At 41.1% G+C, this 72,089-nt stretch overlaps 1 long non-coding RNA gene across 1 annotated transcript; it reads left to right on the top strand.

Moving 5' to 3' along the window:
- Window positions 1-42,489: 42,489 nt before the first annotated feature.
- LOC138237856 (uncharacterized) lies at window positions 42,490-46,491 on the top strand. Its single transcript, XR_011189167.1, has 3 exons — window positions 42,490-42,582; window positions 45,442-45,553; window positions 46,392-46,491. It is a non-coding gene; the product is annotated as an uncharacterized lncRNA (long non-coding RNA).
- The last annotated feature ends 25,598 nt before the right edge of the window (window positions 46,492-72,089 follow it).

The raw sequence follows: 72,089 nt of genomic DNA, 5'->3' as shown, positions 1-72,089 counted from the left end.
CACAGCCCCCCTCCTCCGCCAGACCCCAACCTTCCATTCATTCTCGAGGTGGATGCCTCAGCCAACGGAGTCGGTGCCATATTATCTCAACGTCATGGAGAGAAGGGTATCCTCCACCCCTGCGCCTTTTTCTCCAAAAAATTGTCCCAGGCCAAGACTAATTATGATGTTGGAGACCGAGAACTACTGGCTATCAAACTCGCCCTGGAGGAATGGAGACACTGGTTGGAGGGGGTCCTACACCCTTTTACTATTCTTACGGATCATAAAAATCTCTCTTACCTACAAACTGCCAAACGTTTGAATCCACAGCAGGCCCGCTGGTCACTTTTCTTTTCTAAGTTCCATTTTTTCATTACTTATACACCAGGATCCAAGAACATAAAGGCTGACGTCCTGTCTCGCCTCCATGATCCTCCTGGGTTTTTGGACCCTCCTGAACCTATTATACCCCCTTGAGAGAATCGTGGCTGCTATTAGATGGGACCTGGAGAACCAAATCAAACGTGCACTTCATAACCAAACCGTTCCCCCCCAATGTCCTCCAGACAGACTCTTTGTTCCTGATACCATACGCTCCACTGCTCTTCGCTGGGGTCATGACTCACTATTTGCAGGTCAGCCCGGTGTCAAACGTACCTTGGAATTTATCTCTAGACATTTCTGGTGGCCTTCAATGAGGACTGATGTTACTGGGTACGTGCAGGCCTGTCCCATCTGTGCCATGTCCAAATCCTCCCGTCTTAAGAAGCCCGGTTTACTCCAACCACTCCCAACCCCTAGAAGACCTTGGTCCCACATCTCAGTGGACTTTCTTACGGATCTTCCTGAGAGTCGAGGCAAAACTACCATTATGGTCGTGGTAGATAGATTCTCGAAGTCGGCTCATTTCATTCCTCTTCCTGCCCTTCCATCTGCTCAAGACATGGCTGACCTCTTCATTCTTCACGTCTTCAGACTTCACTTGGATGCCCGCTGGCTCCGAGGCCGCTGACAATTTCTAGTCGACTGGGAGGGCTATGGTCCTGAGGAACGTTCCTGGGTCTGTGAGAAAGATATTTTGGATCGCAGCCTCATCGATGACTTCATTCGTACTCGCTCTCTGGGGTCGTCAGGAGCAGACCCTAAAGGGGGGGGTACTGTCACGCCCCACACTCTCCCTCGCAAACGACTTCACATTCCCGGAACCTCCGCTTCCCAATCTCATCCCTGATTGAACCCAGCACATTCTCACATGCACTAGATTCCTCAAATTCTCACTCCCTAACCAATCATCCAATCACACCCCTTTCCTTTCAGTATTTAAACCCCCTTCGCACACCTTCCCACGCTCACTATTGAGAAGCCTTCATAGTATTCTCCAGTGCGCGTTTCCAAACGTTTTGACTGATCTCCCGTTACGAATCTTCAGCTTCCGACTCTTGACCTCGCCTTCTGAATTTTGACTTTTGGATTGTTTTTGGAAATCTCTCGTTACCGGACCCTCTGCCTCCCTTATCGACCCAGCCTTTGGATTTTGTCTTTTGGATTGTCCCTTTGCTACTCTGCGTCCTGTGGGATTCTGGTCACGTACAAGGATCCTCCTATTCCACGTATAGGTTCCGTGACACTCAGCACCTGTAAGAGAGCTTGTTTCAAATTATTACAGGCGGGTTTTGCTGCTGGAACCAAGGTAATCCTGTCCTTGTACTGCACTCCCCCCTTAAGCAGATCTGTTAAAAGTTGTGCTCACCCCGTAAAAACATTGCACCCAGGCCCTGTTAAAATTACACAATGCTAGACACAAAAGGGCCTTATCATAACTGCTTAATATTAGACACTCTAAACCTGAAGCAACTCAGACTTGTGGGTTTCCTCGGCAGGGGAAGCACTCAGAATACCATCAACATACTGAGTGATCACAGTCAGTTGAAGCCACATGATACCCTGCTCTGGATAGTCATTCCTTGTAATGCTGCATAACATCCAACACACCATTAACAGTTCACTTTAGGTTTAACCCCTTCAAGCACTGGACTGGGACAGACTTAGGGAGGCTATGAGGGATTTACAGGATCTAATCTTTAGGTAAACAGATCCCTCACAAGACTGTTTATTCTCCCCAGACAAAGCTCTTAGCTGGGTGATACATGTTTCACTGTTCGTCCCTGTCAGTTGAACCACAGGGCAGGTCCTTGCTTCTTTTATCCTACTGTACATGCACTTTCTGCACTATCTGATTTCAAGCCATTCAAATAAATTCAACTGCTGTTTCAACTCTTACAACTAATTGTATATAAATACAAAAACTGATTATTTAACTCCTTTAAGTCCACCTATATGTACTGCATAGTTGGAGAAAAGTGAAAACATGATTAACACTGCTCTGTCATCTTTACAGAGTTGGAGCAGCGTTGGCAACTCTGTTCACTCCCTTGCCAAGTTCACAATCCTGCTTTGAAGCACATAAAACCACAAAAGATGCCAGCTTGAACAACAACCTAACTTATCAACACTCTTACCTCCAGCCGCCACAAAAAAACAGAAAAGATGTTCATAAAAGTAGGAGGCTACCTGTGTGGCAGTAAGCAAAAACAAAGTTACAAGTTTGGAAAACGAGCTTCAGTGCACTGTTTATAAAAGCCACAACCGTCTTGAGCTGTAAGGGCAGCATTTTAATTGCTCTGAATGTGTCTGCAATGTGTACATTTCTGAGGGCCGTGTGTCATGGACAGACCTGGGTTGGGCGTTCGGCGGCACAGGCTTGATTCCATTGGAGAAACAGCGAGAACGCACAAGCGTGGCTTTAGTTAGCACCGGGCAATTCTCACGGGCTTCACCTGAAGGACACAGTAGGAAAGGCATTCCTAAAAAATTTTAAAAGCAACTAGATCACATTTATTTTCTAACCACTTTATTTAATTTAGTGTTGCAGATAGCACACCAGGAAGTGAGCCAAGAGCCCCAGTGCTTGCAAGACAGCAATGCTCATTACTGTACCACCATGCTGCCCATCAGATCTACACACTTATCTAGGAACCTCAGTGCAATAGCGATCTACATATAGTTATTCCTAATTACTGTATATCCCAATGCAGACTTGATCAGTTATTTTTTAACTAAACTATGGAACAACCCTGGAAACTTCTAATGATGTTTCTACAGATTTTAACTCTGTAAAAACTCATCCCCAGTACTGGAATACCACCATGCCAGCTGAGCTCTTGATTAAGCTAATTCAAAAGTAGTTGGATACCATCAATGCTCAGTTTTTGAGTTTCACACCTGCCTTCTTTCAAGTAATGGACTGAATGAAGTGATTGGACCTTTTGAGATTAAATTCACATTGCAGTCTACAGTATGATACAATGATTGAAATCACCTGGTTTAAGTCTTTGAAAAAGTGGCATCACCAAATACTAATTAACATCATACCATCATTTTGTCTCCTGTTAAGAGATGCTAAGACACAAATAAGACAACTACCACTTAATAAGAAAACTGAGGGCAGAGTAGGTGGAATTTTATTTGTCAGTTTTTATTTTTGCATAACATGTCCGTAGCAGAGTCTTTGAAACCAAAGTCTAAAAGTAGAAACAGGTTGAAAAGGTCAAATCACCAAATAAAAAGAATCATTCAGCCTCAATCATTTAGAGATCAGCCAGAAGGAAAAGTAAAAGACACTCCAGAAGCAGGGTTGAGGAGCATTGCTTTAATAGATCGATCAGTAAATATTAGTCTCTGAAGAGGAACAATCTTACTCTCTAGCTTGATGGCAAGATCAGAACAAGCTGCTGTTTTGCCATGAGAAGGTTTGGGACAGGGGAGAAGAAATAGAAGCAACAGAGGACAGATGCATTGAAAAGCCAGGAATCAACACAATAGGTGACCACACAAACACCAATAATGGGAATCAGTGCACTTTGGCAAAGCAGGTTAATCCCATCAAAGCTCTGTTAATATAGTCCTGATTCCAATTTATCTTGATCATGTCCTCAGCTCTGACAGGGACAGCAGAAAATCTTTTTGTATAGCAACTGCTAATCATGCAGGAGCTCTCAATGTGCCTGGTGTTTCATACATATCCTGAAGCACTGCACACACACAGCCTACTTCATCTCCTCATGCCCTGCCAACATACTGTTGCCCATTAATAACTCACCAAAATCAAAACGATCCTCAAAATCAATAAAACAATACAATGATCCCCAAGGCCAGTCTTACTATCCTCTAAATTTTTACCAAAGGACTCCTTAAAACATTCAAGAAAACTAATGTTAGAAACATAATGTTTTTACCACATCAGCAGCAGCAGAAGAGCCTTTTCTTGATGCAAGGCAGTTTAAAAAGACAGAGCAGAACCAAGTATACAGTAATAAAAAAAATGTTCCCTGATGCTGGAGAATCCTAGATCATGGATAAAAAGGTAAGTTTATTTTCGTTTTGTACAGTTATGAAAGTGGGATGTTAGAAAGGAATAGAGTCAAGTCTGTAATAAATCCCTCTTCATAGGCCATTAGAGAGTTTTTGTTACCAGTGAGGTTTTGCATGTAACTCTGGTACCAGTCCCTATTATCATTAGTGACATCTTAACCAATGGTGTAGCCGACTCACATGTGGGGATTCTGGAAACTCTGCGGGGCACACGGCCCGGGGGTCTCGCAGCAGGTGGGGACACCACTATCAGCCTGTCCTCCTCAGGCTCAGCAGGCCCGTTACAATAGGTCAGTTGTTGTCCCACTATACTCACATCTGAGGTCACCCCTAAAAAACAAGGTCAAAGTTTCTCAACACCCTTCAGAACTGTCACCCTTTTCACCAATCTCACTACACCACTGCCCACAGTAGCAGACGCACTGACACACACACCAACCTCAACACCAGGAGGGCAAATGGAAGAACTGACTGAGAAGAATAATCGGCAAGGTCTTTATCTTCTTTATCTCTTTAACTCTAAATGAGTCCCAGCAGACAGGAAGTTTCAATCTCTACTGTGCTGTACTGTTCAAACCTAGAGCTACTAGGTTACTTTCAGTTCTGCCCAGTCTAACGGCTGGTTTCTCAGCACACACTCATACACACAAGCAAACTCATTCAAACAAATGACAGGCCAGCAGCTCCAGCTGTCAGCACCTTGGTTGGGGCTGCCCTCCACTCTGGAAGCAGCCATCAGCTTTCTGGAGGGGACTCCAGCCAAGCGAGGTTTTGCCACTAAAAGATGGGAGTTATCGGACCTGTAGACAAGACACAAATGGAGACACAGTGGAGAAAAGTGAAAAAATGATAAACACTGCTGTGTCATCTTTACAGAGTTCGAGCAGTGTTGTCAACTCTGTTCACTCCCTTGCCAAGTTCACAATCCTGCTTTGAAGCACATAAAACCACAAAAGATGCCAGCTTGAACAACAACCTAACTTTATCAACACTCTTCACTCCAGCCGCCACAAAAAACAGAAAAGATGTTCATAAAAGTAGGAGGCTACCTGTGTGGCAGTAAGCAAAAACAAAGTTACAAGTTTGGAAAACGAGCTTCAGTGCACTGTTTATAAAAGCCACAACCGTCTTGAGCTGTAAGGGCAGCATTTTAATTGCTCTGAATGTGTCTGAAATGTGTACATTTCTGAGGGCCGTGTGTCATGGACAGACCTGGGTTGGGCGTTCGGCGGCACAGGCTTGATTCCATTGGAGAAACAGCGAGAACGCACAAGCGTGGCTTTAGTTAGCACAGGGCAATTCTCACGGGCTTCACCTGAAGGACACAGTAGGAAAGGCATTCCTAAAATATTATAAAAGCAACTAGATCACATTTATTTTCTAACCACTTTATTTAATTTAGTGTTGCAGATAGCACACCAGGAAATGAGCCAAGAGCCCCAGTGCTTGCAAGACAGCAATGCTCATTACTGTACCACCATGCTGCCCATCAGATCTACACACTTATCTAGGAACCCCAGTGCAATAGCGATCTACATATAGTTATTCCTAATTACTGTATATCCCAATGCAGACTTGATCAGTTATTTTTGAACTAAACTATGGAAGAACCCTGGAAAATTCTACTGAAGTTTCTACAGATTTTAACTCAGAAAAAACTCATCCCCAGTACTGGAATACCACCATGCCAGCTGAGCTCTTGATTAAGCTAATTCAAAAGTAGTTGGATACCATCAATGCTCAGTTTTTGAGTTTCACACCTGCCTTCTTTCAAGTAATGGACTGACTGAAGTGATTGGACCTTTTGAGATTAAATTCACATTGCAGTCTACAGTATGATACAATGATTGAAATCACCTGGTTTAAGTCTTTGAAAAAGTGGCATCACCAAATACTAATTAACATCATACCATCATTTTGTCTCCTGTTAAGAGATGCTAAGACACAGATAAGACAACTACCACTTAATAAGAAAACTGAGAGCAGAGTAGGTGGAATTTTATTTGTCAGTTTTTATTTTTGCATAGCATGTCCTTAGCAGAGTCTTTGAAACCAAAGTCTAAAAGTAGAAACAGGTTGAAAAGGTCAAATCACCAAATAAAAAGAATCATTCAGCCTCAATCATTTAGAGATCAGCCAGAAGGAAAAGTAAAAGACACTCCAGAAGCAGGGTTGCGGAGCATTGCTTTAATAGATCGATCAGTAAATATTAGTCTCTGAAGAGGAACAATCTTACTCTCTAGCTTGATGGCAAGATCAGAACAAGCTGCTGTTTTGCCATGAGAAGGTTTGGGACAGGGGAGAAGAAATAGAAGCAACAGAGGACAGATGTATTGAAAAGCCAGGAATCAACACAATAGGTGACCACACAAACACCAATGGGAATCAGTGCACTTTGGCAAAGCAGGTTAATCCCATCAAAGCTCTGTTAATATAGTCCTGATTCCAATTTATCTTGATCATGTCCTCAGCTCTGACAGGGACAGCAGAAAATCTTTTTGTATAGCAACTGCTAATCATGCAGGAGCTCTCAATGTGCCTGGTGTTTCATACATATCCTGTAGCACTGCACACACACAGCCTACTTCATCTCCTCATGCCCTGCCAACATACTGTTGCCCATTAATAACTCACCAAAATCAAAACGATCCTCAAAATCAATAAAACAATACAATGATCCCCAAGGCCAGTCTTACTATCCTCTAAACTTTTACCAAAGGACTCCTTAAAACATTCAAGAAAACTAATGTTAGAAACATAATGTTTTTACCACATCAGCAGCAGCAGAAGAGCCTTTTCTTGATGCAAGGCAGTTTAAAAAGACAGAGCAGAACCAAGTATATAGTAATAAAAAAAATGTTCCCTGATGCTGGAGAATCCTAGATCATGGATAAAAAGGAAAGTATATTTTCGTTTTCTACAGTTATGAAGGTGGGATGTTAGAAAGGAATAGTGTCAAGTCTGTAATAAATCCCTCTTCACAGGCCATTAGAGAGTTTTTGTTACCAGTGAGGTTTTGCATGTAACTCTGGTACCAGTCCCTATTATCATTAGTGACATCTTAACCAATGGTGTAGCCGACTCACATGTGGGGATTCTGGACACTCTGCGGGGCACACGGCCCGGGGGTCTGGCAGCAGGTGGGGACACCACTATCAGCCTGTCCTCCTCAGGCTCACCAGGCCCGTTACAATAGGTCAGTTGTTGTCCCGCTACACTCACATCTGAGGTCACCCCTACAAAACAAGGTCAAAATTTCTCAACACCCTTCAGAACTGTCACCCTTTTCACCAATCTCACAACACCACAGCCCACAGTAGCAGACGCACTGACACACACACCAACCTCAACACAAGGAGGGCAAATGCAAAAACTGACTGAGAAGAATAATCGGCTTTATCCTCTTTATCTCTTTAACTCTAACTGAGTCCCAGCAGACAGGAAGTTTCAATCTCTACTGTGCTGTACTGTTCAAACCTAGAGCTACTAGGTTACTTTCAGTTCTGCCCAGTCTAACGGCTGGTTTCTCAGCACACACTCATACACACAAGCAAACTCATTCAAACAAATGACAGGCCAGCAGCTCCAGCTGTCAGCACCTTGGTTGGGGCTGTCCTCCACTCTGGAAGCAGCCATCAGCTTTCTGGAGGGGACTCCAGCCAAGCGAGGTCTTGCCACTAAAAGAGGGGAGCTATCGGACCTGCAGGCAAGACACCAAAGGAGACACAGTGGAGAAAAGTGAAAAAATGATAAACACTGCTGTGTCATCTTTACAGAGTTGGAGCAGTGTTGGCAACTCTGTTCACTCCCTTGCCAAGTTCACAATCCTGCTTTGAAGCACATAAAACCACAAAAGATGCCAGCTTGAACAACAACCTAACTTATCAACACTCTTACCTCCAGCCGCCACAAAAAAACAGAAAAGATGTTCATAAAAGTAGGAGGCTACCTGTGTGGCAGTAAGCAAAAACAAAGTTACAAGTTTGGAAAACGAGCTTCAGTGCACTGTTTATAAAAGCCAGAACCGTCTTGAGCTGTAAGGGCAGCATTTTAATTGCTCTGAATGTGTCTGAAATGTGTACATTTCTGAGGGCCGTGTGTCATGGACAGACCTGGGTTGGGCGTTGGGCGGCACAGGCTTGATTCCATTGGAGAAACAGCGAGAACGCACAAGCGTGGCTTTAGTTAGCACAGGGCAATTCTCACGGGCTTCACCTGAAGGACACAGTAGGAAAGGCATTCCTAAAAAATTATAAAAGCAACTACAGATGCAGCCATTCAAAATGCGCGGTAAAAACCCGCGGTACGGTAACCTACCCACAAGCCACTGCGGGGCACCGGAGGGTACCGCAGGGCAAGTGATTGGCTGGCCAAAATGACCGACAGGGGCACTCGTGGTGCATTGGTTGGTAGTGCAAAGATTTAATCATTTAATGTCTTTACTGTGCACATTTTAATCCGCTTAGTTTTGAATATTTATATGGATTTTACCACTAAAGGGAAATTTTAGTAGCTGAGCATAAAAAGAAGAGGAGCATAACACATCTGAAGGTCATAAACGATATTAATTTAGGAACATAAACATTACTGTATGTATGTAAACTCGACTGTGTATGGCTGGTCTTGGTAGTTTAAAGAAAAAATACACACCAGTCATCCATTTCTCCCTAAACATTTTAAGCATGAAAGTTTTATGAAACTGTACCCAAATATGCGATTGCTGTATAGAATGAATTTTAATTTTAAAAAATTATTTAACACGAACATTAAGCTGTTTACATCTTCCGCCTGAGAACAGTCACCCGTTGCTACCCAACGCAGAATGGTGATTGGCTGACACCATCTGACACCCCTCTGATTGGAGAAAAAAGACGTGCTGGTTTGCTATACCAGGAAGAGGATTTCTTTCTATTCAAAACGTGTATTTTAAAAGTTTAAGAAGTAAAAACCTTACAGCGCACACAGATTTCTAAACTGATCAGGATCGTTATCTTTGTCTTATGCATAATAATGTTCACCGCTCTGTCCAGCAAATTAATAATAAACTTTATTTTATATAGCTTTTTAAACGAATAAGTAATTAGATTGCTCATAAACCTAATCACTTGCTTTTTCTTTTTATTTAGGCTCAGATTTCAACTATAGATCGTATTATTAAAAACCATAATAACAACCAACCAACAGAACAACCATATAAACATAATACCAACCAAAAACATAGATAACAACCACAATACAAAATCAAATAATCAAACCATTTTACACTCACAAAGTCCTCCAATTATCATAATCCCGCCCCTTATGCAAAACCAAACCCTCCTCCCATCCCAGTTTATCCTGTTTATCATAAACAAAATCCACCTCAATTTTCAACATAGAGCATTACACAAAATCAATACCTCAACACTCCATACTCAACAACGATAATTCACAAACAGCCAGAACATGTAACTACACATTCCCAAACATACCTTATTTCCATAGCCCCGCCCCTTATGTAAAACCAACATCCCTCCCCTGTTCTCTCTCTCCCCTGGCGGTTGTAATTGTTTTTATTTTCAAATAAATTTTAGCAAAGTCATGTATTTTAAAAATCTTAAGATTTTTATATTTATGTCTTTATTTAGTGGTTTCATTAGTGACAAAGGCTAAACTTTCTTGGAAAAATGTCTTTTATGTAAACCATGTTTGCTATTAATTCATTCAGGGCTAAAATATGTTCATTGTCTTCTAATGAAAGAAGGGTTCCTTCGCCGTAGTCGGAAGCCTAGCCTTTAACTAGTAAGTACTGTATTTACTGGGTTTTTGAGGGGGGGTGTCTTTCGCTGGAAATCTCGCCTCCTACTTTGAAAATACCCGTGAAACCGGTTCAATTCGTCACAGCCAGCACTCCTGCAGAGAGTTGGGTTGTACTTGCAGTGTGTACAGTACACGCGTTATGCTCTTCGTTAATGTCTGTGAAGTTTTATTTAATCTCTGAGCCATACTGATTCTTCTGGAAGCCAGTTTCCGCCAGGGAGTAAAAAAAAAACACACTATGGTATTCTCTCCAATGCAGTGCAGTTAAAAACATACCTCTGATGCTGCTCCTAAATGAATATCGTTTATGACCATCAGAAGCTTTATGCTCCTTTTCTTTTTTCCAGTGGATTGAACAGGGAGAGGCATTTCATGATGTACTTTTCACTGATGAAACAACAGTGGCTCTGGAACAGTTTTCAACCAAGTCGTTTTATAAAAAGGGGAGATATGTACATGTTACTGAAGCTAAAAGTTTAGCCTTTGTCACTAATGTAAACACTAAAGACATATAGAAATCCCTACGTTACAGACTGTATATGGCTGGTATTGGTAGTTTAAAGAAAAAATACACACCAGTATTCCACTTTCTCCCTAAACATTTTAAGCATCAGAGTCTTACATGTGGTTATTTCAAAAACGTTTGTACGTGCTCCTTCTTACCATGTTACTGTTTACTGTTACTGACCATATTAAGTTTAAGTGCCTGTGGGCACTTTTCCTGTCCATGGGGGGTGTACCGTCTTTCATTAGAAGGTTAGTCTGTTCTACTCTGAGAATGTAGAGGGGGTGGAAAGTGCCCGCGGTCATTTAATTAGTATAAAAATCTTAGTTATCTTTCTAGTTCACAGGTTTGCATGCATAATTTAATTTTGAAAGCCACTGAGACATCAGGTACTACTGTTGTATTTATGAAAAAGAAACAAAACAAAAAACATACTAACAACTGTGCCATCCTACTCCTTAGTTAATACATTTTATTATTCATAAACAGTTAACATTGTTAGCAAAATATTTTGAATTATATTTAACCCTATTTTTTCTTTAGTTTTGTATTTAACTTATTATATGATAGTCAGACTTAATGTATATAAATGTATATTTGAACAATGAAAATATATTTTTACAAGATTTTACATTAAGCACTTAAAATTAATATGGTTAATAATAGTAAACTGTAACATGCTGTAACAAGATCGGTTAAACTGCGAAGAAAATCCTTTCAGAGAAAATGTTTCAGGTGTGAAGAACATAGATCTCCAATGCAATTTCAACCAAACCTGTTCCCACACACCCTGCCCCCACTACCATTAGAATATACACAAACATTTTAGCGTTTCATTCTGAGCAGAAGACCCTCACACCTGAAGAGTGCTGGCTGTGACGAATTAAACCAGTTTTACAGGTTTCAATCACAGACCATGTGACATGGGACTCAGTAAAGTAACACACAGCGCCACTGGATTTGATAATACCTAACCAAAATCAGCAATATGGAAACAGAACCTGTGTAATTGTTGATAGATGATGTACTCGTAACATTTTTTCAAGACGAACTACAACATTTAAAAAATGACTTGTATGTACTTGATATCTCTAATCAATCCACGGGTTCCAGCACAAAACGAAACTAAAACGCATACCGTTTCGCGCTTCTTATTAGTTGCTCAAAAGTAATTTGACCGTATGAAATGCATAATATAAACCTAATAACATATACGTGAGCAGTACTTAAGCACTGTAGTATCGGTGTTAAGACATACCTCTCAAATACTGTAAATCAAGTTAAAAATATCTCAAGACCGATTCTGGTCGTAATGAAACCATGTTTCGTGTATGTTTTCTTTTTCATCTTGAAATAACTCATTTCTAAATACCTTTTTCACTGTTAACATCTTGTAGCAACTTTGCGACAAAATATACACTCTGACAGTTCATCCTGCTACCAACATTAAATAAAACAAATCTTAAGATTTCTATATTTATGTCTTTATTTAGTGGTTTCATTCGAAGCTTACAATGTTTAGGGAGAAATGGAATACTGGTGTGTATTTTTTTCTTTAAAGTACCGAGACCAGCCATATATTGTATGTTTATGTTAAGATTTCCCTTCAGTGGTAAAATTAGATATGAATATTCAATACTTAAACGGGCACAGTTAAGACATTAAATATACATATACATATTGTATACAGTACAGTTTGCATACGGTAATATGTTTATGTTACGCGATTAAAAAATAAATAAATAAAACTGGAAGGTCCAGCACCAGCTAGATTCGAACACACAACCTGCCAGTTGGTAGTCACGCACCTAGACCAGTAGGCTACAAGACAGCTCGCATGATCAGGCAGGCGAAACAGCCCTACACAGCCCTGCCGCAGTACACGGATATAATCATACCGTTATTAAATTCTTGAGATACGCAATTCCATATTATATCCCCTTTTAATCAAATTCTAAAAGTATGCTTGTTGACTCCGGTATCACGTTAGTTAAAAACTTCGAAGCTTACAATGTTTAGGGAGAAATGGAATACTGGTGTGTATTTTTTTCTTTTCATGATAGGTGTCGCATTTTAAATCATTTTCGTAGTTAGAAATTATGAAACGCCCTGTTAAAAGCAAGGAAGTTTTTATGCCCGTTGAAGTAAAACAAAATGCCTGACAAAGTATGGCTTGGACAGATTCCAAGTGCTTGTACAAATGTGCTAAAGAAATTATACTTTGAGTATACAGCTTGTCCAAAGTTATCCATTATAACTTATTAATACTATTAGTAATATCTTCGGTAAAGGCTTTGATGCATAAATATTTCTGATAAAGGTAGGTTGTGTACTTTTGTCCAACTGTGTAATCTTGCTTTCATAAAATATACCAACATTTTAATGACTGATGATTAACATGCTGTAATACACAGTTCAAAATTAAAGGCTCAAATGCTGTACATGAGAGGTTAAGCTCCCCCTGGCGGTTTTACAAGGCGACGCTGGATAGTTAACCACGTGACACCACGTTAACTGCGTGATACCGCGTGATACTGCGACACGCCCACCGGGGTATGCCGCGAAATACCTCACCCATTTAGAATGGCTGCATCTGTAGATCACATTTATTTTCTAACCACTTTATTTAATTTAGTGTTGCAGATAGCACACCAGGAAGTGAGCCAAGAGCCCCAGTGCTGCAAGACAGCAATGCTCATCAATGTAGCACCATGCTGCCCATCAGATCTACACACTTATCTAGGAATCCCAGTGCAATAGCAATCTACATATAGTTATTCCTAATTACTGTATATCCCAATGCAGACTTGATCAGTTATTTGGAACTAAACTATGGAAGAACCCTAGAAAATTCTACTGAAGTTTCTACAGATTTTAACTCAGTAAAAACTCATCCCCAGTACTGGAATACCACCATGCCAGCTGAGGTCTTGATTAAGCTAATTTAAAATTAGTTGGATACCATCAATGCTCAGTTTTTGAGTTTCACACCTGCCTTCCTTCAAGTAATGGACTGAATGAAGTGATTGGACCTTTTGAGATTAAATTCACATTGCAGTCTACAGTATGATACAATGATTGAAATCACCTGGTTTATTCTCAGTGCTTGTTAATGCTTAATGTTTGGTTTAAGTCTTTGACAAAGTGGCATCACCAAATACTAATTAACATCATATCATCAATTTGTCTCCTGTTAAGAGATGCTAAGACACAAATAAGACAACTACCACTTAATAAGAAAACTGAGGGCAGAGTAGGTGGAATTTTATTTGTCAGTTTTTATTTTTGCATAACATGTCCATAGCAGTCTTTGAATCCAAAGTCTAAAAGTAGAAACAGGTTGAAAAGGTCAAATCACCAAATAAAAAGAATCATTCAGCCTCAATCATTTAGAGATCAGCCAGAAGGAAAAGTAAAAGACACTCCAGAAGCAGGGTTGAGAAGCATTGCTTTAATAGACCGATCAGTAAATATCAGTCTCTGAAGAGGAACAATCTTACTCTCTAGCTTGATGGCAAGATTAGAACAAGCTGCTGTTTTGCCATGAGAGGGTTTGGTACAGGGGAGAAGAAATAGAAGCAGCAGAGGACAGATGCATTGAAAAGCCAGGAATCAACACAATAGGTGACCACACAAACACCAATAATGGGAATCAGTGCACTTTGGCAAAGCAGGTTAATCCCATCAAAGCTCTGTTAATATAGTCCTGATTCCAATTTATCTTGATCATGTCCTCAGCTCTGACAGGGACAGAAGAAAATCTTTTTGTATAGCAGCTGCTAATCGTGCAGGAGCTCTCAATGTGCCTGGTGTTTCATACATATACTGTAGCACTGCACACGCACAGCCCACTTCATCTCCTCAAGCCCTGCCAACATACAGCATGTTACTGACACAGACTACTCCCTACCAGGAGCACATGTCTTTTTCCTCACACAAGGAGGGAAATGTACTTCACTTTCCTTTACCACACCATGGTCAGAAATGTTTGGAATGATTTTGGTGGAGTAATTGTGAACCTAAATTACTCTTTTTTCTCTGGGTTCAGAATTAGCTAAATAATTCAAAACAGACTGTACACACAGTGATAACTACAGATCTCAACTCATCACTCATCTTGAAATTAAAAGTCTAGGAAGCATAAATCAGGTACTTACCAAAGTGTTTGGCACGTTTTGCATTTTCCTGACTTATATTCATTGTTCTAGTGAACTGCAGGTCTTTCTCAGAGGAGCCACTCGGTTGGGGAGACCAGGGATCTCTGTCCATCTGAGAGGCAGGAACAATGAAGTTCTCAGTGCTTGTTAATGCTTAATGTTTGATTTCAAGAAAACTGGCATAGTTTTTGTAGTAAATGCACGTTTTGCTAATTTCCATATCTTATCTTTTCCATGTACTGTAATTGAACCTTAATAATATCCTTACATATTTTAAGTAGAAAGACTGCAAGAGACATTTAAATCTGTAGATCATTTTTAGTAAACATGTTGACAGTTAGCTGATATAGTGATCATTTCTATTTAATTTAAGTAGAGGTCTTGGGCTCATCAATCCCACTTTCTTTTCTTTGGAGAACATGAACCTAAGGACTGCATGCAGAACAGTAGAAACTTATGCAATATCCTTTTCTTCCACAGAGTCCAAACAGTAAACTTCTCTTTATTTCAATAAAATGTCAAAATTCGGACAGAGAGATCACTGGTTCCAGTCTACTTACTTAACACAGTTTTCATTACAAACTATTCTGATTTACTTCATTATAAATGACGAGTACTGAAACTGGCACTCAATCAAAACTCCTCAAAGTGTTGTGATGTGTTATCAGTACTCAACTCAAGCATTACAACGGTAACATCGCATATTGATAGATGTAATGGAATGTATAAATCAAACATGAAAAATACGGGATTACAAACAATCAGACCTGTATGGAATTTCCTGAATCTCTTCTTAATGATTTTATAAACCAAAATGCAGCACACTCTAAGGAGGCAGTTCTATTCTATAATTTACAACTGGAGACACAGTAATAGGGGGCTGTACTTACTGCTAACGTTGTCTATTTGCTGATTGGTAATTGTAGAGTTTATAGGCAGCATGTTTATGAAAGAGGAGTGTTAATTCAAGTCAACTCCTTGATTATTATAAAACAACATGAAACATACAGATTGTAATCTGAAGAACAAAGAGAAGCCACCCCTAACTGTATATAGATCCCATTTCTAGCTGCTACTTCAAGGAGCCCAGATTGGGCCTTAAGACACCTAACTAGGAATCCTGTTGAAAGCACCCACAGCTCTCCAAAGTAACAAGCAGCCAAGCCATTTTATTGAAGCATCAATACCACGGCATTTTTCAAGAATTAATTCTCTTTTAGTTTCAAGTTGCGGCTCTTTTGCTACAAAAAAATGGTTGACCCCATCTACACTCCTTGGTTTTTTATAAACTGGAATATCTCTCACTACTTTTGTTTTTGGTTGGTTTTTTCTTTTTTCATTTTTATGAATTCACCAATCCACTGAACTTTAAAAGTGTGAACATTTAATTACCTAATGTAATTTTAGAGGTATGGTGAATAAAAATGAATGCAGTATTATAAATGCGATTTTACTAGTGTTGTAAACCTTATGTATAGTCTCAATGCTGAAGGGAGTAAGCTACACACTTCATGTTGTACCCAAACATTCTGTTTGTAATTTTATTGTTCTAATTTGACCATTAAAGAATCAACATAAACACCCAGATGCCTATAGTACAATCCTGTCTGGCGATTGATATTGCCCATGTGATATGTATACCAAGGCATTAAAAATCTATCAAAAATAAGTATTGGAATCACTAGCATGATCAATTTGTATAGGATATAGGATATGTTTCTATTTCCTCCATGAACCGCTTTGGACTTGTCTAATACTGGCATCTTAATTTCAAGATTTTTGAGTATGTATTTGAGCTAGAAATGGTGGAAAAACAGTATATGTCGAAATATTTCAGAAATTCCAATAAAAACAAAAAGGCCTAATCAGTGTGATTTGAACGGAAGTGATGATAACTGTGAAGCTGCATTAACAGTATAATGTATATAGCATATAACTGAGAGAACATGTGGAACAAACATTAGAAGACTCAAGGCCCTCCAGAAATTGAGTCTGACACTCCTGATTTAAAGAACTGTTCAAGTTACAAATTTAGTCTACATTTTTATTTTTTTAAAGAGATTCTCAATTATTAATCTTTATTTTACATAGCAGTTTTCAGAAGACATTGTTTCTTAGGAAAGTGCACATTCAGGAGAGATAATTTTACCAAATAAATCAATATACAGAAGATAATATACAGAATACATCATAAGATCTACTGTATGTGACTGCCAGGGTCTTAAGGTCAGATCTGAAAACAGACTACAAGGTGACACTACTAGAAAGCCACTGCAAGTGAATGAAGTAAGCACACATCCAAAAGTAACAAGACCAGTGCTCGAATTCACACCCCACTCTTTACTCGTTATCGTTTTTGGATATGTTTGTATTTCAATTTATAAAAATATGAACGAAGATACTGCTTTGCTTGAAAAAAACATTTCTGTTGCTCCGATCCTCGGACAATGATGCGCTTGCGACTCCCATCTCTTACCGGCGGTCGCATCGGTTCACCACGTGCTGGAAAGCGTCGCTACACCCCCATGCCCTCACACGAGTTTTTACAAATCTTGAACTGTACAAATTTACATCTTAATTGATATACTCATCGATTTTAATCAAACGAATTAGCTGCTTTCAGGATAGTAAAATGGGAGCACTTAAAAGGGCACCGTTTGCATGATGTTTTACTGAAGCTGGTCTTAATGGAAAATCGACAGAGATTTCTGCTGACACACAATGTAAAAAACAGTATTTTTTACCACTTTGGTTACACAGTGTAGAAAACCGGAATCTAAGTTAGAAAATAGACTTCGCCTGACCTTTACCAGGTTGCAAGGTTGCAGATGCGCAGTAACCACACAAAAATAAAACTCTGTCGCTGCCATGCATGTTTTTTTAGCTAAAGTAATAACATATGAGAAACTACGATCAATTTAACCTCTTGAGCAATGCGTCACTCTCTCAGTAATAATGCAATTGTGAGTTCAGAGATGACACTTTGATTGCTGCGTGGCGCTTTACAGATTGAGAACGTGACCTACATAAGACGCGATCTAATACAAAATTAATACAAATTAAAATAAATTTGCAACCTGGGAATCTGGAAAATGCAATTCCAATTACAAGATCCGACCTCGTTCATCTTTTTTGTGGAGTTAGAGTCGCGTTTTGAGATGAAGAAGGTGGAGGAGCTGCCACTGCGATGAATGTTTCAGTGAGGAGGAGTGGGAGATTTTTTCTTTTTTGTATTTCTTCTTGACTAAAAAAAGGTGCAAATCTGTTATTTTGGCGTAACACTATCGATGCTCCACCATCGTAATTATTCCCGTACTGCCCGTTCCACCCCTTAGTGTAATCAATGTAAGTTAATGCTTACGTGGCCTAAAAGAAACAACTAATACATTTTGGCTTTATTTGTTAACATGCCTGTGATTTTAAAGCCCATGGCAAGAGTTTGAAAGTTAAAACAGGTTATTTTGAACTGCTGCTTGTCGGGCAATTCAGACACCGTTCCCTTTTGGGGCAAAGCACTGTATGCAGCCATATAGGTCAGGAAAAAAATGTTTAGAAAACATTGAAAGAACTGTATTCCTAAGTATCCTTTCAGCCCTAAAACACAGCCAAGCCATCAAAAACTGTCTACATTGTATGGGAATAAATCCCTAACCCTGGCTTCGGGTTTTGTTAGTTAGGGTTAGGGTTCAAATATTTCTCAAAGACAATTTTCACAATATTCCACTCATTTGACTAGAAAATTTGCTTCTCTGAATCAAAATATTAGTCTGAAAAGACAATACAACACTGCCAAAACCAAAAGAGTGTGTCAGGAATGGTCAAATTCATTTTTGAAAGGTATTATTTCATTGGAAATTTTGTTTTGAACGGAGTGCTGAATGAATGTACGTTAAGGCTTTATTTGTTAATATGCCTGTGTTTTTAAAGCCCATGGCAAGAGTTTGAAAGTTAAATCAGGTTCTTTTGAACTGTTGCTTGTCGGGCAATTCACACACCATTCCTTTTGGGGGCATAGCACTGTATACAGCCACATAGGTCAGAAAAAAATGTTTAGAAAACATTGAAAGAACGGTATTCCTATGTATGCTTTCAGCCCTAAAACACAGCCATGCCATCAAAAACTGTCTACATTGTATGGGAATAAAACCCTAACCCTAGTGTCACGCTGGGGCTGACTGCGGAGGATTGGGATCCAATGCGGTGCTCTAGGAAGGGATACCTAGCTTGGGGTTTTGTTAGTTAGGGTTAGGGTTCAAATATTTCTCAAAGGCTTTTCACAATATTCCACTCAAAGAACTATATTCCTACAGATGCAGCCATTCAAAACGACCGGATTATATTGCGGTAAAACGTGGTGGGAGTGTCCCGGAATAACACGGGTTATCGTATAATACCGCAAGTAAGATATTAGTGTCCGGAATTACCGCCAGGTGGAGCTAATAAAGCTCAACCTCTCATGTACAGTGTTTGAGCTTTCGCCATCAAAGTCTTTACAGAAGATATTACTCATAGTATTAATAATGAATGACCTTGGACAAGCTGCTCCACATTCTTTGTAAATCTAAAAACTAGTTTTTTCTTTGACAAAAAATAACGCCACAGCATTTCATTGATCCAATCACACATTTGTTTCCAATCATACAAAGTAATTCTTGAGAATCTCCGATTCACCATGCCTTTCACATGCTCATTAAAGATATTAATTTAGGAACAAAAATATTACTGTATGTAAACTGTACTGTATATGGATGGTCTTGGTATTTGAAAGAAAAAATGCACACCAGTATTCCATTTCTCCCTAAACATTTTAAGAATCAAAGTCTTACATGTGGTTATTTTGGAAACGTTTTTACTTGCTCTTTGCTCCTTCTGACCATGTTATTGTACGTTTATACAGTATTCAGTACTTTGTGAGAAAAGTGATAGTTTTAAGCTTTTCTGTGAATATGCTCGATACCAGAGTAAACAGAAGCATACTTTTAGAATTTGATTAATAGGGAATATAATATGGAATCGCATATATAAAGAAATTAATAATATAATTATATTCATGTACTGTAGCACAGTAGTATATACACATATCTATTGATGTGTACGGCTGTTTCACCACTTGTTATGTGACTGTCTCAGTAGCGTGATGGTTTAAGTGCCTGACTTATAAGCAAAATAACCCAGCTATCGCAATGAGTTTTCTTTTATCAAACTTTACCTTGAAAAACGAAAATAGCAATATTACGGACACTCTATTGACTTTTTTATATTTCTGAATATCACAACATGTTCGAATCTAAGTCATTTATTAACAACAATGGATAGTTTCAGACTGTTACCGATATCGTTATCATCAATATGTGAAAAAAGTGAATCCTGTTTTTTTATGGTCTGTAGTTCAAATCCTGCTTAACTAAAAATTAGACACAAGAAGCGTATTATTGGACAATGCTGTGAGGCTAAAGAAATCAATAATAATTTTAATTCAAACATCTAAATATATTTAACACATACTGTACGCCTGACTAGAGAGTGTGTCTGCTCGCCTGCACGGTGACGTCACCATCTTTCACGTCACACCGTCTGTGTGGTGTGACGCAGTGGTGGCCGGGCGCGGTGAGGTGCAGGAGAAGGGGTGTGTGCGGGTGGGTTTGTGGGGGTGTGTGCAGATGGGGCTGTGGGGCCCGGCGGGTCCTGGCTGTGGTCTGACCAAAAACTCAAAATAAGATACAATCGACAGACATTCCTAACATAGACATATCATAAAACATTTACATGCTGTGAATGTCTGTCGATTGTACCTGTATCTTATTTTTAGTTTTTGTTTTGTTTCACGTTAATTTTATACGGGAGAGTGTCATAGAGAAGACTCCCTTACCCCCATCTTGATTAAAATCGCAAACGTGTGTTTCACAAAATACTTTTATTTTTCACAATCTGGCAATGCCAGACGGAATCCACATTCGCTGTGGAAAAAACTGCCTTGCAGATCAGAACATCAAGGAAGAAAACAATTATTACACCCGGCTTTTCAACGTAATTGCTTTAACTTGCTAATGTGTTACTGTAACAGTCCGGGTGTGGCAAGCCTCTAATGTCTCCCGATTTGGGCAAAAGGAATAAAGCTTTGTTTGATTTCTGAAACCCTTTCTTTATGTCCTCAGTTTTCTTTTGACGTTTCATTAAACATTTATTTGTTTGTTTTGTGGTCTGGGTAATTGGAGGCTACGGTGTTATGCTTCCTATAGTGATATACGGCCGTATTGAGCAGTATTTCTTGCGTTAAGAAAGTTAGGTGTTAGCATAAACTATTAGTAATCAATAATATTAAATTTAGCACTGTAATAAATTGTGCTAATAATAAATTCTATTCTACTCTGAGAACATAGGTGGGAGGAAAAATGCCCGTGGCCTTTTCACTGATAAACTTGTTAACAAAAACTACACTATGCTTAAGAGTTGTTCAATCGTTTTTTTTCAGCACAGCACAGACTGTGCCTGCTAGAGCACCACAATTCACACTCAACCACATCACAGATCACAGATCAGTCCCAGTGTGTGAGATCCTGCTGTTTGATCTGTGCTTGATCTTTGATCTGAACCAGTTCTAACCATTGACACATTTAGACAATTTCTGCCTGGAATTTCCTCCCCCTTAAACATTTGTTATATCTCTGCAGCAGAACATAGCAAGAGCCTGGTTTCGGGTCTTAAATTGAAACTAACCCCCTTGGCTTTGAGTGTGAACAAATCTCTTATATTTCTTAATGTGTCCACTCTGCAGACAAACATATGAAAAAACAAAAACAAAAACAGCAGGCAAAAATGTTTTTTTTTGTTGGTATTCAGAGGTCAGAATTTTCAATTCTAGGCCTGTCAGGGCCCTGGGGATGATTTGAAAACCTTGTTCTGGGTGACTACTAGCTTGGATAAAAATCTGGGACAAATTGATCAATAAGAAAAAATTCGACATCATGTTTTGAGAAGACTGGACCTGGAATTAAATTTCAGGCCTATAATAAAAAATCATAAACATATTGAAAATAATAAGAATAAAAAACATTAGACACTGCTAAAGAGCCTTTATCTGCTGTTATGTAATGAAGAAAACCTCAGAGTTCACTTCCAGTTTGAAAAAAAGGAGCACTGAGAAGAAACTGATAAAAAAATGATTGATTAGCCCTTCTGAGTCAATGATTGACAGCTAATAGGCAGGCGGAATGAAGCCTGAGGCTTCTAGGGGAAGTCTTACCCCCTAAGGCCTCTGAATGGCTGAAAATACAATGACTGACAGCGCTTTTTACCAATCAGATCGCCTTATTTTTCGCGGTCCTTCTTCACACATTTACTACAAAGTCAGTAACGTTCAATAGCCTCCAGGTTTGGAGATAAGCTAGTCTGGGTTATTTTGGATATACATCATGCTTCAGAATAAGGTAAAAAAAATGGGAGATATATATATATTTTTGCTTTTGCGGTTTTGTTGGTAAAAAGGTATGATATTGACATGTTGTGCTGGCCGGGTGTTTTTATTGGGGTTCTGCTAGTTCTTTAATTTATTGGTTTATTGCACAATAGTGTCATATCTGTGGAATAAACTTTATGGTTTTGTTGTGATGATATTGGAGAATACGTGCATATGAGAAAATGTGTGGAGCTATTTGAAAAAATCTTGCGTTTGTCTTTTAAAAAAAGAAACGACACGATCTGAAAGCTTATCTCTGTAAATATATTAATATCGAGTGGTATTAAATGCAACTTTTTTGTATAGACGTAGCCTGGCAAAGAATAATTAGCACAGGACACAAATATAATTTGGGGGTTCTTTTTTTCTAGGTGAGTATGTGGTCTGATCTGTTCTTAGTTTTAAAAAATAAAAATAAAAGAAATGACATATAACGATATTTTTATATACACAAAATACGGCGCTGGTTCTTTCACGCAGAGGGGAAAACAAAGAAAACATGTTTAGTTTGACAGTTTTTTACATTCCATCTGACCGTTACAGAAACGCATCTACACTGAACAACAAAAAAAGAAAGAAATGACATTACAGAAATAGGCAGGTCACCTCACCGAGAACTACATTACGACAATAATTAGTATAAGACTCACAATTGCGTACACTTAACAAACGGTGCTAAACATAAGTCTCTGTAAAGAATGAAGGAACAGAAAATACAAGGAGCATGTGAAACCCATTACTTACAAATCAATAAACAGATATCCCTAGCCCGAGAAGTTGTCTAAGAACTGGCTACCGCCTCAGTGTACTCCGTTAAAATCTAATACCCCTCTTGCTAATCTTGTCTCAATCCTATGAAATACCCCTTTATACTCATTTAGGGTGCAAATAGGGAAACAACACCGTATTTACCGTTACAACTCTCTGGAGTCATTTCGGGTTCTTTTTAACGGTCGCTCACTGCCTCTTAGTCCCTACTGCCCATGCGCAGAACGCTGAACTCAACTGACAGGAACCGCGAGCTAAGAGGTAGCGCCATCTAGTGGATTTGGCAGAACAGGCCGCTCTTCACCACTGGGTCACATAGATGACACTTTTCTAAAATGTCTTTAAAAATAAAAGCGATTACAATTGGCACGACTGTTGACTTTTCACGATAACTCCTAAAGTTATGAAAACACTTGTGTGCGTACAAAATACATGTGGCTGTTTCCACAGCCTTCACTGTCGTTTTTAAGCCATTTGTTGACCACGCTAGAATATTCTTCTGTCCATATCTTTGGAAGGGAAACGCAGATCCAAATGCATTTTAAAGACCACGACATGTGAAAGTGTTCACAGCCTCCACATAAAACTATCACTGAGCTTATTCTCTTTTTTTAAACCTCTGTATTCTCGTCGATGCACTGTAAAAAACATCCTGTAAAATTTACGGTAAGAAATTGGCAGCTGTGGTTGCCAGAAATCTACCGTAAAAAAATGTTTTAAACATCATACCATCATAAAGTGGTTAGAAAATAAATGTGATCTAGTTGCTTTTATAATTTTTTAGGAATACCTCCTACTGTGTCCTTCAGGTGAAGCCTGTGAGAATTGCCCTGTGCTAACTAAAGCCAGGCTTGTGCGTTCTCGCTGTTTCTCCAATGGAATCAAGCCTGTGCCGCCGAACACCCAACCCAGGCCTGTCCATGACACACGGCCCTCAGAAATGTACACATTCAGAGCAATTAAAATGCTGCCCTTACAGCTCAAGACGGTTGTGGCTTTCATAAACAGTGCACTGAAGCTCGTTTCCAAACTTGTAACTTTGTTTTTGCTTACTGCCACACAGGTAGCCTCCTACTTTTATGAACATCTTTTCTGTTTTTTTGTGGGGGCTGGAGTGGAGAGTCGTTGATAAAGTTAGGTTGTTGTTCAAGCTGGCATCTTTTGTGGTTTGATGTGCTTCAAAGCAGGATTGTGAACTTGGCAAGGGAGTGAACAGAGTCGACAACACTGCTCGAACTCTGTAAAGATGACAGCAGTGCTTATCATTTTTTCACTTTTCTCCACTGTGTCTCCATTTGTGTCTTGTCTGCAGGTCCGTTAACTCCCCTCCTTTAGTAGCAAGACCTCGCTTGGCTGGAATCCCCTCCAGAAGGCTGATGGCTGCTTCCAGAGTGGAGGACAGCCCCAACCAAGGTGCTGACAGCTGGAGCTGCTGGCCTGTCATTTGTTTGAATGAGTTTGCTTGTGTGTATGAGTGTGTGCTGAGAAACCAGCTTTGAGACTGGGCAAAACTGAAAGTAAGTTTCTGTGCTTTACAGTAGAGTACAGTAGAGATTGAAACTTCCTGTCTGCTGGGACTCAGAGTTAAAGAGATAAATAAGATAAAGACCTTGCCAATTATTCTTCTCAGTCAGTTCTTGCATTTGCCCTCCTTGTGTTGAGGTTGGTGTGTGTGTCAGTGTGTCTGCTACTGTGGGCTGTGGTGTTGTGAGATTGGTGAAAAAGGTGACAGTTCTGAAGGGTGTTGAGAAATTTTGACCTTGTTTTGTAGGGGTGACCTCAGATGTGAGTGTAGTGGAACAGTGGCTGACCTATTCTAATGGGCCTGGTGAGTCTGAGGAGGACAGGCTGATAGTGGTGTCCCCACCTGCTGCCAGACCCCCGGGCCGTGTGCCCCGCAGAGTTTCCAGAATCCCCACATGTGAGTCGGCTGCACCATTGGTTAAGATGTCACTAATGATAATAGGGACTGGTACCAGAGTTACATGCAAAACCTCACTGGTAACAAAAACTCTCTAATGGCCTGTGAAGAGGGATTTATTACAGACTTGACACTATTCCTTTCTAACATCCCACCTTCATAACTGTACAAAACGAAAATAAACTTACCTTTTTATCCATGATACAGGATTCTCCAGGATCAGGGAAAAAAAATTGTATTACTGTATACTTGGTTCTGCTCTGTCTTTTTAAACTGCCTTGCATCAAGAAAAGGCTCTTCTGCTGCTGCTGATGTGGTAAAAACATTATGTTTCTAACATTCATTTTCTTGAATGTTTTTTGGAGTCCTTTTGTAAAAGTTTAGAGGATAGTAAGACTGGCCTTGGGGATCATTGTATTGTTTTATTGATTTTGAGGATCGTTCTGATTTTGGTGAGTTATTAATGGGCGGCATGTTGGCTCAGTGGTTGGCATTACTGCCGCGCAGCACTAGTTTTTATGGGTTTCCAGGTATTCCAGTTTCCTCCCACAGTCCAAAGACATGGTGGTAGGTTAATTGGCTTCTGGAACAAGTGGCTTTGATGTGAGTATATGAGCATGTCTGTGTTTGTGTCTGTGTGCCCTGTGACTCCGGCTCCCTCCCTCATGACCTTGTATTGGATAAAGTGTTTAGAAAGTGGATGGATGGATGGATGAATGAATTGAGAATTGATCAAAATTGGTTCTTGAAAAAGAAAATTCCCTTAAGATAACTGCCCGATCAGAGAGGGTTGCAACAAATCAGTTTCAAAGACCTTCAGAACTGTAATGTGAACTCTTGCGGACATGTGAAGTGATCTGTAGACAATGGGCACAAATCAAGCCACGCTAGAGATAGCAGCACAACCCAGGATTTATTGAACTCTTAGGAGTGGATATGCCAGTACACATTACTGTTCACATTTCAACTCCAGCTTTAGCAACACAGCAACAGATAGCGTGCCAGAGTTTTAGAGTATTGGGTGCGACGTTTTGGTTCTGTGAGGCAGTAGATCATCAGGTGACAAAAGCTCACAAGGTGATGATATCTCCAGATTTACAGAGAAAACCCCAAGGAGCTCCTTCAGAGTAAGCAAACTCATTTGCAGTAGATTCTGGCCAGAATACAGGTGGTTTTAGTTTTTTGTTAACCCCAGCAACTCTCTTTCCCCACCCGGTTATCCCAGAGCCTTACCAACCCCAGGTTTCAGGGAAGAAAGGGCTCCTGAGGATGTCACAGAACAGTGGTGGAGAGGACTCGGACATGCAGTTCCTGAGCCCCACCAACCCTTCCGACAGAGAGAGAGGTGTGCTCACAGAGGAGGGTCAGGCCTGAAAGGGGATCTGCAGTCCCAATTTCTCAGGCCGGTTATTAAATCTTGCAAAATTTTTTTTTCACAAAGAAGTGAGAGGCTGTGAAATTTTCAAAGCAAAAAGCAAATCCTTGATGAGTAGCCCAAGAGTCACAGCAGAAACTGATTCGGGGAGTGCTGCTTCCTGCTATTGACATTTCTTCTCTTCCCACCAGATTGCCTGTGCTTTGGTTGTGTCTTTGGCTCATAGATGTAACTGGACTTTTAGATGAAAAAGGATTTGATATCTCACAAGCTGTTAAATGTTTTTTTTTTATTTCTCAACAGAACTTTAGTCATAGCATTAAAACTCCCAATGGATTTTGGATACACAGTTCCACGCATATGCATTAGTTAACAGCTAAGGCTTGGGCTGTCTAATGGTATACTTGATACTTGATGTCTAATGATATACAAATGATGCTTGGGCTGGTAATGATAATGCTATGCTAGTTAATTATATTAATCCTTAACATCTTTCAATGTTTGGGAAAACCAAGGAATGAGCTATGTTTGGCTGGTTTTGACAGCTCCCGTCCATGGTGGGGACAATGTGCCTACAAAGACTTCCTGCCCTCTCTGCGGACATTCCAGCGTAGAGCGTACATTTCTCACAGCCCCAGGAGCTGCTGGGGGTCTGGGCTCTCAGCCAGCTTGCAGGAATGTGGACCCTAATGTTGGCATGTCCAGCACCTGATCCAGCAGGAAGGAGAGCAGTCTTCTGTGCAGATCCCTCTGCCCCAGTTCCCAGAACACTGCAGGGAAGGATACACATCCATTCCTTTTCTTTCTCCTTTCTTTCATCTTGCTCAGTTTTTATTAAGTGATCATAAAAATTGAGGAACATTGATAATGGTAGTTTGGATGATTTTTGACAACTGCAGTTTTGATTCCAATTTTGGTGATAGTAGTACTATTGATTACTGTTAAGTATCAGACTGAGGACTAATTGCCTATTATGAAGACTGGTAGTGGTTACAGTCAAGTTGGTTTGCACAATCTTGACCTCCATGTGGTGAAAGAGCAGGGGACTTGATGTAGTGTTTTAGCAACAATGGCAACTTGTTAGGAAGACTGCCATCCTGACTAACCACTACAGCCTTCACAATAGACAAGCAGTCCTCACCCTTTATTCTTCTTAAAGGTCAAGTGGAAATATAGTTTCCTCTAAGAACGTTATGTACAGACAGTATGTGTAAGCCCTGTCTGTGTTTTTCAGGGGAAGCCCAGGGAAGGACCTTCCCAGAGCTCCTCAGAGCCTCTCAGATGTGCTCCACAACCTGCCGCTGTGTCTTCAATGGAATCAAACCCGTGCCCCCGATCTCTCGAGGCACCAAGCCCTTGCCCGACAGGGCCTAGGGTATGCCCAGGGACTCAGGAAAGGCAAGCCAGACAGGGCGCCCCTTGGAGCGCCCAATGGAAAGTAACCTTCAGCTTTATGGAGAAGAGGAGGCAGTGGACTATGAGGAAGTCAGAACACACCAGTGGTGGACATCACAACATTCTTGCCTGTGGGGTTGGGGATCTCAAAATTGACAGCTCTGTTCCAGCTCTGTAAAGATAACTGTCAAAGCAGTGCTGATTGTTATTATTTTTTCACTTTTCTCCTCTGTCTCTGTGTCTTCCGTGCAGGTCCGATTACTCCCCTCCTTTAGTAGCAAGGTCTCGCTTGGATGGAATCCCCTCCAGAAAGCTGATGGCTGCTTCCAGAGTGGAGGACAGCCCCACCGAAGGTGCTGACAGCTGGAGCTGCTGTCTTGTCATTTGTTTGAATGTGTTTGCTTGTGTGTATGAGTGTGTGCTGAGAAACCAGCTGTGAGACTGGGCAAAACTGAACAGTAATTAAACATTACAGCTTGGGTTTTGAATGGGGCACAGTCTGTTTCAGTTTTTTCTTTTCTAGACTAGATTACTGCATTTCCTAGTCATTTTCATCAGTGAAAAAACTGTCTTTGTCCACAGAAAACACAGTAGCTGTTCATTATTGCTGCCTACTGGGTCTTATTTAGAGATAAAGAAATAAAGAATAACACCTGCCCACATTTTTCTCAGTTGATTTTGGCATTTGTACTTCGGCATGAGTGTCAGTGTGTCTGCTGGGTTTTGAAAGGTGGAGGGTGTTGAGAAATGCGGACTTTGTTTTGCAGGGGTGACCTCGGATGTGAGTGTAGTGGAGTAGTGGCTGACATATTCTAATGGGCCTGGTGAGCCTGAGGAGGACAGGTTGATAGTGTTGTCCCCTCCTGCTGCCACACCCCCGGGCCGAGTGCCCCGCAGACTGTCCAGAATCCCCAGACGTGAGTCGGCTGCACCATTGGTTAAGATGTCACTAATGATAACAAGGACTGGCTCTGAAGGATAATTAGTTTTTCTGAGGAAAAACAAAGGAAAATTAACTATTAAGCCTTGATTCTTTGTTAAATTATGCATTATGTGATGCATTATGTGATAGTTAGCCCACAGAGGAATGATAATATCAGATGGGAATGCAGGCTTTAACTAATCTAATGTAGTCAATGGGACTCTGGATCATGATGATAGAGTTTTTGTAGTCAACACATTTGTAACATAGGCAGAGATGTGATATTTTTAAAGTCATACCAATTTGTTGGTGTAATTTCTGAGCCTCAATTTGGTGAGTTGCTTTCAGTCGAATCTGGCTATTATCACATTATTATTTTAATATTGTTGCGTCCATTTCAGTGATGCCTGTCAGGCATTGTAATTAAATCATACATTCCAACTCACTAACACTTTAAAAATAAAACAGGTGATGCAGTTATTAATGTCAGTTTTGAAATCTGTTCATAGGTTCTCAAGAGCTCAGTGCAGGTCTAAGTCTCAGGGCCAGTGCTTTGGTCACTTTGTCTCTATAGGAGTGTTGGGGAGCTCCACTCGAGTTGCTTCTCAGCAGAGCCTGATGTCGTGCCCTGGGCAAGGCACCAGCACTGGCAACACAAGTGTCGAGCCCCTGGCGCGAGTCTATGGAAAGGCAGTCCAACACAACAGTCACCCCTACGTCGAGGAGGTGAGTAAGAGGCCTTTATTTCTCTTTGCTTTTGTTTTGAGTTTTTTACAAACAAAACTTTTGAGTTTGAAAATGCTCTGTAGGTCTTTCATTTTTGTGTTTCATCAATGTCCTAGTTTTTTATAATACCTTCTAAAGTATATTTATTTATAAACACTTCACATCAAGACATCAAAAACAATCAAGATTAGTAATAATGTCTCCATCAGCATACGTGTGTACTCTGCATACTGTAATGCCATAGCACACAAGTGTAACTACAGTATATTATGATCAAGTCCTGTCTACGTACTGACCTAATATTCACAACAACAGTATTTGAAGCCCTATACAGACAGTATTCTGGAATAGAATATTAGAGTATTTTAGATGTAAAAATACAGCCTGGAAAGGAATTGACCCAATAATAACAAACAGCAAAAATCTGTTCAGGGGTTCACTATATAGGAAATAACAATGATACAGGACTAATATGTTTCTTTTTCCATCTATAATATATTTGGTATTTGAGGGATTTGATCATTTTGGGACCAGCCAGATTGCTTACAATGATCAGGCACAGTTATTTATCTCAGAAATCTCAGAAATTAAAACATTTTTAATTTTTTTGTAGACCTTGGGGTTCAGTATATAGGAAATAACAATGAAACAGGACTAATATGTTCTATTTCCATCTACAGTGGTATTTGCATCAGTGGTATTTGAGGGATTTGATCATTTTGGGACCAGCCAGATTTCCTTCAATGATCAGGCACCGTTATTTATCTAAACATTTTTACATTTTTTGTAGACTCTGGTGGATAACTTGTGAAAGCCTTTAGCTTGCTTTTAGAAAACACCTATCAAATCCCTTGCATGGCACTTTCATCTATGTACTGTACTTAATTATATCAGCAGCATTATAGAGTTGCTGTCATATGGGTGTAAGTTATGTTACAGCAGCAAAATATAGAGGAAACTCAAAATAAAATGCAAGTATATGTATATGAATACTATGAATCACAATTCAGTGCTGTGAAACAATTTATGTCATGGGGTCCAACAGTAAATATTTCAGAGGACTCAAAGTAAAAACTTTTACCAGGACTGGTCCAGCTGGTCTCAAAACTGAGCCGGGCCAGGATTGCCCAGGGTTAACTTGTGCTTTTCTGTTATTACAGACACACAAGATGGGACACGTCCAGGACCAGTGGAGGAGCGTGGGGAGTCTTAAGAAACGCCTGCGCATGACAGGGGGGGATGGATCTGCAGAGGAGAGGGATAACGTTGTAGATTAAACCGACCCAGGGACGCCAAATAATGTAGGGAAAACCGGTTCAGGGACGCCAAATATGTAATCATAGTGGCTCTCTGAAGGCACCAGTTCTGTAGGGTTTGGGCATTTACTGAGACAATTATTAATTGTAGCAGTAAATCACAAAGTTGATTCTTTTGATGGCTTTAGAATCCAACCATGCGACATAACTCAAACAACGCGCACACACAGGTACTAATACACGAGGATACATTTATTAATACATAGAATATGCATATAAACCTAACAGATCTTATCGAGAGGGTTATCAGAATACAAAAGGTATATTCGGTCAGTTACAAAGAGTTATACATATCAAGAGGACATACGTTCAGTATATCATTCATTAAGACCGTTTCATAAATGAACTTGGTTATAACTTCTACATTAGATACTCAAACAAGTACATAACTCTTAGGAATTAAATTGATATCAACTGGTTGGGATAACAATTGAATTCTCGAGCTGTAATGCATTGAAGTTGAATACTCATCCAATCTTTGGGGATTCAGATCTCCTGCGGGCACAAAGAAACAGTTGCAGGCTGTTGCTGTCCAATCCGCGCTCTCTGGCTCCGTGCTCATTGTTGGCATTAACTAGCAAAGTTTGTGCACAGGAGAAAAGATGACTGTGGGTCCCAGCAAGTCAGGAAGAGGACCGGTTCGTTCCTGATGAAGAGCTAGTTCTGAACAGTGATTCAGCTTTCCACAGTTCCGACCTGTTCACGAGGCCTGCTGCTGGCTACTCTCTGGCAACCTCCGCTCTAGACTCTTAGAACAAAGGAAAGTTCTGGCACTCGGACACACTGGCCGTTCCGTGGTTGTCCGGGCTGAGTCTCAGGATGGTCAGGAGGCGCGCTGCGAGAATGTCCTGCCCTTGGGAGCCTTCTGCTCCTGGGCCGTCCTGCCCTGGAATTCTCCTTTGAATTCCCTTTAGAATCTGAATCTGAATCTTGTTGAATCTGAATCTGAATCTTGTTGAATCTCTCAGGCTCTCTGTGTTGCCTGTTTTTACCTGGAGGAACTTCAGCTCATTGATTGGCTGAAAGTTCCATGGGCATCAGAGTCCCACGTGGGTTACTCGGCCCTACCAGTCCCTGATTGGTTGATCAAGGTGAGATATGAGTCACTTAGTCCTGACACTTAGTAATGCAGTCCAGATGTCCAACTGGCACTCCCTAGACAGATAGGCGCCAATGGATGACCATTGATCATGATAGCCAGGCTTAGCTAAGTGCATCCCCCTTTGGGAGCTGTCCTTATCAAAAGAAAACATGTTGCATGAATAGTTTCTCTGTGGCTGCACCACAGAGATGAACAGAGAAATGGGGCCTCATTTGGGAAGGCTCAGAACACTTAATTCTGCCTTATTATTAAGCCTCACCGCTACAACGTCTCTTTCTGCCTCTGAAGAGTACCCCCCATATCGCAGGTCAGATCAGCATCTCCGAGCTGGCCCTCACCCAGAGCCTTCAGTTTCTGGCCTCTGACGACTGGTATGCATAAAGCAGTACAATCAGCATCCAACTATTCCGCTTTCTTTGAATACAGTTCTGACTAGTGAAAATATAGACCTTGCTGCCCATAGCTCTATACAGTTAGACCTCTTTCTTTGTCCTGGTTGATATATTTCTTTCCTTTCACTGAATTAAGGGAGAGGAAGGTTGACGGACTGACCTTCATAAGGCGTCTGTTCCAGCATCACCCCGCCATCCTGAAGAGCAGACTGCACAATGTCTCCCAGGCGCTCGTGCAGGAGGTGTGATCTCTCCAAAATATTAATTGTTCATTTGTATGATTGCTTTTTACTGTTTTTGTATCCATTCCGATCCATTTATAGAGAATGGTTCAAGAGAGGGGTACAGACGAGGCTCTGCAGTGCTGGCGGTGGTTTGCCTTTCCCCAGGTGAAGAACTTGCGATCAGCTGTGTCTAGGATGGCAGTGGTGTGTCTGAGAGACATGTTCACCTTCCTGCAGAGAGGGATGGACCCGGAACTGGGCAACACAGTTAAGGTGCTGCTGCACAAAGCCGGAGAATCCAACACATTCATCCTTCATGTACCCCTGCTCGTGCAATCAACGCACTGCTGAATGGAGGTCTGAGGTGAGGGCAGAAATATACAGAATAGAATAATACCCAGAATCTTAGGGTCTGACTTCAGGAGCTGTGAAGGGTCATTTACGTTTCACGGAGCTTTAAATCAAAGCATGTACTAAAGAATGTTTACTACAATGCTAATATCCATTCATTTTCTAACCACTTTCTCCAGTTTATGGTCATGAGTTAGCTGGAGCCTATTTCTGCAAACAGTGGGTGTAAATCAGGCCAAACCTTGGACTTGTCACCAGTCCGTCACAGGACAGGCACACAGACACGGACACGTGCACACTCACACTAGAAACACATGAGAACACACAAGCAGATAGCACCCCAGGTCCTGGTGGAGAGGATGGGCGCACGTAACCTCCCCAGGGAACTCACCAGCTGCATCCTGCCTGCTGCCACTCGGCTGGCACAAGACGCCTCCCAGGAAACCAGGTACAAGCTTGCTCTTTTCCTAGACGGGTAAGATGGTGATTTCCTTCAAGGAGCCAGCTTTGCAACTCCGTGGTGCAATGAGTCTCATGAAAAGATTTGTCATTTCAGACACTTTGGACAGCGGTTGCTGTCTTCCCTGAAGCACCGACTTTGAGCAAGAGGTACTGTCTGTGGTCTGCGGTCCTGTATTTTACAATACAGCTCTAATTTTAAAACAAAAACATTTCATTTCCTTTAAATTGAAAATGTAGGTCTAAAATTTATAAAATCACAATACATTCAAAAACACTTAACAGGGGACAATATACATCATTAACAGACGGACTGTTTATTTTGTTAAAATGAATATGTAGTATGTGCTCTAGAAACTTGCAGATGATTAAATATTGTAATACATTTCTACCAATGCATTTTTTAGGTTATTCTTTTTACATTTATAGTACTTAGCACAAAAAACTAATCTGGAATATATTTAGCTTCCAATGTATTTAAAGGTATCACTTACTAATTAAAAACTACTTTATTTTTGTCAATGTCTGTTATTCATAATCAGTGAATGAATTAAAGTCATTACTGAATTGTGTGAAAGATGAAAAATGAAAGTACTGTGGCAGGCCTGTTCTGGTACACCCTTAATTAAATGCAGGTGGGCTGGAGCTTGAGGCTCCCAGTGATGTTGATTGACTGATTGATGGACGTATTGTATTCTGTATGCTTCATGCACATGATCACCCAGCCCGTCTGTCTATCCTGGTGCCAACTTCCACCTTTACCAACTCTCCCACCTTTGTGTCTGTTAGACTTCCAAGTGGAAGAAGAGACTTAATGGTGGAGAATGAAACATCACAGTGAAGACATCAGAAAAGACTCTGCTGTTTCTTGGTGGTTTCAAGTGCTTAATAAAGTCGTTATTTTGAAATCATAATTGACCTTGCTTCTCTATTCTTTATGTATTGCCTGTGGCTCATATGCCTTAGAATGTTGGCTCAGTACTTGTTCAAGCACATCATGGAAACATAAATGCAGTGGTATTGCTGTACTTACATTTATTCCCCACCCTTTCTGTACTGTATGTATTGTAATGTTATAGTTATTTCTTGAATTAATTTCTGCCACTAACGACAGTCTAAGTTAAGTTGCTGAAGTTGAAGTTGCACTTCCTTTTTAGTTTCTACTTTTACTCCCAAGTTTGATTTACTGTTTATTATGAAGATGTCTATGGCGTTAACTCTGTCTATCAATGCCTTTGAAGATTTGGAATACTTGAATGGGTCCTTCCGAGAGTTCTTTTAACCTGTCAGCATAGGAAATTCCTTTCAATCCCAGAAAGTATCTGGCTATTTTCTTTTGACTGATTCAATAGATCTCTTGTGTAAACACCATTCAACACAAACTTTCCAATAACAGTATACTTGTCCAAAAACAGAATCTTACCATTGTTGATACAGTATGTTCTCTTCAGTTTGGCTTGGATGCGTGGTCCCTTCAGAAGTATATTTTGATTGAGTGAAGGATATTTTGCATGTAAATGAGTGAAAGATTGTGGAAACTCTGAAGCAATCTGAACCCTAACCCTAACGCAAATCTATAGCTTGGGTTATTACACTGCATTGCCCTGAGGGAGAATGTTGTCAAAAATGCCCTCAAAGAAAATGTTTGCAAGAAATTGATAACACTTATCAAACCCCTTGCATTTTGCATGGAATGTACATGTATTTTATGGAATAAAGCCCAGAGTTTTAAGGTATACCTGACTGTTACCATAGTGCGTAACTAACTGGAACACTGCGGGACCGGTGTGTACATACATTCACACTGCGAGAAATACTGCTCAATATGGGTTCGTGCAAACAACCCGCATATGACCACAGGAAGTCAGAACAGCATTGAAACAAACTCAAAGTAGTCTCCAGTTATCTAGCCTGTAAGCAGGGAATAAAGCTTTGATTGATTTCTGAAACCCTTTCTTTATGTCCTGTTTTCATTCATTTAAACGACAATACCTAGAATGCTGCAACTAAGTGTTTTACACAAGAGGCAAGTCCTCTGACCTTTCCCAGCCTTGCTTTGGGTTGTGAAAGTTTTTCATTTTTTTAATGAATCGACACTTGACACATGCCTCCAATGTAATGAATCTTTATTACTTTTTCTTATCAAAAAATCAATTTAAACTCTCTAGTTATTTTTAAACTTCTTGCTGAACTATGGGACAGTTGCAGGGTTGCTATTTCTCTTCCATATTGGCAAACATGGAAAAAACTAAAATATAACCCTATTTTAAATGTAAAGTTTTTTTTTCCTTTTAAAACAACAGAAGTCTTAACATCTGAGGAAAAAATGAAGACATCATAACTTAGGAGAAGTCCTCATTGGTTGCAAAAATGATACATTTTAACGAAACATTTTGAAATATAATGAAACAAATTAGACATTGCTATTTCTCATGGCCATGAGAAACCCTACAGTTCGCCTACCAGCCCAGAGTTGGTGTGGAGGATGCGATCATCTACATGCTGCAAAGGGCCTACTCACACCTGGACAGGGCTGGCAACACTGTAAGGATCATGTTTTTCAACTTCTCCAGTGCCCTCAATACCATCCAGCCCTTACTTCTAAGGAGGAAGGTGGAGGAGATGCAAGTCGATCCCTCCATGACCTCGTGGATCACTGACTACCTGACAGGCAGACCACAGTCTGTGAGACTTCAGAACTGTGTGTCTGAACAGGTAGTGAGTAACACAGGGGCACCTCAAGGGACAGTTCTTTCTGCATTCCTCTTCACCCTCCTATACTTCGGACTTTAAGCACAACTCAAAGTCATGCCACCTGCAGAAGTTCTCAGATGACTCTACAATTGTGGGATGTATCAAGGGTGAGCAGGAGGAGGAGTACAGAGGACTGGTCAGCAGCTTTGTGGAGTGGTCTGGGGTGAACAGCTTGGAACTGAATGTAACAAAGACAAAGGAACTGGTAGTAGATTTCAGGAGGAAAAAGGTCAAACCTACTCCTGTCTACATCCATGGGAGTGGCGTGGAGATGGTGGACTCATACAAGTACCTGGGAGTGCACATCGACGATAGACTGGAATGGTCTAAGAACATCGAGGCCATCTATAAGAAGGGACAGAGCCGACTCTACTTCTTGAGGAAGCTCAGGTCCTTCAATGTATGTAGTAAGATGCTACATATGTTCTATCAGTCAGTGGTAGCGAGTGCCATTTTCTACGCAGTGGTATGCTGGGGCCCTGGGATTAGAGCAGTGGATTCTAAAAGGCTGAACAAGCTCATCAGGAGAGCAAGCTCTGTCATACGGTCTGACTTGGACCCCTTGGAAGTAGTGGCTGAGAGGAGAATCATGTTGTCTTGGACAACATCTCCCATCCCCTCTATGACAGGCTTGTAGAAATGAAGAGCACGTTCAGCAATAGACTGATTCATCCACGGTGCGACAGGGAGCGCTACAGGAGGTCATTCTTGCCTTCTGCTATAAGACTGTACAATGCATCCACCTTGTGTCTGAGCAGAGGCAACATTGACAGTGACCTGTTTCTGGACTGAACGCATCTACACATCTACTGCTACATCTGTTCTCTTTCTTTTCTTTTCCCGTTTACATCCGTTTTTGGTGCAATACATGCCAGGGACCCGTGCAATACATTTATATTTATATCTAAATCTATATCTATATTTACATCTATATTTACTGTATATTCATATGTGTGATACGATTTTTTTGTTTACTGTTCTGTTCTAGTTTGTTCTTTGTGTGTCCGGACTGTGAGTAACTCTTTTAGTGCACCCCTCACTGTACTGATTATATTGTATGTATTGTACTATTATTATTATTGTATCATTTGTTACACTGTGGCTGTGTTGACTGTGTAAAGCTGCTGTTGCACTGCAATTTCCCTCACGGGATCAATAAAGTATCTATCTTTTAGGTCTCAAAAAGAGGACATGCTAAATGTCACACCCCACACTCTCCCTCACAAAGGCCATTACATTCCCAAACCCACTGTTTCACAATCTCATTCCTAATTGAACCCATCACATTCCCACATGCACCAGGTTCCATAAATTCTCACTCCCAGACCAATTATCCAACCACGTCTCTTTCTCTTTAGTATTTAAAGTTCCCTCACGCCAATTTATGCTCCCTATTGAGAAGCCTCCCAAAGTATCCTCTTGTGTGTTTCTAAATTTTTTGATTGATCTGCTGGTTCCTAATCTTCGCTCCTGCCTGTTTGACCATTCTCTTTGGATTTTGTTTTTTGGATTGTCTTTCTGGGATTTCCCTAGTTACTGGACTCAGTGCTTCTCCAATTGACTAAGTCCCTGGATTATGTGTTTGGATTTGTCCCTGTGCTACTCCACATTATACAGGATTTGTGGTTCTGCATAAGGATCCTCTTATTCTGCTGATTGGTTCCCTGACACTAAATACTCAGCAATGACTTTCATTAAATGCTCTCTTTTAATCAAATTTACATACATTTTTTTGTGTTGCCCTCTACTAATAAAGTGAGCAGAGTTTGGGTTTAAGGTGCATTCAGACCCAGCTAAAAGGCTTTGTTTTGGCTCCTCTGGAAGACTTGGAGCATGCCCTGACTGGCCTGAAAGTTAAGGCATTATTTTCCCATGTTTTCAGCTTGTAGAAAAAGAGTAAAGATAATGTGCACACCTTCCTTTGATATGTCTAGTGTGGAGTTGTCGGTCTTTCTATAGCTCAGATAAACCTGAACGATTAATTGATGCAGAATTCAATGATACAGTAAAAGATGGGCATCTAACAAACTCAGTTTTATGTTCCACTCAAGGAAACTCAGTTATGGTTGGCCATTTATAAGAAAAGATCACTTTATTGGCCATATTCAACTTCTTGTATAAGGGATTTGTCTTTTTGCATACTCCAACTTGCTCTCCATGAGACACGGACTGGGAGAGAAGCTTGAGGCTCGAGCGCAGTGTCAGCCATTTACAGTATAAAGCACCCCTGGAGCAGTGGGGGTTAAGGGGCCCTTACTCAGGGGTGTATGCTATCCTTGTATAATGTGTGATTGGATGTGCAGAAAAATTAATTTATTATCTATATGAGCCTAAGTGGGATTTAGATCCAGTTATGACCATAAGTGAGAAGAGATGGGAGTTCATGCCTAGTTATTTAGTAAACATAAACTAATTTTCGACCATAGTCTTTTGATGTTGTTAAGGAAGGGCTAAGGCATTAGCAGGACACAAGTGCCCTGCAGACTCCAAAGTTGTTACAACGCAAGCAATAGCACCTTGGTACAGCTAACTGTTGTAATTCAGCACCTAATTTCTACTGTTTTGTCAAATTAATTTGCCTTATTCTTTCAAAGACTGTACTGTGTGGAATGGGGGAGCTACACATTGAGATCATTCATGATCGAATAAGAAGAGAATATGGCATTGAGACTCACCTTGGACCACTACAGGTGGCCTACAGGGAAACCATCTTGCAGTCGGTTTCCACCACAGGTATCACATTCACACCTCGGCACAATATGCCAGTAATATCTTCACTTTGACAGGTAACAATTGCTTGTGCTGTACAGTATATCAGTGGACATCAGTTTCTTAGAGGGCTCATCATTGATAACATGTCACAATTCCTCTTCACAAGGATATAGGATGTGTGTTCTGCAAAATGACTGCAGGTTTTTTAGGTGTCTCAAATCACATGTCAGCATTTCTGCCTGGTGTGCATTCCAGCCAATATTTGTGAAAGTATGGATTGTTTCTTTTTTCTGTGTCTGTTAGTAGAAAATGCTTTCGTTTTTTTCTTTCATTTCCCTACCCTCTACAGAAGCTTGACCCATTCTAATCTGCTGCAGAGCCTGCTGTTCTGAAACTATTCCTGAGTGTCGTCGTTCTCCCTTTGTCAGACACATTGGACAGAAGCATTGGAGACAAGAGACACCTGGTGACAGTTGAGCTGGGAGTGAGCCCCTGCGCAGAGGGTAGCTCCACTGCTGCCCCTGCCATCAGCTTTGAGGACAGTGTGGAAGAGCAGCTTCCTTTGGATGTGAAACAGGCAGTGGAGAATGGAATACAAAGTGCTTATCTCCAAGGTAACGGGGCTCTTAAATGGATTTGGGCTATCAGTGACAGGCAGTTTTCTTTGGTTATTGAAGCACCATTATTTGGGTCAGTTTCAGATTCTGATACCAAGAATGGTTTCCAATATAGAGGATGTGTACTATAGCTTGACAAAATGTCCAAAAAATGTTTATCCCATTTGATATTGCAATAATAAAGTCATGTATGTGAAGGCTCACCTTGAAGCATTGTTTTTAAGCACTACAGTTTGCATAAACTCTGGTTGTTTACATATCTTTTGTTTTGAACAACTTTTCATTTAACTTCTTAAGAGTCAGTAGTGGAGATCAAGTTCTGGTGCTAGGGTGTCAATTTTAACTGACGTGTTTGAAATAGTGATGTACATTCTGTAAATTGTATAAGTCCTCTAGAATTATACTTTCATATGTTATGCTGTCTAATTAACTAAGGTAAGGAGTATTTCATATTTATGGTGTATACACAGCTGAAGAGAGGTTCTGAACTACTCAGCTTGAATTAGGTAGTGTTAAATGATGATGTATGGGTGTGAAAGCTAGACCCTGAAAAAAGCTGACCGAAAGAGGATGGATGCTTTCAAGCTATTGGTGCTAGAGAAGACTGTTACGGATACCATGGACAGCAAGGGTCACCAATAAAGAGGTTCTGGAGCGCATCAAGCCAGAAATCTTGCTTAGGGAAAGATCACCAGACTCCGGCAATTGGAGAAAGCAAATATGCTTGGAATGGTCAGTGGAACAAGAAGACGAGGCCACCAAAGAACGCGGTGGCTCGACGCCAACAAAACGGACACTGGTTTAGCTATAGAACAGCTAAGGGAAAGTCCAAGACCGGAAAGCGTGGCGAGAGATGGCCTATAGAATCGCCGAGAGTCGGATCCGACTGACCGGATAACATCATCATCATCAAATGATGATGTGGATGTGTAGGTGCACTGTCAAAAAAGCTTCTAAAAAGCTGCAATTTTACATGTTTGTCCATGTGCTTTCTACATATGCAGCCATTTCCTGATTCTCCAATGCCATTCAAAGTAATTCCAGGTCCACTGCTGGGGTTCCCGGTGCAGGATGTGGTCACTACAGTTTACTCTGTCAGCATACAGCCTGGGACATCAATGGCCATGGTCTCAGCCTGTGTGTCTCGCTGTATGCACAAGGTAACATTTGCTCAAAAGGAAAAGATGAAGACTAGGATAATCATGCAGCACAATACAATTTCTTCAACCCGTTTGAAATCATGATGGAAGGCTCATTTCTGGAAAGTAGTCCCCTAAATGAATAAACCGATGAAAGAAAACATGAGAGAAATATATGTAGAAAGAAAAGTCATTGCTTATTGCAAGACAGAAGTTAAAGATGCAATTGTTAAATGTTCTGAGTAGCCCAGGGCACAATACATAGAGGTTAGAAGTGTTGTGCTGTTTTTTACAATTGGCTTTGTTAGACCAATATGCTAACAACAAAATCAGTTTGTTTTCTTTCAATTTGATGTAAAAATACAACTCAAATATCAAATGCTATATTAAATGTTTATTGCTGCAATTTAGTCTTAATCTATTCAAATTTATCGATGAATAGACGGGCCAGAAGACTGGGTTTTTAGTGACAGAATAAATGTTTATATTTTTTATAGAACATTTAAGCTTGTTTGTCCTTCAGGTTTCATTACAATATGGGCATTGTTGTTTAAAAACATATTTAACAAAGTATTCATCAGGAAACAATGGAGTGTGATGGGAGTGAGCATTTCTTTACAAAAACGACTTTTCTTTTGTTCATCTTTCTCACAGGGTTACTTCACAGTCCTTTGCGCTCTGACATCTGGCACTGCCACCTTCACACTGGAACTGTCCAGCTACGAAGCCATGACTGCCCATGATCAGAACACCCTTCTCAGCCGAATGACAGGAGTGGCATGAAGCCTTCAGCCAAACATGTTTGAAACAAGGAGTACAAGAAACTGTTTAACTCTTGAAAGCATCAGGCTCATACAAAATGTAAACTGGGCTTTGTCTTTTAAGAAGGGGTTGAAAAGACCTGCATTTCCTTTCATGTGTTGTCATCCATTTTGCTGCAGGATATAACTTTGGAAACACACTAAACTGACTTCAAAGTTTGGAATTACCAGCTACAATTCTCTTAATAAATTATGTACAAAAGCTCTAAGAGTAGGATAGGTGATTGTTATGGATAAATTAAGATGTACTGAACAAAGTAACATTTTACACACATCAATAAAAAATTAAAATGCAGAAGCATTAAAAACGACCCCAAGAAAGCTAGTGCCTTCTTCTTTCAGTCTTATTTCCACAGTGGAGTCTTAGGTCATGGTTGAACTGAGTTTAACGGGACATATTTTAACATGGAGTGTTGCTAGGGCTGCAAATATCAGTACCTCTTCCAACAGGAGACACTTTAATGTTCAAATGCGGGACTTTCTGGGTCACAAGGGTCGGCTGGCAACCGTACTCGCCTCAAAAGCAAAGGAGTCCTCACGCGTCATTCTGTTGCGGTGGGAGACATGAGTGAGCACAGTGTTGATGAGCAAGTTGCTCAAACCTAACGTTTCCGAAGGGGTGGAACTGAAGTACGGGAATAATCACGAGGGTGGAGCATCGATAGTGTTACACCGAGATAACAGATTTGCAACTTTTTTTTTAGTCAAGAAGCAATGCAAAGAAGAACAATCTCCCACTCCTCCTCACTGAAACATTCACCGCAGTGGCAGCTCCTCCACCTTCTTCATCTCAAAACGCGACTCTAGCTCCACAAAAAAGATGAACGAGGTCGGATTTTGTAATTGGAATTGCATTTTCCAAATTCCAAAGTTGCAAATTTATTTTTATTTCTATTAATAATGTTTAATCTTCGGGTAAAATATTTGTTTCACCGGAGCATTTGTTTTCAATTAACCTGAACGTCATTTTCGCAGATCGCGTCTTATATAGGTCACGTGCTCAATCTGTAAAGCGCCACGCAGCGATCAGCGCGTCATCTCTGAACTCACAATTGCATTATTACTGAGAGAGTGACGGATTGCTCAAGGGGTTAAAATGATCGTAGTTTCTCATAGGTTATTGCTTTAGCTCATTCTCTTCGTCAGGGCATATATAAAAAAAAAAACGTATTGTACGCCCGGTAGTAATGGTCAAGAGAGTGGCAAACTATTGCAGCAAAACCTTCCCGGATTAGGAATACCGCAGCAAAGCAGAAAGGTACCTATAGATTTTAGGAGTAGTTACAGTACCCTTTAAGAGAAGTTGCTTTCACTGAGACTTTATCTGGTATAACATTAGTGTTTCACTATTTTTCTATTAGTTAGAAATAGTCTGGTATAATATTTTAAAAGTAAATTAATATGACGTGCGTGTAACACAAGAACAGTAAACTATGGTGCAGAAAAAAAAACTTGCATGGCAGCGACAGTCTTTTATTTTTGTGCGGTTACTGCGCATCTGCAACCCTGCAACTTGGTAAAGATCAGGCGAAGTGTATTTTCTGAATTGGACTGCTTGTTTCTACACTGTGTAACCAAAGTGGTAAAAAATACTGTTTTTTTACATTGGGTGTCCGCGGAAATCTGTCGATTTTCCGTTACGACCAGCTTCAGTAAAATGTCGTGCAAACGGTGCCCTTCTACACGCTACTTTGTGCAGAGGAAGAAGCATGAGAGCACCAGAATGAGCTCCCGTTTAACTATCCTGAAAGCAACGAATTCGTTTGATAAAAATCGATGTGTATATCAATGAAGATGTAAATTTGTACAGTTCAAGATTTGTACAAACTTGTGGGAGGGCATGGGGGTGTAGCGACGCTTTCCAGCACGTGGTGAACCGATGCGACCGCCTGTAAGAGATGGGAGTCTCAAACGCATCATTGTCCGAGGATCGGAGCAACAGAAACGTTTTTTTCAAGACAAGCAGTATCTTCATTCATATTTTTATCAATAAGAAATACAAACATATCCAAAAACGATAAAAAAAAAACAGTGGGGTGTGAATTCGAGCACTGGTCTTGTTACTTTTGAATGTGTGCTTACTTCATTCACCAACTGTAAGACGTTTTTTTTACACCAGAACCACACATCGTATTAAGAAAATAAATCTTTCCCGTTAAACATCTAGTAGCCAGTTCTGTCTAGTTCTTCTTTTGTGCCAGTTCTTCTACAAAACGTCACCCATGTCATGAAATACAGTACATACTCTGTATGCACAATCCGTATCTCTACTGAATTTCTTTCAGACTTCAAAGTACCTTTTTTTCTTCTTATGTTTTATGGTCCCAATAAATTAATTCCCTGATCACACTGTCTTTTCTTCTGATATTGCCAAGTTTTTGTCCTTTCTACCAGATTATGAACAGTGCATGATAAGGCTTTCTAGTAGTCTCACCTTGTAGTCTGTTTTCAGATCTGACCTTAAGACCCTGGCAGTCACATAGATCTTATGATGTATTCTGCATGTTGTCTTCTGTATATTGATTTATTTGGTACAATGATCTCTCCTGAATGTGCACTTTCCTAAGAAACAATGTTTTCTGAAAACTGCTATGTAAAATAAAGATTAATAATCGGTATACATATCACATAGGTAATACCAATCGCCAGACAGGATTGTAATATAGGCATCTGGGTGTTTATGATGATTTTTTCATGTTAATTAGAACAATAAAATTACAAACAAAATGTTTGGGTATAAAACAAGAAGTGTGTAGCTTACTCCCTTCAGCATTGAAGCAATACATAAGGTTTGCAACAGGAGTAAAATCTCATTTATAATACTGCATTCATTTGTATTCACTATACAGTACCTCTAAACTTACATTAGGTAATTAAATGTTCAGACTTTTATAGTTCAGTCGATTGGTAAATCCATAAAAATGAAAGATGTGAGAGATATTCTAGTTTTTAAAAATCCAAGGAGTGTAGATAGATAGGGTCAAGCAGTTTTTGTAGCAAAAGAGCCACAACTTGAAACTAAAAGAGAATTAATTCTTGAAAAATGCTGTGGTATTGATGCTTCAATAAAATGCCTGGGCTGCTTGTTACTTTGGAGAGCTGTGGGTGCTTTCAACAGGATTCCTAGTTAGGTGTCTTAAGGCTCAATCTGGGCTCCTTGAAGTAGCAGCTAGAAATGGGATCTATATACAGTTAGGGGTGGCTTCTCTTTGTTCTTCAGATTACAATCTGTATGTCTAATATTTTTTTTAAATCATCAAGGAGCTGAGTTGCATTAACATTCATCTTTTATAAACATGCTGCTTATAAACTCTGCAAGTACAAATCAGAAAATAGATAATGTTAGCAGTAAGTACAGCCCCCTATTACTGTTTCTCCAGTTGTAAATTATAGAATAGAACTGCCTGCTTAGAGTTTGCTGCATTTTGGTTTATGAAATCATTAAGAAGAGATTTAGGACAGTCTATACAGGTCTGAATGTTTGTAATCCCATATTTTTCGTGTTTGATTTATACATTCCATTACATCTGTCAATATGCGATGTTACTATTGTAATGCTTGAGTTGAGTACAGATAACACATCACAACTCTTTGAGGAGTTTTGCTTGAGTGTCAGTTTTAGTACTTGTCATTTTTAAAGTAGCAAATCAGAATAGTTTGTAATGAAAACTGTGTTAAGTAAGTAGACTGGATCCAGTGATATCACTGTCCAAATTTGGACATTTTATTGAAGCAAACAGGATTTTACTGTTTGGACTCCTTGGAAGAGAAGGAGATTACATAAGCTTCTACTGTTCTTGAGTCCTCAGGTTCATGTTCTCCAAAGAAATGAAAGTGGAGATGATGAGCTGAGAACTGTACTGAAATTGAATACAAATTATCACTATATCAGCTGTCTGTCAACATGGTAGCTAAAACTGATCTACATGTTTTAAATGTCTCTTGCACTCTTTCTACATAAAATATTTAAGGATATTCAGATTCAATTACAGTACATGGAAATGATAAAATATGTAAATTAGTAAAACATGCATTTGCTACAAAAACTGCTGTTTTTCTGGAAATCATACATTAAGCATTAACAAGCACTGAGAACTTCATTGTTCCTGCCTCTCAGATGGACAGAGATCCCCGGTCTCCCCAACTGAGTGGCTCCTCTGAGAAAGACCTGCAGTTCACTAGAACAATGAATATAAGTCAGAAAAATGCCAAACGTGCCAAACGCATTGGTGAGTACCTGATTTATACTTTCTAGACTATTAATTTCAGGTTGAGTAATGAGTTGAGAACTGTAGTTATCAGTGTGTATACAGTCTATTTTGAATTCTTTAGCTAATTCTGAATCCAGAGAAAAAGGAGTAATTTAGGCTTGCATTAACTCCACCAAAATCATTCCAAACATTTCTGTCCATGGTGTGGTAAAGGAAAGTGAAGTACATTTCCCTCCTTGTGTGAGGAAAAAGACATGTGCTCCTGGTAGGGAGTAGTCTGTGTCAGTAACATGCAGTATGTTGGCAGGGCTGGAGGAGGTGAAGTGGGTTGTGCGTGTGCAGTGCTATATGCATGAAACACCAGGCACATTGAGAGGTCTTGCATGATTAGCAGTTGCTGAACAAAAAGATTTTCTGCTGTCCCTGTCCCTGAGCTGAGGATGTGATCAAGATAAAGATTCCCATTATTGGTGTTTGTGTGGTCACCTGTTTTGTTGATTCCTGGCTTTTCAATGCATCTGCCCTCTGCTGCCTCTATTTCTTCTCCCCTGTCCCAAACTCTGTCATGGCAAAATACAGTAGCAGCTTGTTCTGAACTTGGCAGCAAGCTAGGGAGTAAGATTATTCCTCTTCAGAGACTGATATTTGTAACTGATCAGTATTAAAGCAATGTTTCTCAACCCTGCTTCTGGAGTATCTTTTAGTTTTCCTTCCAGCTGGTGGTACAGTGGTGAGCACTGGCTCACTTCCTGGCGTGCTATCTGCAACACTAAATTAAATAAAGTGGTTAGAAAATAAATGTGATCTAGTTGTTTTTTTTATTTTTCATGAATGCCTTTCCTACTGTGTCCTTCAGGTGAAGCCCTTGAGAATTGCCCTGTGCTAACTAAAGCCACGCTTGTGCGTTCTCGCTGCTTCTCCAATGGAATCAAGCCTGTGCCGCCGAACGCCCAACCCAGGTCTGTCCATGACACACGGCCCTCAGAAATGTACACATTGCAGACACATTCAGAGCAATTAAAATGCTGCCTTTACAACTCAAGACGGTTGTGGCTTTCATAAACAGTGCACTGAAGCTCGTTTTCCAAACTTGTTACTCAGTTTTTGCTTACTGCCACACAGGTAGCCTACTACTTTTAGAAACATCTTTTCTGTTTTTGTGTGGGGGCTGGAGTGAAGAGTGTTGATAAAATTAGCTTGTTGTTGTCCAAGCTTGCATCTTTTGTGGTTTTATGTGCTTCAAAGCAGGACTGTGAACTTGGCAAGGGAGTGAACACAGTTGACAACACTGCTCGAACTCTGTAAAGATGACAGAGCAGTGTTTATCATTTTTTCACTTTTCTCCACTGTCTCCATTTGTGTCTTGCCTGCAGGTCCGATAACTCCCCTTCATCAGTAGCAAGGCCTCGCTTGGCTGGAGTCCCCTCCAGAAGGCTGATGGCTGCTTCGAGAGTGGAGTACAGCCCCAACCAAGGTGCTGACAGCTGGAGCTGCTGGCCTGTCATTTGTTTGAATGTGTTTGGTTGTGTGTATGAGTGTGTGCTGAGTAACCATCTGTGGGACTGGGCAAAATGGAAAGTAACCTAATCAGTACAGCTCTAGGTTTGAGCAATACAGGACAGTAGAGGTTGAAACTTCCTGTCTGCTGGGACTCATTTAGAGTTAAAGAGATAAAGAAATAAAGAACTTGCCTATTTTCCTTCTTGGTCGGTTCTTGCATTTGCCCTCCTTGTGTTGAGGTTGGTGCGAGTGTCAGTGTGTCTGCTACTGTGGGCTGTGGTGTTGTGAGATTGGTGAAAAGGGTGACATTTCTGAGAGGTGTTGAGAAATTTTGACCTTGTTTTGCAGGGGTGACCTCAGATGTGAGTGAAGTGGGACAGCAACTGATCTATTCTAACGGGCCTGCTGAGCCTGAGGAGGACAGGCAGATAGTGGTGTCCCCTCCTGCTGCCAGACCCCCGGGCCGAGTGCCCCGCAGAGTGTCCAGAATCCTCACATGTGAGTCGGCAGCACCATTGGTTAAGATGTCACTAATGATAACAGGGACTGGTACCAGAGTTACATACTGTACAAAAGCTCACTGGTAACAAAAACTCTCTCATGGCCTGTAAAGAGGGATTTATTACAGACTTGATACTATTTCTTTCTGACATCCGACCTTCGTAACTGTATATAAAAAAAACTTACCTTTTTATCCATGATCCAGGATTCTCCAGCAGCATTGAAAAGAAATGTTATTATAACTAATAACAACTAATCTGTTTCAAAGACCTTTAGAACTCTCAAGGACTTGTGAACTGATCTGTAGACAATGGGCACAAATCAAGCCGCGCTAGAGATAACAGCACAACCCAGGATTTATTGAACTCTGAGGTGTGGCCATGCCAGTTCACATTACTGTACACATTACAGTTCCAGCTGTACCAACACACCAACAGATGGCGTGACAGAGTTTTGAGTATTGGGTGTGAAGTTTTGGTTCTGTAAGGCAGTAGATCATCAGGTGACAAAAGCTCACAAGGTGATGATATCTCCAGATTCACCGAGAAAATCCCAAGGAGCTCCTTCAGAGTAAGCAAACTCATTTGCAGTAGATTCTGGCCAGAATACAGGTGGGTTTTGTTTTTGTTAACCCCAGCAACTCTGCTTCCCCCTCCCAGTTATCCCAGAGCCTTGCCAGCCCCAGGTTTCAGGGAAGAAAGGGCTCCTGAGGATGTCACAGAACAGTGGTGGAGAGGACTCGGACATGCAGTTCCTGAGCCCCACCAACCCTTCTGACAGAGAGAGAGGTGGAAGACTGGTAGTGGTTACAGTCAGGTTGATTTGCACAACTTGACTTCCATGTGGTGAAAGAGCAGGGGACTTGATGTAGTGTTTTAGCAACAATGGCAACTTGTTAGGAAGACTGCCATCCTGACTAACCACTACAGCCTTCACAGTAGACAAGCAGTCCTCACCCTTTATTCTTCTTAAAGGTGAAGTGGAAATATAGTTTCCTCTCAGAACGTTATGTTCAGACAGTATGTGTAAGCCCTGTCTGTGTTCTTCAGGTGAAGCCCAGGGAAGGACCTTCCCAGAGCTCCTCAGAGCCTCTCAGATGTGCTCCACAACCTGCCGCTGTGTATTCAGTGGGATTAAACCCGTGCCCCCGATCTCTAGAGGCACAAAGCCCTTGCCCGACAGGGACCAGGGCATGCCCAGGGACTCCGGAAAGGCCGGCCAGACAGGGCGCCCCTTGGAGCGCCCAACGGAAAATAACCTGCAGGTTTATGGAGAAGAGGAGGCAGTGGACTACGAGGAGGTCAGAACACACCAGGGCCTTTCTAACCCACATATCATCATTTAAATGTGCAGAAAAAGGAAGGGATAAGAGCTTGCTTGTGTAGTTTTATTTGGTTATGTTCTTCAGGAGGTTTCAAGGTTTCATTCCCAAGTCTTTTCTATTTTGCTTTGCACAAAAAGTACAATAAGCTGTGCGAATGCACTGGCAGTGAGAGCCCAGCTGGGTTAGGAACTGAGAAGGAATGTTAAAGGCTTGTGTCTTTTGTGTTCTTCAGAGGCCGAACTCCCTCAGGTTCCTGCAGTACACTGTGGCAGAGGAGCAAGACTTGCTCAGCTCACCCCCACACAACTTCCTCGATGTTATCAAAGCCGGGTCAGTCCACAACAGCTCATGGCCCACAGACACACGCCACCTTTACAAATAACAACGCCTACAAAAAAAGCTGAGACAAAAAAACCCAAAATATACTAAAAGCAACAGTTAACATAGTTGAGCTGCGTCAGCATGCATAGGCTTCAAAGGAACAACTAATAGATTTATTCCATGCTGAAAAGAGAAGAAAGAAAACACAAAGTTTCGGCTGTGGAGCCTTCTTCAGGTGTGAGTTAGTTAACATATTCAGAATGATGAAGTTGTCTGCTTGTGGATCATGCTGGCATCTTTTTCTTTAGTGGCTTTTACATGCTCCATAGCAGGGCTGTGAACATGGTGATTTTTTAATGTCTCACTGACAGAAAGTGTCCTATATTTACAATGTTTTTTGTACAGATAAAACTTTGTGGAGGGCGCGGTGGACATCACAACATTCTTGCCTGTGGGGTTGGGGATCACAAAATTGACAGCTCTGTTCCAGCTCTGTAAAGATAACTGTCAGAGCAGTGCTGATCGTTATTATTTTTTTCACTTTTCTCCTCTATGTCTCTGTGTCTTCCCTGCAGGTCAGATAACTCCCCTCCTTTAGCAGCAAGACCTCGCTTGGCTGGAGTCCCCTCCAGAAAGCTGATGGCTGCTTCCAGAGTGGAGGACAGCCCCAACCAAGGTGCTGACAGCTGGAGCTGCTGGCCTGTCATTTGTTTGAATGTGTTTGATTGTGTGCTGAGAAACCAGCCGTGAGACTGGGCAAAACTGAACAGTAATTAAACATTACAGCTTGGGTTTTGAATGGGGCAGTCTGTTTCAGTTTTTTCTTTTCTAGACTAGATTACTGCATTTCCTACACAGTAGCTGTTCATTATTGCTGCCTACTGGGTCTTATTTAGAGATAAAGAAATAAAGAATAACACCTGCCCACATTTTTCTCAGTTGATTTTGGCATTTGTACTTCGGCATGAGTGTCAGTGTGTCTGCTGTTGTGGGTTTTGACAGGTGAAGGGTGTTGAGAAATGCGGACTTTGTTTTGCAGGGCCTGGTGAGCCTGAGGAGGACAGGCTGATAGTGGTGTCCCCTCCTGCTGCCAAACCCCCGGCCCGAGTGCCCCGCAGAGTGTCCAGAATCCCCAGACGTGAGTCGGCTGCACCATTGGTTAAGATGTCACTAATGATAACAAGGACTGGCTCTGAAGGATAATTTCAAAACACAGACATCCCATTCCAATTGGTCAAATTCCCATGCATGAACACAACCTACTGTACGTGATTTCTTCTCCTATTATTATTTTCTGAGGAAAAACAGAGGAAAATTAACTATTAAGCTTTGATTCTTTGTTAAATTATGCGTTATGTGATGCATTATGTGATAGTTAGCCCACAGAGGAATGATAATATCAGATGGGAATGCAAGCTTTAACTAATCTAATGTAGTCAATGTCACTCTGGATCATGATGATAGACTGTGATAGACTCTGTGTCAACAAATGTGTAACTTTGGGAGAGATGTGATGTTTTTTAAGTCATAACAATTTGTTGGTATAATTTCTGAGCCTCAATTTGGTGTGTTGCTTTAAGTCTAATCTGGCTATTATCACATTATTACTTTAATATTGTTGTGTCCATTTCAGTGATGCCTATCAGACCATGTAATTAAATCATATATTCCAACTCACTAAAACATTGCTTTGGTCACTTTGCCTCTATAGGAGTGTTGGGGAGCTCCACTCGTGTTGCTTCTCATCAGAGCCTGATGTCGTGCCCTGGGCAAGGCATCAGCACTGGCAACACAAGTGTCGAGCCCCTGGCGCGAGTCTATGGGCAGGCAGTCCAACAGAACAGCTACCCCCAGGTCCAGGAGGTTAGTAAGAGTTCCTTATTTCTCTTTGCTTTTGTTTTGAGTTTTTTACAAACAAAACTTTTGAGTTTCAAAAAATGCTCTGTAGGTCTTTCATTTTTGTGTTTCACCAATGTCCTAGTTTTTTATAATACCTTCTACAGTATATTTATTTATAAACACTTCACATCAAGACATCAAAAACAATTTAGACATCAAAAACAATCAAGATTAGTAATAATGTCTCCATCAGCATATGTACTCTGTATACTGTAATGCCATAGCACACAAGTGTAACTACAGTATATTATGATCAAGTCCTGTCTACGTACTGACCTAATATTCACAACAACAGTATTTGAAGCCCTATACAGACAGTATTCTGGAATAGAATATTAGAGTATTTAGATATAAAAAATACAGCCTGGAAATGAATTGACCCAATAATAACAAACAGCAAAAATGTCTTCAGGGGTTCACTATATAGGAAATAATAATGATACAGGACTAATATGTTTCTTTTTCCATCTATAGTATATTTGGTATTTGAGGGATTTGATCATTTTGGGACCGGCCAGATTGCTTACAATGATCAGACGCAGTTATTTATCTCAGAAATTAAAACATTTTTACATTTTTGTAGACTCTGGTGGATAACTTGTGAAAGCCTTTAGCTTGCTTTTAGAAAACACCTATCAAATCCCTTGCATGGCACTTTCATCTATGTACTGTACTTAATTATATCAGCAGCATTATAGAGTTGCCGTCATATGGCTGTAAGTTATGTTACGGCAGCAAAATATAGAGGAAACTCAAAATAAAATGCAAAAAGGCTTGCCAGATATAATAATAATAATAATAATAATAATAATTGCTTAGACTTATATAGCGCTTTTCTGGACACTCCACTCAAAGCTCTTTACAGGTAATGGGGTCTCCCCTCCATCACCACCAATGTGCAGCATCCACCTGGATGATGCGACGGCAACCATAGTGCCCCAGAACGCTCACCACACATCAGCTATCAGTGGGGAGAAGAGCAGAGAGTAATGAAGGCAATTCATAGATGGGGATTATTAGGAGGCCATGATTGGTAAGGGCCAATGGGAAATTTGGCCAGGACGCCGGGGTCACACCCCTACTCTTTTTGAGAAACGCCCTGGGATTTTTAATGACCACAGAGAGTCAGGACCTCGGTTTTACGTCTCATCCGAGGGACGACGCCTGTTTACAGTATAGTGTCCCCATCACTATACTGGGGCATTAGGACCCACGTGGACCACAGGGTGAGTGCCCCCTGCTGGCCCCACTAACACCTCTTCCAGCAGCAACCTTAGTTTTAGCAAACTATGGAAGATATTAACTGACGTTCGGGAGGGATAACAATGACAAGTCAATCTCACACAGCTGTTCCTAATCACCAGCATTATAAAACTAGCTACATACAGTATACTGAACTCCAACACCTCCCTTCGCATTTATCTCAAACATTCCTCCTACGCCCCATCTCCACCTTGCAGCTACCCCTCGGTTCACTCAAATGACTGGGGTTCGAGACTGCTTGTCTTATGGCCAGGAGGCTGCCTATTAACCAGATGGGTTAAACCAAATTTTTCTAGGTAGGTATTGCTAGCATTCACAAAACATTCAGTTCTTGGATGTTGTTGTCCCTAGTGAAATAAATGTTATGAACACAACTCTACTGGCATCCAATAATAATATTTATAAGACGCAGTAGAAAAATATATATAGAATTTATGGAAATGTCTTTAAATTGTGTTTGTGTCTTTAATGATTGGGATTAGACTCTGAATATACTGTATGCGTATGTATAATATTTTTTTTTTATAGTAGAATTTTTTTTTATACTGTACTCCCCCAAAAATACACACAACAGCAACCAAGTCCTGAGGGTGACAAGTAGTTAGAAAAATGTTTTGTTCTTCTCTTTTTAGAAAACGTAAGTAAATTAAATCATATCTGTTCTGTCAATTTGTATGATTTTTTTTTTACAATCCAAGTTGTTTATGCTACAGATGATATATTCTTGTGCAATTTAGTTTTAGCTGAGATCTGAGCAGTTGATTACTCTAAACACTATCCTTTCCTTTCCTTTCACTATCCTGTTCCCAGGGTGATTTTATTGCTGGCTACACAATTGCAATTTCTTTTTCTAATTTGCTAATACTGGCACTGACACTGATACTGACAATACATCAGTACTGTTTTTTTAGGTGGAGCAAGTACAAGTAAATGTATATGAATACTATGAATCACAATTCAGTGCTGTGAAACAATTTATGTCATGGGGTCCAACAGTAAATATTTCAGAGGACTCAAAGTAAAAAAGTTTACCAGGATTAGTCCAGCTGGTCTCAAAACTGAGCCGGGCCAGGATTGCCCAGGGTTAACTTGTGCTTTTCTGTTATTACAGACACACAAGATGGGGCACGTCCAGGACCGGTGGAGGAGCGTGGGGAGTCTTAAGAAACGCCTGCGCATGATAGGGGGGGATGGATCTGCAGAGGAGAGGGATAACATCTCTTTTCCCCCTCTGAAGAGTACCCCCCATATCGCAGGTCAGATCAGCATCTCCCACACATCTGCACTGATTTTCTTTCTCACTTTCTTCCACCACTTTCTTTCAAGGTCAGGTTTTTTTCCTTCTTCTAGAGCTTTTTTACTGATGCCCCGAGGCAGACGCCTTTCACGATCTGCTTTAGTCAAATCAGTGGTGACCAAACTGATCACAGAACGTTTCCCCACTCTGTTGTGACCTTTAGATGAGCTGTCCCCTGCCCTTAAAGGGAAGAGAAGAGATGGTCCAGAGCAGCCTGGGCTGCAATCCTTCTCTAGGCCCGAGCTGGCCCTCACCCAGAGCCTTCAGTTTCTGGCCTCTGACGACTGGTAGGCATAAAGCAGTACAATCAGCATCCACCTATTCCGTTTTCTATGAATACAATTCTGACTAGTGAAAATACAGACCTTGTTGCCCATAGCTCTATACAGTTAGACCTCTTTCCTTGTCCTGGTTGATGTATTTCTTTCCGTTCACTGAATTCAGGGAGAGGAAGGTTGATGGACTGAGCTTTATAAGGCGTCTGTCCCAGCATCACCCTGTCATCCTGATCAGCAGACTGCACGATGTCTCCCTGGCGCTCGTGCAGGAGGTGTGATCTCTCCAAAATATTAATTGTTCATTTGTATGATTGCTTTTCACTGTTTTTGTATCCATTCTGAACCATTCATATAGAATGGTTCAAGAGAGGGGCACAGACGAGGCTCTTCAGTGCTGACGGTGGTTTGCCTTTCCCCAGGTGAAGAACTTGCGATCAGCTGTGTCTAGGATGGCAGTGGTGTGTCTGGGAGACGTGTTCACCTTCCTGAAGAGAAGGATGGACCCGGAACTGGGGAACACAGTGAAGGTGCTGCTAGAGAAAGCCGGAGAATCGAACACATTCATCCGACAAAGTGTAGACAGCACACTGGACTGCATGGTGCAGAGCTGTACCCCTGCTCGTGCAGTCAACGCGCTGCTGAATGGAGGTCTGAGGTGAGGGCAGAAATATACAGAATAGAATAATACCCAGAATCTTAGGGTCTGACTTCAGGAGCTGTGAAGGGTCATTTACGTTTCATGGAGCTTGAAATCAAAGCATGTATTAAAGAATGTTTACTACAATGTTAATATCCATTCGTTTTCTAACCACTTTCTCCAATTTAGGGTCATAGGGTAGCTGGAGCCTATTTCTGCAAACAGCGGGTGTAAATCAGCCCAAACCTTGGACTTGTCACCAGTCCGTCACAGGACAGACACACAGACACAGACACGTGCACACTCACACCAGAAACACATGAGAACACACAAGCAGATAGCACCCCAGGTCCGAAATTGAACCCATTGGACACTGCGTGGCAGCAATGCTAACCACTGCGCCACCATGCTGCCATACAATGCTAACATACAGTACTTAAAAAAATATAAAAACAACATTAGACAGTTAAATATAATTTTTTATCATTTTAAAAGAAATCTGGTTAAGCATTGGAAAATGAGGTCCACATTGCCAATGGTTAGGTGACAGGTTGATATGGTTTCAATCAAAGTAACAGCTCAGTAATATACAATACAATGTTCTGTGTGCACAGTCACCTGAACTCCAGAGTGAGGGCGTGTATGGCTCATCACCTGGCAGACCTGGTGGAGAGGATGGGTGCACATAACCTCCCCAGGGATATCACCAACCGCATCCTGCCTGCTGCCACTCGTCTGGCACAAGACGCCTCCCAGGAAACCAGGTACAAGCTTGCTCTTTTCCTAGACGGGTAAGATGGTGATATGCTTCAAGGAGCCAGCTTTGCAACTCCGTGGTGCAATGAGTCTCATGCAAAGATTTGTCATTTCAGACACTTTGGACAGCGGTTGCTGTCTTCCCTGAAGGACCGACTTTGAGCAAGAGGTACTGTCTGTGGTCTGCGGTCCTGTATTTTATAGTACAGCTCTAATTTTAAAACAGAAACATTTCATTTCCTTTTAATTGAAAATGTAGGTCTAAAATGTATAAAATCACAATCTACATTCACAAACACATTCAATAGGGGACAATATACATCATTAATAGTCAGACTGTTTATTTAATTAAAATGAATATTACATTTAGTATGTGCTTTAGAAAGTTATAGAGTATTAAATATTGTAATACATTTCTACCAATGCATTTTTTAGGTTATCCTTTTACATTCATAGTACTAATCTGGAATATGTTTAGCTTCCAATGTATTTAAAGGTATCGCTCACTAATTAAAAACTACTTTATTTTTTTAAATGTCTGTTATTCATAATCAGTGAATGAATTAAAGCAATAACTGAATTGTGTGAAAGATGAAAAATGAAAGTACTGTGGCAGGCCTGTTCTGGTACACCCTTAATTAAATGTAGATGGGCTGGAGCTTGAGGCTCCCAGTGATGTTGCTTGACTGATTGATGGACGTATTGTATTCCGTATGCTTCATGTACATGATCACCCAGCCATTGTCTATCCTGGTGCCAACTTCCACCTTTACCAACTCTCCCACTTTTGTGTCTGTTAGACTTCCACAGAGAATAAAATCAGAAAGTTCACAAAAAGCTGGATGTGAGCTGTTGACTAAGTGCACTGGAAGCAAGCGCCCTTGATGGAAGGCTGATTTCTAGAAAGTAGTCCCCAAAATGAATAAACCGATATAAGAAAACATAAGAGAAATATATGTAGAAAGAAAAGTCATTGCTTATTGCAAGACAGAAGTTAAAGATGCAATTGTTAAATATTCTGAGCAGCCCAGGGCACAATACATAGAGGTTAGAAGAAGTGTTGTGCTGTTTTTTACAATTGGCTTTGTTAAACCAATATGCTAACAACAAAATCAGTTTGGTTTCTTTCAATTTGATTTAAAAATACTACTCAAATATCAAATGCTATATTAAATGTTTATTGCTGTATTTAGTCTTAATCTATTCAAATCTATCGAAAAATAGATGGGGCAAAAGACAGGGTTTTTAGTGACAGAATAAATATTTTTTATAGAACATTTAAGCTTGTCTGTCCTTCAGGTTTCATTACAATATGGGCTTTGTTGTTTAAAAACATGTTTAACAAAATATTCATCAGGAAACAATGGAGTGTGATGGGAGTGAGCATTTCTTTACAAAAATGATTTTTCTTTTGTTCATCTTTCTCACAGGGTTACTCCACCATCCTTCGCTCTGTGCCATCTAGCACTGCCACCTTCACACTGGAACTGTCCAGCTACAAAGCCACGACTGCCCATGATCAGAACACCCTTCTCAGCCGAATGACAGGAGTGGCATGAAGCCTTCAGCCAAACTTGTTTGAACCAAGAAGTACAAGAAACTGTTTCACTCTTGAAAGCACCAGGCTCAAACAAAATACAAAATGGGCTTTGTCTTTTAAGAAGGTGTTGAATAAACCTGCATTTCCTTTCATGTGTTGTCATCCATTTTGCTGCAGGATATAACCTTGGAAGCACACTAAACAAAACCTATGTACAAAACCTCTGACTAAGAGTAGGATAGGTGATTGTTATGGATAAGTTAAGATGTACTGAACAAAGTAACATTTTACACACATCAATAAAAATTTAAAATTCAGAAGCATTAAAAATTACCCCAAGAAAGCTAGCGCCTTTTTCTTTCAGTCTTACTTCCACCGTGGAGTCTTAGATCATGGTTGAACTGAATTTAACGGGACATATTTTAACATGGAGTGTTGCTAGGGCTGCAAACATCAGTACCTCTTCCAACAGGAGACACTTTTATGTTCAAATGCGGAACTTTGTGGGTCACAAGGGCCAGCTTGCAACCGTTCTCACCTCAAAAGCTGAGGAGTCCTCACGCGTCATCTGTTGTGGTGGGAGACATGAGTGAGCACAGTGTCGTGTGTTGATGAGAAGTTGCTCAAACCTAACATTTCCGAAGCGGTGGAATGGGCAGTACGGGAATAAATATGATGGTGGAGCGTTGATAGTGCTACGCCGAAATAACAGATTTGCAATTTTTTTTAGTCAAGAAGCAATACAAAAAGAAAAAAATCTCCCACTCCTCCTCACTGAAACATTCATCGCAGTGGCAGCTCCTCCACCTTCTTCTAAATTAAATAAAGTGAACTAGCGCTTCATCAGTAAATCCCCGTAAATGCCCAAACCCTACAGAACTGGTGCCTTCAGAGAGCCGATACATCTGTAAAGATGACAAAGCAGTGTTTATCATTTTTTTCACTTTTCTCCACTGTCTCCATTAGTACCTCTAGGTTTGAACAGTAAAGCACAGTAGAGATTGAAACTTTCTGTCTGCTGGGACTCATTTAGAGTTAAAAAGATAAAGAAGATAAAGACCTTGCCTATGTCACGATTATAGTCCCCCCTCCTTAAGGGTGCTCCAGCCCTTTCACTTGTGACTTTATTCTATGCACCTGCTCCCTATTCCCAGCCCACCTTAAAAGCCAGGCGCTGACGCTCATCCGGGCTCTGTATCTGATTTCCATATTGTGCGAGTCCGGGACCTGGAAGCGCCTGGTCCCGTTAAGGTTTTAATCTCGGGTCCCGTTCCTGTTCCCTGTCCGCCGGTTCCGACCCGGCCTTCGTGGTTTTAATTCCCTTCTTTTGATGGATCTCCTGGTTTTGGACTTACTCCAGTGTTTTTGGATACTCTAAGGATTACTCTCTGGGATTGTTCGCCTCGGCCACACCCCGTGCACCAGCGCACCTTGGACACGCCCCCCTGTCTTCAGCCCCGTTTTCCTGCATGACGTTTCCCTAGTGTTTCCCCACTCCGTCGGACTGTGTCGTCCGCATAGGGTCCGGAAAGAACTGTTCGTTACAGCCTATTTTCCTTCTCAGTCAGTTCTTGCATTTGCCCTCATTGTGTTGAGGTTGGTGCGTGTGTCAGTGCGTCTGCTGCTGTGGGTTTTGATAAGTGAAGGGTGTTGAGAAATGTTAACCTTGTTTTGCAGGGGTGACCTCAGATGTGAGTGTAGTGAGACAGCAACTGACCTATTGTAACGGGCCTGCTGAGCCTGAGGAGGACAGGCTGATAGTGGTGTCCCCTTCTGCTGCCAGACCCCCAGGCCGTGTGCCCCGCAGAGTGTCCAGAATCCCCACATGTGAGTCGGCTGCACCATTGGTTAAGATGTCACTACTGATAACTACTGATAACAAGGACTGGCTCTGAATAATAATTTAAAAACACAGACATCCCATACCAATTGGTCAAATTTCCATGCATCAACACAACCTTATGCATTATGTGATAGTTAGCCCACAGAGGAATGATAATATCAGATGGGAATGCAGGTTTTAACTAATCTAATGTAATCAGTGGGACTCTGGATCATGATGATAGAGTGTTTGTAGACTCTGTGTCAACAAATGTGTAACCTAGGCAGAGATGTGATGTTATTAAAGTCATAACAATTTGTTGGTGTAATTTCTGAGCCTCCATTTGGTGAGTTGCTTTCAGTCTAATCTGGCTATTACCATATTATTATTTTAATTTTTGTTGCGTCCATTTCAGTGATGCCTGTCAGACCATGCTTTTAAATCATATTTTCCAACTCACTTACACTTTAAAAATAAAACAGGTGATGCAGTTATTAATATTGTTTTTGAAATGTTGAGCATTTCTTATGTTGGGTACATAGAGGGTATCTTCTAAGAAACAAATTTGTAGAGAATGTTTAAACCAAAACATTTACATTAGTTCTTGTTATTGCTTATGACATAACTTGCTTCTACTGTGTTGCTTTGTATTTACTCAAACATTCCACTTTCATTTCTTTAATTCAAGTATCTCCTTTGCCCACAGAGGTAGGGTGTTTTTCTTAAAAAGGCTCCTATGTATTTTCTCCATGAGATTTGTTTGAAATTGGGACAGAAAATCTGTATTTGTAAGGTTCAGTATGTAGCGATTAAGATTTAGAGTCTGTCAGTGTTGCAACTTGTAAATCAGTGTGATGGGCTGTGCTGCAGTTGTCTTTGAATAGGATGGAGTTCACCAACTGAACCAAAGGAGAGAAATGGCAGCTAGATGGAAGTGCATTTAAAACCAAGAACAGGAGGCCCATCTTTATGCAAAAGGTTGTAGGAGTCTGGATCAAGCTAACCAGCTATGTTGTCAGATCCAATCCAATACCCTGGTTTCAAATGAGCCACTAATTACCAAATAGGCTAAATTACCTGTGGGCAGGCAGTCCAACACAACAGTCACCCCTACATTGAGGAGGTGAGTAAGAGGCTGTAGTGTCAAACAAATGACAAAGTTCAGGTGTCTGTGAAGCAGAAGTCTCTTTATTCATATGCATATGGAAGTCCGGCTTGCAACCACCAGACTTAAAAAATAAGTAGCTGAAGATGGTCCTTTATACCTTAAAACACAAAGAGTTACTATGACATATTCTAAACAAATGATGAAACAGCAACACCTGGCAATTAATTATATCTAAGTTGCGGACTAGACAACAGTTAGTTCTTTTCATATTCTGGGCGTACAGACAGCTTACCAAAATCTTACTGACCAAGGACAGGCAGCATCTTTATATACATTTGAGCACAAAGCCTACGTCAAGCCACTAGACTGCATAGTTTGCAAAAACATACAAAATCAAGAAAATGATATTATTATCTCGCGTCCTGGGCATCTCTCATCTCTTCATTCTTCAGTCTTTTTATAGCAATACAAACCCAACATGAGCTCTGATTATTATTTGTGGCTGATTGATAAAGTATTGATTCAATATCCCCATTTATCAAAGTAAAACTCCTTACACTTAACAGGCACACTGTCGGCCCCCCTCAGGAAGCCCATCAAACACAGAAACAGTAACAGCATAATAATTAATGTTCATTCAGTCTCTGGTGCAGTGGCTTGGTGGCAGTGCGAAGCGTAGATCCAGCGATCTCATCCTGTCACTCAGATGGCAGAGTCAGTTGTCAGTTGCACTTGATTTGGTCCCTCCCCAGCGGGGATGCAACATCTGGCAGGGTACATCTTCCTCACCCACAACCACTCGCGAGGTATCAGGTCGTGTCTTCCCTCTACTGGAGGTCTCCAAACGTCCAGCACCTGTTCACCAGCCTCATGCACTGCTTCAATTAACAATCTACAATACTACAATAGAGAATTAGCAAATTCAATGATCCATTAGCCAGATTTGGCCCTCCAGGAAGGTTCGTTGGTTGGCCCGTGATGAATTCAAACGGGCTCTGTTACACAGTTCTGTTTGATCCAGCCCGCAGGCTACACAGAACCGCAGGCAGAACATCTACACAAGGTGTTCCTTCAGTCTGATGTTTCGACGATCTTTCAGAGTTCTGTTCCTTTGTTCCACTGTTCCAGCAGACTGAGGGTGATCTCAGTCCATCTCACCCCAAACAATGCAGCCACAGCCTGACACTTTCCCTGTGAAGTGCGTCCCTTCATCATAATACAAGCGGCAGGGCAGTGCCCAACGGGAAAACAGATTATAAGAGCCCAGGTTTCCCTTTACAATTGTCAACTTGCCAGTGCATGAAAGGTTCCTCAGGAGCAGGCCTTTTGAGCTGTTGCACCCGCACCTGAACTGTAGTTGAGTTCCTTTGATAAGCATCACATCGAGATATCACAGAAGTGGCTACTGCTTCAAATCAGGTCCCCACCCAGTTTTGGATAACCAGCACACCATTTGTCTCACACCCGGGTGTCCGACAGAGTGCCTTTGTCGGGCTACAAAGGGCATTAGGCTGTGAGGGCATGCAGGGCGTCCAGTGTGCTGGCAGCACCATACCCAATCATCCTGCAGCCCCACATTCTTTTCTAACCATGTCCATTTCTCTGCTTTAGAGGCCTCAGCCTGAATGTCCTGTAGCTGTCCCCTTTTCACCAGCAGAGGTTTCACAGAGGTCTCAGACTCCTGCTCTACCAGGACTGCTCACCTGACAGCTGCATCTGCAAAGTTGTTCCCTCGAGTTACTGGAAACATTTCTTTATGATGTGATTTACACTTTACCACAGCTACTTCAGTCAATAGCTGCAAAGCGTCTAACAGTTCAGAGACAAACCCAACATTCTTAACTGGAGTCCCTGCCGTGTTGAGGAAATCCCTATTCCTCCACCACCATCCAAAATTGTGGCATACACCAAATGTATATATAGAGTCTATATAAAGCGCTACAATTTTCCATTTAGCATATTTACAAGTTTCAATTTACAGTTTATACAGGCACAACACATAAACATGGCCCCTTGGCCACCGCATCGAGGGGTCCTGAATAATAACCCACCAGACGCTACCTCCATGCTCCTGCGCCAGCACAGCAGCTCACAACCCATTTCTTTCACTCACACACAGATTACATACAGATGATCCGTCTGAGGGAATCCAGTCCAGGGCCAGTGCCTGCAAGAAAGCTTGTTTCAAAACATTAAAAACAGTTTCTACTGCAGGGGTCAAGGCAATTTTGTCTTTAGACTGCACTACCCCACTTAAGCCAGTTCGTCACCAGGCGAGCTCGCTCAGAGAAGGCATTCACCCTGGCTTTATCATGTAGTTGGTTTTATACCCTTTTTTCCGTCCGAAGATCTAATACTTGGAGTAGCCCGGCCTTATGGATTCCCTCATTAGGTAAAACAATCACAATATCACATAACTCTTTTGAGGTAGTTCACATAAATGCTATTTCATACAGAAATTCCTTATAAATGCTGCAGGGCATCCTAGCCCAATAGGTCTGGGGTGTCCCCCACCCACATCAGTAGTTGAAACTGTACATCTTTTCCCAAGCATACTGTGACAGCTTGTATCTGCTTTAAACACAACCCGTGCCCCCCTACTCCTGTAGCCTCCTGTTACCCGTTAGAAAACTTTATATCACATCTTTATGCTGTTTTAGTCGAAGAACAGGACAAATGTGCTCCTGTGTCCCGCCGTTACTGCACACTGTAAGATTATTTCACTTTTATTTAAATCCTGAGATAAACTTAGGAAGGCTACAAAGGGGCTTATTAGTTTAAATCTATTATTTCACGCAAGGCTCTCGTTTCAGCTTCTGACATGTTCTTTAATTGAGATATCAGCCCCTTCTGACCCTCACTATCAGTAGGGTTATGAGGGGGACCCCTTCCCCCTCTGTCACTCTGTCTTTTTGCTTTTAACAATTGTCTACAGGCTTTATAAAAATGGCCCGGTCTATTACAATAGCGACACACTGGCTGTTCCTTTTTCTCCTCTTCCATATCTCCCATTTGCAGTGCTCGCACTTTAGCATACATGCTTTGCTCTATCTTCCTAGCTTCGCGAGTTATTAAATCAAATCTGTCTCCGCTCTCCGCAATGTCAGGAGAACGTAGCTGCACATGCTTGGCAACATCAGGTTTTACTGTAGCAGTCTTGGAGTATAATAAATGTATCTAATGTGAATCTGTTTTAAATTTGCACTATTTCTTCTTTTTGTAACCTGCATCAGAAATAAAGTATACAATAAGCATATTTTGTTCCATGTAAAGGTTCGTATTACAATTGCCACTAAATCTTACCGCAAAGCATCATTTTATATAGACTGAAATGCAAAAATAAGTGAGATTATCATGCAGAAAGTGTGTTTGCAAACTTTGAATTTTTGACCATTTTTGATTGTCAGGTACAGTAACCTACTCAAGCAAATTTGTTTTATTACTGTGGAAGTATCTTCATTCACTTCCTTTTCATCTGCTAACCCGGAGTATTCTATCCATAGAATTATAAACCTTTCTGTAAAATCTGAAACATCCTCACTTTCCTTCTGCTGACATGCTGTTACTTTTCTCCAATCAGTTTTCGGTGGGTAATGTTCTTTCAAAAATCTCCACACTGATTCCCACCCTTCTCCCAGGTTCTTTCTTTCACACACCTGTTTTAACTGCCCTGCCTTTCTTTCACCAACTCTTCTCAAAATCATTGCCGCTTCTATAGGTCTAATCCCATATGTATCCTTTCAGTCTTGAAGTGCACTCCAGGTTTGCTACATGCCTGACTTAGGGTGAGGCACTTCTTTAGCCCATCGGTCTCTATCCTCAGGTTTGGATTTGTACCCGTCTTTGTCTTCTGATCTTTCACTACTAGATCTCTCAGCCCTGCTTATACCCCTAACTGGGCTCGGAGACTCTTGTCTTTTCTCTGTAAAAACGTTATGACCTGGGGGTTGCCAGGACCCGTCTCTATCTCTATCATATGAAGTGTCTTCCCAATCCGACCCCCCTTCTGGATACGGCCAGTCGGGATATCTGTCCCAGTCCTCATTTTTGCCTTTTAAAGGTCTCAGATCTGGATATAATTTAGGTGTTACATTCACATTACTGCATTTCCCTAATTCGTTCTTGAGACGTTCTATTTCTTCTTTTGCTTTTTCTTTTTCACTGTATAGAACTTCATTTCGTTCTGCCAAAGCTTTTAGCTTCACATCAAGACATCAAAAACAATTTAGACATCAAGAACCATCAAACATAATTAGTAATTGTCTTCATCAGCATATGTACTCTGTATACAGTATATAACTGTATTTTATATTAATTTAACTTTTATTCCAAGCATCTTCTTCTGTTCTAATGCTGTATTAGGCAGTTTTCACAGGCAGTGACTGTAAAATGTATTTAATTGTTCAAGGATTTTCCAAAGAACTTGTTAAAACCTCCACCTTGCAGCTACCCCTCAGTTCACTCAAATGACTGGGGTTCGAGACTGCTTGTCTTTTGGCCAGGAGGCTGGCTGCCTACTAACCAAATGGGTTAAACCAAATGTTTCTAGGTAGTGTTTTAACAGAAAGAATACGGTTCTGGATCCCGAGATGAAGTTTTCTGCAGTAAACAGAAGAGTTTACTGCATGCAAGGAACAATAAAGCCGAAGTCTTGTTTCCCGCAAGAAACAACAAAACAGAAGTATTGTTCCAAGTGTCGGTACAAACTTTTAGTTTATATAGCCCTTCCTTGCCACTTCTGATGTCACTCGTTATTATAGTAAAGGGGGGAGGTCATGTGTTTGGCCAGTTTACAGCCTTTTGGCCAAATGTTCAGGGATTAAGTCCCCAGGGAGTTTCCTAGCTCCCATCTGGAATCCTTATCAGTTAACCCCCTTCCTGCCATAAACTCCAGCCTTAGAAGTCTAATCTTCATGCAGAAAGGACTTAAAATAAACCTCGTCTTCACATCTTGTTTCTTACTTCATTCCCCCCTTATAAAATATGGCATACGTCAGTACTGCCTATTTTTTACACATACAATGTCAGGGCAGATCTTTCCTTTCTAGATGTACGGGCATGCATTACCATGACATTGTGCGTTCCACGGTTACAACAAGATGTGATTGATGTTTTTGTACAAGTGATAGTTACAATTATACATTTAAAACAATCCTAATCCTACAAATAAATAAAGTCCTATCCCAGGACCCAAACGCAGACCTCAGCCATGTGGAGATCTATCGTCAGGATCTTGGAATAGCAATATTGACCCAACTCTGATTATCATTTTTGGCTGATAGATATGACAACACCAGGAATGTATTGATACATATTCCCCAGTAATGCTCCTCAGGCCTAACAAGCACACTGTTGGTTCACCTTACGAAGCATCAGACACAGAAACAGTAACAACATTATTCTTTCTGTTCACTCAGTCTCTGGTGCAGTGGCTCGGTGACAGTGCAATGCGTGGATCCAGCGATCTCATCCTGTCGCTCAGATGGCAGAGTCAGTAGTTAGTGGCACTTGTTATGGTCCCTCCCAGCAGGGTTGCAACGTCTGGCAGGGTATCTCTTCTTCACCCACACCCACTCGCCAAGTATCCGGTCATGTCTTCCCTGTACTGGAGGTCCCCAAGCGTCCGGCACCTGTTCACGAGCCCTGTGCAATGCTTCAATTAACAAACCTACAATACTGTAATAGAGAGTCAGTAAATTCAACAGTCCGTTAGCCAAACTTGGCCCTCCAGGGAGTTTCTTTGGCTGCCCGTGATGATCTCAAATGGGATCTCAGTCTCACAATTCCATTTGCTTCAGCCCTCAAACTGCACAGGACCACAGGTGATATTTCCCTAGTTGGTCTTTCAGACTGTGGGTGATGGGGGCAATGTAACTTCCACCTCACCCCTAGTGATGCGATTACAACCTGGCACACCTTCCCAGTGTAGTATGCCCCTAGATCAGTATCCAAGGGGCAGGGCAGTCCGCACCACGGGATCATCTTTGTCATACACCTGGGTATCCGCCAGCATGAATTTCTGGCTACAAAATGGCATTAGGCTGTGAGGGCATGCAGGGCATCTGGTGTGCTGACGGCCCCACATCCCATCATCATGCAACCCCACATTCTTTTCACATTTTTTCTAACCACATCTATTAGAGGCCTCAACCTGAATTCTCCCTTTTCCCCAATAGAGGTTTCACAGGGGTCTCAGACTCAGACCCAGGATTATTTATTGTGTCATTTACACCTTACTACAGCTACTTCAGTTGGCAGCTGTAAAACTACAAATGAGATCAGAGACAAACCCAGTATTCTTAACTGGAGTCCCTGCCGTGGTGAGAGAATCCTATTTTTCCATAGCCATCCAGAATTGTGGCCTACATGCAACAAATACATAGATTATATACATATACAGTAACCCTTTAACATCTGTCTTTTTACAATCTTCCATCAGTGCTCTAAACTGGCTTGCTGCGCAGAGGCAGTGGAGGGGCATTTTCCGGTCGTTAGCACCTCGAATTCTGTTGCAACAGCTCAGCCTGTTCTCTGTTCTCCCTCATGCGCCAGACCCTTCAGTAAACAGTATTACATTTTCTTAAATTTTCACGGTCCCCCACCCTTTGGCTACAGCATCTAATGGTATAATAGTATCCCACCGGACGGTGCCTACCTCCATGCTCCTGCGTCAGCACAGCTGCCCAGAACCCATTTTCCACACTTACATACAAAGGAATGGTTGGTCCATCTGAGGAAACCCCAGTCTCAGCACCTGTAAGAGAGCTTGTTTCAAATTATTACAGGCGGCTTTTGCTGCTGGAACCAAGGCAATCCTGTCCTTGTACTGCACTTCCCCCTTAATTAGATCTGTTAAAAGTTGTGCTCACCCCGTAAAAACATTGCACCCAGGCCCTGTTAAAATTACACAATGCTAGACACAAAAGGGCCTTATCATAACTGCTTAATATTAGACACTCTAAACCTGAAGCAACTCAGACTTGTGGGTTTCCTCGTCAGGGGAAGCACTCAGAATACCATCAACATACTGAGTGATCACAGTCAGTTGAAGCCACGTGATACCCTGTTCTGGATAGTCATTACTTGTAATGCTGCATAACATCCCAACCCAACAGATCTGGGATAGAACCACCCACATTCGCATGATAAGTGCACGTAAATGGTAGAATCAATGTTAAAATCTGGTACTCAGGAAGTAAAACTCGCTGCCCCAATAGTCCTGTGGCCTCCTTCCGTCTCCCCATATACGTAACTCTATAGCACACTGTGAAGTGAGACAAGCATGACAGAAGTGCTCAAGTATCCCATAACAGAGAAACCAACACACCATTAACAGTTCACTTTAGGTTTAACCCCTTCTACGCACTGGACTGGGACAGACTTAGGGAGGCTATGAGGGATTTACAGGATCTAATCTTTAGGTAAACAAATCCCTCACAAGACTGTTTATTCTCCCCAGACAAAGCTCTTAGCTGGGTGATACATGTTTCACTGTTCTTCCCTGTCAGTTGAACCACAGGGTGTCACAATTATAGCTCCCCCTCCTTAAGGGTGCTCCAGCCCTTTCACTCAAGACTTTATTCTGCGCACCTGATTCCTATTCCTATTTGTGGGGGCTGGAGTGGAGAGTGTTGATAAAGATAGGTTGTTGTTCAAGCTGGCATCTTTTGTGGTTTTATGTGCTTCAAAGCAGGATTGTGAACTTGGCAAGGGAGTGAACAGAGTTGACAACACTGCTCGAACTCTATAAAGATGACAGAGCAGTGTTTATCATTTTTTCACTTTCCTCCACCGTGTCTCCTTTTGTGTCTTGTCTTCAGGTCCAATAACTCCCCTCCTTTAGTAGCAAGACCTCGCTTGGCTGGAGTCCCCTCCAGAAGGCTCCAGAAGGCTCCCTCCAGTAAGCTGATGGCTGCTTCCAGAGTGGAGGACAGCCCCAACCAAGGTGCTGACAGCTGGAGCTGCTGGCCTGTCATTTGTTTGAATGAGTTTGCTTGTGTGTATGAGTGTGTGCTGAGAAACCAGCCGTGAGAGTAGGCAAAACTGAAAGTAACCTAGTAGCTCTAGGTTTGAACAGTACAGCACAGTAGAGATTGAAACTTCCTGTCTGCTGGGACTCAGTTAGAGTTATAGAGATAAAGAAGATAAAGACCTTGCCGATTATTCTTCTCAGTCAGTTCTTGCATTTGCCCTCCTTGTGTTGAGGTTGGTGTGTATGTCAGAGCGTCTGCTACTGTGGGCTGTGGTGTTGTGAGATTGGTGAAAAGGATGACAGTTCTGAAGGGTGTTTTGAGAAACTTTGACCTTGTTTTCTAGGGGTGACCTCAGATGTGAGTGTAGCGGGACAACAACTGACCTATTGTAACGGGCCTGCTGAGCCTGAGGAGGACAGGCTGATAGTGGTGTCCCCACCTCCTGCCAGACCCCTTGGCCATGTGTCCCGCAGAGTTTCCAGAATCCCCACATGCGAGTCGGCTGCACCATTGGTTAAGATGTTACTAATGATAATAGGGACTGGTACCAGAGTTACATCCAAAACCTCACTTGTAACAAAAACTGTCTAATGGCCTGTGAAGAGGAATTTATTATAGACTTGACACTATTCCTTTCTAACAACCCACCTTCATAACTGTACAAAACAAAAATAAACTTACCTTTTTATCCATGATCCAGGATTCTCCAGCATCAGGGAAAAAAAAAATGTATTACTGTATACTTGGTTCTGCTCTGTCTTTTTAAACTGCCTTGCATCAAGAAAAGGCTCTTCTGCTGCTGCTGATGTGGTAAAAACATTATGTTTCTAACATTCGTTATCTTGAATGTTTTTAGGAGTCCTTTGGTAAAAGTTTAGAGGCTAGTAAGACTGGCCCCACTGTTCTTTCTCCTTTCTTTCATCTTGTTCAGTTTTTATTAAGTGATCATAAAAATTGAGGAACATTGATAATGGTAGTTTGGATGATTTTTGACAACTGCAGTTTTGATTCCAATTTTGGTGATAGTGATACTATTGATTACTGTTAAGTATCAGACTGAGGACTGATTGCCTATTATGAAGACTGGTAGAAGTTACAGTCAAGTTGGTTTGCACAATCTTGACCTCCATGTGGTGAAAGAGCAGGGGACTTGATGTAGTGTTTTAGCAACAATGGCAACTTGTTAGGAAGACTGCCATCCTGACTAACCACTAAAGCCTTCACAATAGACAAGCAGTCCTCACCCTTTATTCTTCTTAAAGGTCAAGTGGAAATATAGTTTCCTCTCAGAACGTTATGTTCAGACAGTATGTGTAAGCCCTGTCTGTGTTCTTCAGGGGAAGCCAGGGAAGGACCTTCCAAGAGCTCCTCAGAGCTTCTCAGATGTGCTCCACAACCTGCCGCTGTGTCTTCAATGGGATTGAACCCGTGCCCCCGATCTCTCAAGGAACCAAGCCCTTGCCTGACAGGGACTCAGGAAAGGCCGGCCAGACAGGGCGCCCCTTGGAGCGCCCAATGGAAAGTAACCTGCAGCTTTATGGAGAAGAGGAGGCAGTGGACTACGAGGAGGTCAGAACACACCAGTGGTGGACATCACAACATTCTTGCCTGTGGGGTTGGGGATCACAAAATTGGCAGCTCTGTAAAGATAACTGTCAGAGCAGTGCTGATTGTTATGATTTTTTTCATGTCTGCAGTTCCGATAACTCCCCTCCTTTAGTTGAAGGCCTCGCTTGGCTGGAATCCCCTCCAGAAAGCTGATGGCTGCTTCCAGAGTGGAGGACAGCCCCAACCAAGGTGCTGACAGCTGGAGCTGCTGGCCTGTCATTTGTTTGAATGTGTTTGCTTGTGTGTATGAGTGTGTGCTGAGAAACCAGCCGTGAGACTGGGCAAAACTGAACAGTAATTAAACATTACAGCTTGGGTTTTGAATGGGGCACAGTCTGTTTCAGTTTTTTCTTTTCTAGACTAGATTATTGCATTTCCTAGTCATTTTCTTGAGTGAAAAAACTGTCTTTGTCCACAGAAAACACAGTTGCTGTTCATTATTGCTGCCTACTGGGTCTTATTTAGAGATAAAGAAATAAAGAATAACACCTGCCTACATTTTTCTCAGTTCATTTTGGCATTTGTACTTCGGCATGAGTGTCAGTGTGTCTGCTGCTGTGGGTTTTGACAGGTGAAGGGTGTCGAGAAATGCGGACTTTGTTTTGCAGGTGTGACCCCGGATGTGAGTGTAGTGGGGCAGTGGCTGACCTATTCTAATGGGCCTGGTGAGCCTGAGGAGGAAAGGCTGACAGTGGTGTCCCCTCCTGCTGCCACACCCGCGGGCCGATGGCCCCGCAGAGTGTCCAGAATCCCCAGACGTGAGTCGGCTGCACCATTGGTTAAGATGTTACGAATGATAACAAGGACTGGCTCTGAAGGATAATTAGTTTTTCTGAGGAAAAACAAAGGAAAATTGACTATTAAGCCTTGATTCTTTGTTAAATTATGTGTTATGTGATGCATTATGTGATAGTTAGTCCACAAAGGAATGATAATATCAGATGGGAATGCAGGCTTTAACTAATCTAATGTAGTCAATGGGACTCTGGATCATGATGATAGAGTTTTTGTAGTCAACAAATGTGTAACATAGGCAGAGATGTGATATTTTTAAAGTCATAACAATTTGTTGGTGTAATTTCTGAGCCTCAATTTGGTGAGTTGCTTTCAGTCGAATCTGGCTATTATCACATTATTATTTTAATATTGTTGCGTCCATTTCAGTGATGCCTGTCAGACCATGTAATTAAATCATATATTCCAACTCACTAACACTTTAAAAATAAAACAGGTGATGCAGTTATTAATATTGGTTCTGAAATATGTTCATATGTTCTCAAGAGCTCAGTGCAGGTCTAAGTCTCAGGGCCATTGCTTTGGTCACTTTGTCTCTATAGGAGTGTTGGGGAGCTCCACTCGAGTTGCTTCTCAGCAGAGCCTGATGTCGTGCCCTGGGCAAGGCACCAGCACTGGCAACACAAGTGTCGAGCCCCTGGCGCGAGTCTATGGGCAGGCAGTCCAACAGAACAGTCACCCCCAGGTCGAGGAGGTGAGTAAGAGGCCTTTATTTCTCTTTGCTTTTGTTTTGAGTTTTTTACAAACAAAACTTTTGAGTTTGAAAATGCTCTGTAGGTCTTTCATTTTTGTGTTTCATCAATGTCTTAGTTTTTTATAATACATTCTACAGTATATTTATTTATAAACACTTCACATCAAGACATCAAAAACAATCAAGATTGGTAATAATGTCTCCATCAGCACACGTGTGTACTCTGCATACTGTAATGCCATAGCACACAAGTGTAACTACAGTATATTATGATCAAGTCCTGTCTACGTACTGACCTAATATTCACAACTATAGTATTTGAAGCCCTATACAGACAGTATTCTGGAATAGAATATTAAAGTATTTTAGATGTAAAAATACAGCCTGGAAAGGAATTGACCCAATAATAACAAACAGCAAAAATGTGTTCAAGGGTTCACTATAAAGGAAATAATAATGATACAGGACTAATATGTTTCTTTTCCAACTATAATATATTTGGTATTTGAAGGATTTGATCATTTTGGGACCAGCCAGATTGCTTACATGATCAGGCACAGTTATTTATCTCAGAAAGCTCAGAAATTAAAACATTTTTAATGTTTTTGTAGACCTTGGGGTTCAGTATATAGAAAATAACAATGAAACAGGACTAATAAGTTCTATTTTCATCTACAGTGGTATTTGCATCTTCGGTATTTGAGGGATTTGATCATCTTGGGACCAGCCAGATTGCCTACAATGATCAGGCACAGTTATTTATCTAAACATTTTTACATTTTTTGTAGACTCTAGTGGATAACTTGTGAAAGCCTTTAGCATGCTTTTAGAAAACACCTATCAAATCCCTTGCATGGCACTTTCATCTATGTACTGTACTTAATTTTATAAGCAGCATTATAAAGTTGCTGTCATATGGCTGTAAGTTATGTTACAGCAGCAAAATATAGAGGAAACTCAAAATAAAATGCAAGAAGGCTTGCCAAACTATGGAAGATATTAACTGACGTTCGGGAGGGATAACAATGACAAGTCAATCTCACACAGCTGTTCCTAATCACCAGCATTATAAAACTAGCTACATACAGTATACTGAACTCCAACACCTCCCTTCGCATTTATCTCAAACATTCCTCCTACACCCCATCTCCACCTTGCAGCTACCCCTCGGTTCACTCAAATGACTGGGGTTCGAGACTGCTTGTCTTATGGCCAGGAGGCTGCCTATTAACCAGATG

The sequence above is a fragment of the Lepisosteus oculatus genome, chromosome 3, assembly GCF_040954835.1.
Source record: "Lepisosteus oculatus isolate fLepOcu1 chromosome 3, fLepOcu1.hap2, whole genome shotgun sequence".
NCBI classification, from domain to species: Eukaryota; Metazoa; Chordata; class Actinopteri; order Semionotiformes; family Lepisosteidae; genus Lepisosteus; species Lepisosteus oculatus.
The sequence above is the reverse complement of the archived record's forward strand: the minus strand, read 5'-3'. Positions and strand labels throughout refer to the sequence as shown.